Here is a 72089-nt window from a genome sequence, read left to right as displayed (position 1 = left end):
GAGGGAGTTTAAGTAGTCCTTATACTACTGATACAAGAAACCACAACATGAGCAGAGCTGCTAGGCACCCAGCACTTACAAATTACACACATTACCAAATCACAGAGATGCTGCTGAAGAGTTTGGAGAGAGAATGCCCAGGGAGCCATCACCTCCGTGCTTGGTGTTTAGATGGAGGGTTGTGTGCTGCTTCTGATTCCTGGAAAGAGGCAGAGAGGCTGGAGCTGCAGCTCAGCAGTTCCCACACTGCCCAGGGCTCTCAGCTTCCTCTTTGCTCTGTAAAATGGTTCCTTAGTCTAACAAGCAGCATTTTACTTTTGTAAAGATCACTCTTTCGCTGCAGCATGAGATACTAAGCTTCACAGGGCAGCCTTCAGAAACCAGCCCTTTCCTGCACATTTCTACTCTGCTGTCCCAGATATGGGATCCCAACCACTGTGAAGAGCACAAGGAACAATTTCTACACATGCTCACAACCTGCTGCTGCAAATTGCCCATCACTGCCCGCAGGGACACTGCCTCCCTCCTTCTCTGGGCATGTTGGCATCCAGCTGCTACTTGGCCACTGCTGAGTGCTGGCCAAGCCTCTCACCACTCACAGATGAGGTCCTTATTCATGCATCAGTTGTGAGATTTTCACATTCTGGTATAAAACATCCTTGAGAATGAGCTATTCATGCTCCTAGTTCCCCACAGGCAACACACAGTATAGCTGGGAAGAGGATCCAGGCCAGCCTGTAGAGTCCCCTGCTCTACAAGATTTATTAGCAAAAAAACTGGCAACAAACCCTGTTATTCAGGACATCACTAGAAGTATGTTTACATTTACTTTTACAGAAAAGAACATAACCCCAAAAAGAAATCAACATTGACATTTCCAATGCTTTCGGACCGTGAGGCTCTTCTTGGGTTTTCTCATTTCCCTTCCTTGATGCTCTCAGCTGGCTGACCTCAATCTCCACATCTCTTAGCTAAAGCAATAATGTTGCTCATGTCTTCCTAGGCAGTTAGACATATGTGGACAAGGTTTCAAAGACCTCAGGACAGTATATACCTCTCTATTTTCTTAGGAAATGGCACAGACAAGTCCTCTTTTGGCTGAGAAGCATCACTTCAAGAGCAAAGAGCATGTATGAGCTGTTGCCAGGTCACTCACTGCTTGGGGCAATTGTGCAGGTGACTTGAAAAGGCAACTGGATCACCCTGCAGCACAGTGATGTCCCCTGCAGCTCTCCAGTCTCTCAGAGCAGGTGGCACCAGGAAGGGATGTGGCAGATTTTTCCTTAACCAACCCTTTCCACAGGGATTGGTTCTCTTTCAGACAGGACACTTTCAGCTTGTGAAACACACCTGAAATCAGCTGTATAGGATTTGTTCAGTGCCAATTCTATTTATTTAAAATAATGAACAAATATATATATATATTAAAAAAAAACCAAGAGATTTGCACAGTTCATCCCAGAAAGAAAATGTAGTCCATTCCTGTCTGCCCCGAACCAAGTGGGGACGATTAAAGACTCTGATCAGGAATGGCACAAATAGAGCAGAGATGTTTTATATACAACACTGCTCCAGCTGACAGCTCAGAATTTCCTTAGGGTGCTTCCCTGATGGAATGAATTCTATCCTCAATCTATACTGCGAGGGGAGGAAATTGATATTTAAGTTATCGGTGTGTAACTTGCTACGAGTAAAATAATATGAGGAACTCACAATGTTCTTCTTTCAGTGAATTTCAGTGCATATGTTAAGGCAGCACAGCTAATTCTCTGCAACTTTAGACCCTGCCACTGTAATCTGCATCACAGTGCCCAGCATTACCATAGCACTGGGGAGTTCTGAGTGGTCCTGAGCAAGCGTGATGCAGAGGTGTATTTGTGATGGACTTGTACAAAGTCACAACTGAGCAGAAATCCTGGACCCTGGAAGGCAGCACTGCTTTTTAAAGGGTTAGTCTCTGAAAAATGTCTGCATGTTAGGGAAGGAGGGATAAAATACACCCATTAAATTGCAGTCTTTCAAAATATGATGTTGAAAAAAAAGTCACATCCCATTAGAGGAATCAGAAGATAAATGTTTGCTGTGGGATGGTGAAAGAAGCCAGTAAGAGAATAAAGCTTTCCACCTTGTGAGTAAATTGTAAAAGATGAGTTCTTGTGTTGCTTTCTTCTGCCAAAGAAAAAATCTTTGCTAACTGAGAGAAATACAGTAGAAGACAAATACCATGAAAACAGAACAGCTAAGGCTTTCCACCAGAGAATGTCAGCTGTTTCCAAACACGATGGTGTTTTGGTTTGGTTTCATGCTCCACAGTCTGCAGACCAGGCCTTTGCTTTTATCCAAGTGAGTTCATCCAAACCTAGGGCAAGAGGCTCATATCTCAGGCTCTGGTTTCAGACATTACAGAGATATGAAACTGTTTAAGAAAGGGACAGGTTGGGCTCTAAGCTAAAGTTAATGAAGACTCCTGTTTCACCAGTATGTGTTACTCAAGCAGCACTGGGAAGAAGGAAGGCGAGTCTAGTTTTCCTCAAAATGCTCAGGATGTCAGGAACCAGCCAGAGTGCTGCCCAACACAGCACATGCAGCAGTGTCTTGGGAAATGGACGGGGTTTGAGATTGTGAATTTTTGTGTATTTCTGCATAAAATATGTATCTGGTGCAACTGATGTGTTATGACAGAGCTCCTATCTTCTTACATACCAGATTAGAAGATGCATTGCAGGAATTACACATTTCTGGCATGCATTTGCTGTGCCCTGCTTTCCACAGAAGTGGCAGCTGTAATTCTGCTCACCTGGCAGCCTTTGGCAACGACAATGAAAGCATTCTGGCCTCAAAAGAAAATGGCTATTTAATTAATGTGACAGGAAAACTCCTTTTCTTGCAGTATGCAGCAGCCAGATGGGCTCCAGAATTGTCTCTCTCTTCATTCCTTAAATCATCTTCTGTAGAAGGAGTAAGCAAGGTTGAACAAATAGTTTTCTACACCATGTAAACAGCAGGGACCAGGTCTCCAGAAGTCTGTGTCCTGTGGGTGAATTACCAGGTGGGAACTCCACAGCACCTACCTTTTCCTACATGAATCTCTTGGGGATCCAGTAAAAGGTGAACTCCTTCTGTAGAAAACATCTGCCCTCTTCAGGGTTGGAGGAAGTTAATGATCTCTCAAACCATGACCACAGTGTAAACTGAAATGAAGATTACAGAGAGTATGTCTGAAGACTGAGGTGCTCTGTGCTGAAGAATCTTTTATTTGGGTATAAAAGAGTGCTGAGACAAATTAAAAACATTTTTTTCTAAGTGGGGAGTCAATCAGATTGTCTTTAGAAACTGAATCCTAGAGCCTTTGCTGCATCACCTAATACAAGGGTTTGCTGGAGGCATATATTAATGGCATTTAAATAAACTTTTAGCTAACAGTGCTTTGGGAGCAGCCCTTTAGCCTGTACTTCAGAAACATTTTAAAATTAAATACAGTGAAACAGACAGCTAGAAAAATAGACCATATTAATACTAATAAAAATCCTAACAAACAACAGCCTGCAAGGCCATTACAAATTCTAGTCATGGCTGGGAAAGCAGACTGCAAACTTTGGAGACAACAATGGAGAAAAAGTAACTGAGAGACATTTTGAAGAGAATGTGACATGACTGTAAGAACACCAGCTGCTTCTTGGTGTTAACAGACTCTGTTGTGACCCTCTGCACAGCAGATGCATAACATAATGAAAGACATGGCATATAAATCACCAATCAACTCTTTCTTCTTCTTCACACACCAGTTACAGCTAAATGAAATGAAGAGCTGGGATGCTCCTGTGATCTAGTTCAGCACCCTTTACATTACACCCTGATCTGCCATATTTATAATGCAAGAAACTTCAATGGATTAGGTTCTTCAATGGATTAGACTCTTCACAATTCAGAGTAATTTCATAAAACAAAGTAATTATGAAGCCAGCACTCTTCAAAGGACTATTAAGGCCAGTCTTAATACAGTGACTAAAGCATCTGATTCCCTGGAAGTCTGAACCTCTGGAATAGTATCAGTACATCATAAATGTGTTTTTCCTTTCATTTTTATGGTGGCCACCAGCAGGTTGCTTTGTGATCTAAAATCACTTTTTAATGCAACGTATCTACACAGCTGTGTTCTGTAGAAAATGCTTGTGGCATGGGGAAAAACTGGAAAGAATGCCAAAAATGACAGTATTTTAGGTGGACACAGCCATCTTGATACCTTTGTGTATTTTTTTGTCTTGCACAAAGAACCAAAACAAGCAGAGTTCAAATGTGCTGCAATGTCAAAAAGTATGTTCTGCTTCACTCAGCAGCAAGAGAGCTCACAGTTGCCTGTAGAGGAAAGCCAGCACCATGATCTGTTTGAGTAACTCTCCACCTTCTTTGACTCAAGCTTTTCACAAAAGAAAAATAAAAACACATAGATGTGACAACAAACTGCTATGTCTGGAAGGAGATGCTTTTTACTGAACCACAGTGAAAATGCATTTTCTTGTACTGTGTCAGAGACAACATTTTTTGGGATTTTTTGACCAGAAACTGCTCACTGACTTGTTTGCAAGCTGCAAAAGTGATGAAAAATAAAATGAAAGAAAATGAATAGTAAATCAATGATGGCTCAAGTCTTCTTAAACATTCTGAAAAATTATTCCTTCCTACTGACATTCATTAGAAAGTGCTTTGGATCAGGTTATAGTGAGTGGGACATCAAGGAGATGTCAGAGTTTAGGAAGATGGAGAAGGAACAGTCTGCAGAACATTGTGTAGACAGCAGAGACGAGGTCTAAGCTCCTCACATGCTGCCTGTCCCTTTCAGCTCCTGGCTTTCCCTCCCAGCAGTTATCTGCTGGTTTGCGTGGTATTTCTCTCTCAAAGAAGCAGCAGCCAAATTTCCTATCCTACACCTATTTTTTTCAGCAAAGGACTGCTTGTTCCAGCTTAGAGCAAGCCAGATGTTGATTTAACCTGCAGCTGCTTCTAATAACTGCAAGCAGTCAAAGCACAGAGGTCACACCTAGATAGTAGGTACTGACAGATGCATCCAGAGGATCCATATGGCATCTTAGCTGGAGAGCCACTATAGTTGTAGCTACCAAATAAAACCACCAACTTGGTCACATTTTACTATGATAAAACAATTTTCCTCCAGCTTATCACACGGCTTTAGGCATAAGGTTTGGTCCTTGATTACATCTGGCTTAGATACATTTTGAATTATTTCTCTCCTCTTTTTGACCACTCTGTTTTTGTCTTCTTTCTAATTTGCACAGAGCTGGAAGAGACATTGCTCCTGTAAAGGGAAGCAGCATCCCAGCTCAACACTGGAAATAATACAAGCAGAAGACGCTATAAATCTATTTTTTTTTCCTGAAAAGTGGGAGTTGTATTTTAACTCTGTAAAATCTCCCCACATTTTGTAAATCAAGTGAAACCAGATCTGCAAGTACCCTCTGAAGTACCAGGACTGGTATTCTTGACTTATTGGGTAGCTAAATAAACACATGTCAAAAGCAGAAGGAGCATTCACAGACTTTCATGGGTAATGATGCAGCAATCTTGACTCCTCTAGTACAGCAAAAAGAGCCAGCATTATTCCTCAGAATCTCCTAACCATAATCAAACAAATTAGCTAACACAGAAACACAATCAAGTAATACACAGGCTGGTTACCAGCCTATTAGTAGATCCAAACATGTTAAAAACAGCATTGTGAGCCTTCCTCTCCCAGATTTTCCTTCTTTGTTTTCACTGGCTTTGGATTTGTTGACTCATTTTAAGTGTTACAGAGCTAAGGCTGCTGTGACATTAGCAGTGACAGGCAGCAATAACACCGTTGTCATTCAACACTGACTCCTGCCATCCCGAGAGTGCTAATAAATGGTTGCCCAATCCAAGCCCAGCAATATCAATGAAAAGGATCCCTGCTGCCTTCCATGGCTCAGTTGTTCACTTTCCCAGTTTAAGGTTGAATTAAGAGGTGACTATAGCAAATAACACAAGCATCACCTGGGCTTGCTCAAATGTCAGCTTTTATTTTGGGCTGTGTATCTCACCAAGGGAGCCTGGAGGAACCCAGACACTGAAGGCAACCTTTTCTTCTATCATCTGCTATATGCTTTTATTTAAACAATGGCTCCTCAGGAAAACAAAATGCGGTCACAGGAGGATCCTACAGAAAGAAGACACAAAATCTTATGCAAATACAGCTACTTAAGGGGCTCTTAATTACATTGTTTTACAGGTAACAAATGTTTCCAGCCACACTTCCCCATTTGGCATGAAGTCTTTTGTCAACAATCAAACACCACAATCCTAAGTGGTTCGAAGTTCATGAAAAACCCTACCTTCATTTGGCAGAAATGAAACTTTTTAAAATAAAACATCCTAAACTTGAATAAAACTCAGATCCAAAAGTGCTCTTGATACTGAACCAGGTAAAGATTTCCAGTGTGAAAAATCTGCCCATGAATTCTCATACCTGCCTTCCTTTGGTGTCTCTTCTGATTCACACCACAACTCAGTGATCTTCAGAAACCAGCATAACTTTACACTAATGCCAAAATTCTCCCCTTTATTTTCTCCTGCCTCTGCTTTGTCCCTCTCCATGCCAACAGCCCCAGAGCAAAGAAAACCTGGAACGAGTTCAAGTTAAATAAACCTAAAAAAAAAGCCAGACCCAGACAAATATACCTCAAACAGATCAGTTTTGTGCTCATTCTGTGCCAGAAAAAAAAAAAAAAGATTTAAAGAAAGATCTAAAACAAGGCAAAGCCCTTCCCCTCCCTCCATTTCTCCACCAGCCAAATGAACATGGTTTGTGTTTGATGCATGCTTAATATCCAGCACCATATGGGCACCTTAGGAGCCTGTTTATGGTGGAAAGCTGAGTTTTGGGTACCTAGGCTGTCCTACAGAAAAATCTTATCCACTTCATTTGGTACCAGATCAGGCACTGGTGGGTAAATGGTAGATTTTGATGTCAAAAGACATAGTTCTTCAGTAAAGTCTATTTCTGCTCTTAAAAATATTGAGTGAAATTGAAGATGACATCTGGGTCTGTGTAAACCCATCTGGGGTTGGCTTGTGTATTTAGTCATCAGTTCTATGGATCAGGCCCACATTAACAGGTGGGATGTGCTTTCCTTGCTCACAGGTCTGTTGGACACAGACATGAAAGCATGAGACTGAAGAGAAAATACATTCTCATGTGCTGGTGAACTGTGGAGTTCTGACCTGTGCACCTGGTTCTGCTGCAAATGAAGACACATTTCAACAGAGACCACTGAGCAAGAACAGACATAAAACAAAAGCAACCAGAGAGCATCAAATCTGCCAAGATAATTAAACTCTAATTAAGCATTGTGTCCTCACTTTGAACCATAGATCACACAGTTTAAGCAATTTTCCACAGGGATCTGACAGTCACATGTGGCAAAGTAAAAGCACTTTCAATTGATTTTGTCTCACTCTGTAAGCAGGTAAATTGAATAATACATGGGATAAACAAATGCTACGAATAACAGAGACACACATACCCCAAACAAAGCAAAATGGATTTTTTATTTTGCATATTGCTGCTCCAAGTGGACCCTGGCCTTGGATTGATCCTTATCAGCTTGCTGCTAAAGGTCAGCAAAAGGTATGTCATAGAAGCACTTTTTCTTGGAAAATATTTGTCATCTTTCTGGAGCAGAGAGAAAGATAGGATGGGCTAGAGACCCACCATGGCTTTCAGGAAGGAAAAGGACTCAGTTTCTCTTAACATCATGCCACCTGCTTTTCTTTTGCTTTAATACTGATAATGTCTTTGGTAAAAACTCCAAAACTCTCATGAATAAAAAGGAAGAAAATAGTAAGAATATGTAGTTAGCCTAGGTCAAAGCATGTTATTTGACAATTTTTCTAGTAAAGCATCTCTGCCTGGGGACTGTACCAAGTCAATCTTCTTTCCCAACCACAGGAACACTGCTTGTATCTTGGTGGCACCACCTGTGAGTGTGACTCTAGCCAATTCCCCACTGAAGCATAAAAGAAAGGGAGAGGTTTTTCTCTCAGGAATTTCCACTGAGAGTCTGTACTCAGAGAAGAATCAGATACCTCAGTGCCTGTCCAGCCCCATGTCAGTGACCACTGCTTCTCTCTTGGGAAGGATCAGCCTCTGGTGAGATCCTTTTGACTTGTGAGCTGCAGGGTCTGTGCAAGAGAACTGATAACTGGAGGCTGTGAGCAGTGATGGAGCATGGGGTGATGGACCATGCCAAGTGAGTTACTGAAACTCTTCCCCACAAGGCAGGGCTGTGTGAGATCATCAATTCTGTGGGCTTCCATGGTTTCAAGATGTGGTGGTATGTGAAGAGACACAGACTTATGGGTTTTTTTCCAGTACATCTCTTCATTTGGCTTAAGAAAGGATGTCATATTGCTGGGGCTTCATGTGGACATCACTCATCACAGCCACTCTTGCTCCTCCTTGTTACCTATGTCTAGGAGCATTCTAGTATCTAAATACATAGAGTTCCACTAAGTCTACCCCAAATACACTTAAAAGGTACATGAAAGCCTGACCTTGTCTTCATTTTGAGCCAAATACATGAAGAAAAGGACAAGTTGCTCAAGAGCACCAAGGGGCAAACAGCTCTAGCTGTGATAGGTCCCTCTGACTCCTCACCTTTCACAGCTGGCACAGGAGCTATACATCAAATCTTGCTACCATTTCCCTCCCTGCACTGCAGAACCACATTTCTGTGTTTCATTTATGCAAAACATAGGTACACTCTCCTTTTACTAAATGTGCCAAAAATTAGGATCATACATCATTACTGTCTGGTGCTCAGCTGAGTCATTACACATTTATGGAGAGATAAGTATTTATGCAACTATTTACTTCACTTTTATGGACAATATATCCCAAAAGGATGCTCTGCCTTCAGCACACAGGGGTTTCTATATCATTTGGTCTATACACAGTTTATCTCATTATGCAAAATTAGGCACTCTTGGTTCGGTCAAAAGGATACAATAAATTGAATTAACAAGTGAGTTTCTCTTATTCATTTCTCTTAGTCATTCTGTAAGGTCTTTTATCCAGTGATTTCAAAATACAGACACTATCTGATTAGAAGCTGTAATTCCTTGCATGATTTCATATACTACACATAAACAGCATGGCCACCTCTGTGGTGGCGTATGTTAGATTTTTTTTTTTAAATTCACAGCAGAATATAAAAGAATAGGACAAAGGTCAGAGAAAGTCAGTTGAGCAAATTGAGAGACAAAGTTCAGGCAGTTGAAAGAGTTTAAGTGTGGCTGGGGTGCAATTCTCTTAGAAAAAAAAAAAAAAGGAAAGAAAAAGAAAGGGCAAAAGCATCTTAATCAGCACAGGCAATTAGTCTCTTTTTTATGTGTCCTTTAAAATATAATTTGTCCAACAGGACCAGAGGACTTCTGCACACTATTTTATGAGGTCCTTACTGTATTATTTCTGAAAACGGCAGGACTATCACTATACATTTATCCTGGGGACTGCTGCCCATGGACATGTCATTCCCACCTTTTCAGATGTGGAAACTCAAGTGGGAATAGAGTTGGACTGGAAATATAACCTGAGCCCAAAAAAAATGAGCCAGTCTCAACACTGTTTTTCCTCACCTGAGGATATGAAACTCTTCACTTAGGTTGTGACCTGTAGCAGCAAGGCAAGGGCAGGATAAATCACCTGCATCCCCTATTTCCTCTGCTTAGCTCTGATGAGTCAGTTCGAAGTATGCTGCTCCTTTTGCTAGGAGGTGGCCTTCTTCAAGCTTTAAAGATGACCTTGCTGCAGTTGGGTGACTATGACCTTATGTTTGGAAGATGGAATAATTTAATAGTAAAATTCCAAATGAGCAAATGAACCACCTCCCTTCAAGCAAGTCTTTGAGCCTGCTTCCTCTCATCATTGAGAGAGGGCCAACTCAAGACACCTTCATGGAGATGTAGAAGGAGCTGAAAACGGAGGGCCAGGGCTCATTTCCAGGCTTTGGTTTTCAAATTGATGTAAGAGGCAGAAGAAATCTGTGCAAATGCAGTGATTCAACAGCTACAGCTACCATCCCTCCTTCCCCTGTGCAAAACCCACTAGGTCAGCAGCAAAGAGTAGGCTCATGCTGCTGCTCCCTTCAATCCTGTCCCTAGGGTGCATAAATGGCACCAGCAGTGCATAGGAAAGTGGCTTTTCCTGCACATTTATTGCTTCTACAAAAGGAACTTACAGTTCTTCAAAACATAGACATTGCTATTGCTGTCCAGGTTTGAGTTAGTACACAACTAATTCTGTTCAGTGATTTGACTTTTTGGCTCAGTCTCTTCTCAGTGAAGGTATTTTCTGGAGTTCACAGCATGTTTTTGCAGACGGGGTGATGGTGACATGACTGCTTTGGAGGGGCTGGGTTCAATACTCGTTTTTTAAAATATATTTTTATTGTTATTTTCCTAAAGCTCTTTTAATTATCTTTTTAGTTTTTCTTTCCAACCCACCAGTCACTCTCCCTTATTCCCTTTCTCAGAGGGTTCAGAGAGACTCTCTGGCTCTAACACCGGCCCCGCACTGACCTTGCCAGTTGTACGTCTCTAAGGCTCCGGCTCGGAGCCCCTCGTCAGCAGGCTCCAGACGCATCCCTCTGGTTCTGTTGATACACTACTACAAGAGGTAGGAAGAGCCTAGAGACTCGGTACGGAGGGGATGCTGTAATGCACCACATGCAAATAAAGAAAAGGTGCGAGATGTCCCGAGGTCATAGGGAGAGCCCAGGTGCAGAGCAGCTGCGGAGGGGCCGCAGCCTGGCCCCGTTGCCGGGCAGAGGCTGGCACCCGGCGGTGGCGGCGAAGATCGCGCCCCTGCCGAGACCCCGCCGCGGGCATTGCGGACTGCGGAGCTGTCAGCCAGCGACCAGGCAGGCTCCAGCTGCTCTGAGTTATTCCTTTCTAGGTTCCCTCGCATTCGTACGGCTGGAGGACCAGGAATTAATTTTTACCGGGAGAGTCTAACTTTTGTTTACATGGTTCAGAGGGAGAGGAGCACCTCACACCTTCTGTTGCTAAGATTTCCAAAGTATTTAAAAGCTGGGAAAATACTCATTTACAAAGCCACCCATCACATCCCAGCACCTCATTCCTTCTTTTCAGCTTGTCAAGAACAACACACAGGCTAAACACTAAAGAGAAAACCATTACAATAAACTTTTTCCTGGCAAGTTTATTTGCTGGCATTTGTAAACCCACTGAGGAAGTGCAGTGCAATCAATACAGCTGAGGCCTGAGATCTAATTAGAGCCTTCTGTTTGAAAACAGCTTTTCTTTAAACACTACATGGCTAGTGGTAGTGATAGAATATTCCCTAAAAATAAGAAAATGGTTCATTAGCGTTCATGGAAACAGAAGATCAATCTGCCATTGTGAAAGTTAATGAATACACAGAAATATCACATCATGACCCCTGATCTCAGTGCCTGAGGCAGCAGTATTATTATGCACTCACCAGAACTGCTCAGCAACAGGACTCAGATACAGCCAAACTCAGCTCAGCAACAGATACTCAGATACTCTTACTGCATTAAATTGATCTGTGTGATTATTTAACTTAATCACATTCTAGATGCAAGTCACCAACTTTGAGAGATGCTCATCTGCTTAAGTATTAATGATACTTTTCTACTGTAAGGTATAAGAAGGTAAAATAAAGCTAAATAATTAAATTATTTTTTAAGTACAAGGATGAAAAATAAAGCTGTTTCACTAAGATGGTGAAACAACCCACTTAAACCACCACTCTCCCTACCAAAAATTATGATAAATGTTGGTCAAGTAAAAAGTGTAGGATCCTCTTTATTATTTTTTTCCCCCAAAGCATAATGAAAATACCCTGAGGTCTTGAGTGAATTTTGGCAACTCCTTGCTTGACTTCTCCTCTCTCTGTAAAATGGAAATGGAAAGGATGTCAGCCATCCTACTTCTCAGCAGCACCATAATTTACAGCCTTTGTGTTGCCCTCCATGCTATTTTAGATAAAGGCATTTACATTGTTATCTGCGATAAGAACATCTAGGAAAAATAAACACAAGGTACTCGATTCCAAGATTAGCCTTTTTATATCATTACCTACCAAGTTCTGCTGCAGTTTGGACCATCTACCCACTGTGCTTTTACTGTTCGCTGGTTCATTCCTCCTCAAAAGACAGAACAACTTAGCAGGGATTCAAAAAGTGGGGTAAACACATCTACACTTCCTCTTCTGATTCCTTCTTCTTTTGCCCCTAAAATACATTATCCCATCTCCACAGTTATGGCCTGCAGGTTGGCCGCTAGTTTTTGTGGGATGAAAGGGACAAGGGAGTATGGCATTTCTATCCAGTCTTTGAGGAGCATCTGTCTGAGAAACCACACAGCATTACTTCGAGCCTTATGAATGGGAGAGGTTATGCAGAGCCAAGGACTGTGCAGAACATTTCTGTGCCTTTGAAAAAGTTATCTAGGAAAAGCTGCAGACATTCAAGAAAGAAGGTTGAAGGATACAAAAGGCTGTGCTGGAATTCTGTGGAGCAATTGATACTAGCCCATAAAAATATTATTATTTTTACATAGAGGACAAGATCAAAAAAAAAAAAAAAAAGGCAAGCTTGTGAAATCCTATTAACATGGAGGGCTTGTGTGCAGGGCAGACACTGGAGAAAAATAGTTCTCAGGGATTTGTCACACACTGATCTTTGAATCCCATGGTAGCCCTGAGCCCCATAGCTCTACAAATGGATTTGCAGCACATTTTCTGAAGTACATCTCTTCAGACAGAGTGTAGCTCAGGTACCTGAAAGATTTCCATTCCAGTTCTGCATCTGTTTTCAGCAGCATATCAAGTTTCACTGGCATCCAACTGGTACACAATGGCATCATCATATCTGACTTGTGCAGATGTAGTTTCCTGTGCAGTCTAAGCATCCTGGCTCCAAACACAAGGAAGTTCATAAAGCTGACAACTGCAGAACAGCAAACCTTCAGCTGACTGAACCAGCAGTGACACAAAGATTAGGTGACTTCATCTGAGGGGACCACAAACTAAAACAAAGCAACTTCTTCTGCCTCATGCACACAGCAATCCAAAGTAAAGTTACTTTTAGGCCTTTTTTCCATCCTTTGCAGACATTTTCCCTAGAAAGATTAAGATCAGAGCTAGTTGATTTCATGACCTTTCAATTAAGGGCCAAGGTTAGAGTGGCTTTTTCTGGGTCGTCTTTGTCTGTGGTTGAACAGTCCAATTACAATCCAAGTATATCAATCACTGCACGAGTGAAAGGTGAATAAAAGCATTTACTGAACTGTCATATCCATGATGAAACAACAGATGCTGTCAGCTCTAAAGGGAATACATTAGCAGAAATAAACCTGAAAGATAAAGACCTATTAGTCATAACATGCCTTTCAATTACTTATTTATGTTAGCAGTTCAGCTCAGAAGTAAAGTGAACATAATCCTGATTTACAATAAATTATGTTTATCTTTGCACTAAAGTGTATCTTAAATAATATTGGCATATTGTTGTGGTTTTTTTCCCCCCCCTTCAGAAACACTTGACCTCACACTCATTGGTTTGCTTCCCTGAAAGCCTCCCTCACCTCCAGTTCTGCTATTCCAACTCTTTTGGATGTAGAAATCCAAAAATCTCATGTTTTCCTGTTGTTTTATTTCACAATTGATGGTATGTTTATTCAACTGATACATAGATCCTATGCCCAATCTAGTTACTGGAGCAACTTATTTCAGGACACAGTAAAAAAGCAGAAAGGCTGAATTGACTTGGAAACATAGAATCATAGAATGCATGGCATTGGAAGGGACCTTTAAAGGTCATCTAGTCCACCGGCCCTGAAGTTAGCAGGGACATCCCCAGCTAGATCAGGTTGCTCAGAGACCCATATCAAGTCTGACCTTGGATGTCTCCAGGGATGGGGCCTCCACCACCTCCCTGTGCAAGCTGTTCCAGTGCTTACCTCTCATACCACCCCACCAGGAGTAAGCTGGGGTTGCATAAGAAGTTGGGATAGCTAACTCCAGCTGGCCAAAGGGACAATCCATACTGTATGATGTGATGCTCCACAACAGCATTGCTCTTGATGCTGACAGTGATGACAAAAAACACTACACCAGAGATTAAGTGGGACTTTTTATTTTAAACATTTACAGAGATGGAAATAAATACAGAAAATAGAAGATAGAGAGGGTGCTTTTAAAAGAAATCAATCAAGTCTTCATCAGGTTTCAAACAGGAAAATTTGTATCCAATAGATGCTTAAAACTGGCCACCATTTCAAAGGTCAAGGATTAGGCTGAACAATAATGTAAATAACTAAAGAGAAGCATTACAACCAACAGCAGCTGACATGAGGGGACACAGAGATGTAACAGACAAAATGGAACCACACTACAACAGGAAGAGGCTCATTTATTTACAACATACCTATCATACAAAAACATTTGGAAATATTTAGGGAGTGATTTTTTCTCTGTCCAGCTACAAGATATAAAAGATACACTGGAGGGCTTGTTGGTTTTGTTCCCCTCTCCAATATCTACAGAACAGTTTTAGCTTTTGACAAAGTTTAAAAAACCTTTTTTAGCAGAAGAATTTTTCATCCAATCTGAACTTTTTTCTGTGTTTCCATCCTTACTTATCACCATTGCTGTCATCCACTGGGGTGCGCTGTCAGGAGGCAAAGTTTGTAAAGCTCTTTGCAGTCTTACCGATGGTCTGACATGTAGGTTGGAAAAGTGTCTGTGCGATGAAGCTTCACTGGGCTAGAAACATCTACAAGTCAAGTGCAAAAAAAAAAACCCACAGAACAACACTCAGTAAGACAGAGGCACCTCATAAAGGACTGAGTAAGCTGCAGATCACAGCCTTTTAATTATACCTAACTCTGCTTAACCTGCTGCTCCCTCTCAGAAACACCTTCACTTAGATTTTCTTTTCCGTTTCCTTAATAACTGGAAGTTGTACAAAGCCAGTTAATTTTTAAGAAGTTCTGAGTTTGCACTTTAAATGAAAAATGCACCTTAGCTCACACTATCAGCATTAGTTCTTTTCTGTACTTTAGGAAAGAGGACAAGAGTCAATTTAGAAATCAAACTACAACTTCAGTGGAAGAAAGTTTTTGCATATAAGGTTTGGGTTGCCTCTACCACGAGTGTGTAAAATGCTGCTTCATATATGTCACAGAATCACAGAACACTAATGGTTGGAAGGGACCTCAACAAATCATCTATCCTGCCAGGGCAGGATCACCCAGAACAGGCCACACCAGAACACATCCAGGCAGGTTTTGAATGTCCCCAAAGGAGAAGACTCCACAATCTCTCTGGGCAGCCTGTTCCAGTGTTTTGTCACCCTCAGTGAAAAAGTTTTTCCTTATATATGGAACCTTCTGTGCTCCAGCTTGCACCCATTGCCCCTTGTCCTATCACTGGGCATCTGTGAGAAGAACCTGGGTCCATACTCCTGACACTCACCCCTCACATATTTATACAACTCAATGTAACAATTATTTCATATTCCTTTTCCCAAGTAATAAGCGAAGCATTTCAAGATACTGGCAACCTAATTTAATTAGAGGTGCTCAAAGTGCCTCTGAAGGAGTAGCCCTGATTGCTGAATGAGACAAGGACCTCATGCTGGCTGCACGGCTAGTTACTCTACAAAGACTTTTACCCCCTTCTCCTAATGACAATCTCCTAGGATAGGAGTTTCCAGTTTAACAAGCAAGTTATTTTTTCAAATACAAAACAAGTGGTTTGTACCCAAACACTCTATCTTCTGTCAACTCAATGCTGAATTATTGTTTTAATAAAGAGCTATGCAGTAAGGCACAGTAAAGACCAATCCACTGCTTATGTCAGAATGCTGCAAGCAGTCTTGTTCTCTTGTGCCACAGGCTGCCACCAGTAGGTCATCTTCCCATGCCCTAATTTATTGAACAAATTTGAACAGGCATATAAGTGCTGCTTTTATTATTCATCCCTCCCCGGGAACATTGACTGAGTGTCGCTGGGGCTTTTCATGTGCTGCCTGCCCCCTCTACTGGTCAAAAAAGGAAAAACAGGAAAAACGCTTTTGTAGGATTTCTGAGATCAGAGGACCAGAACGGAACGTGGCTCTGTGTGTCAGGGCTGCCAGTGCTTGGAAGTTTTAATCACAGCTTGTAATATTCCATGTTCTGGAGGTGCTAACCTATCAGTCTCCAACTTCATTTGAAGTCAACCCAATATCTATCATTTGTTCTTTGAGAAAGTCCTAGGAACCGAGAGGAAGTAAAAAAGAAACGAAACAAAACCAAAATAAACACACAAACACACACAGCCCCCCAAAAGAGAGACTAGAGAGACTTTAAAAGTTTTCCAAATCAGGATGTTTTAAATTCTGCAACCTCCAACACAAGAGCTAATGGACCTGCTGGAGTGTGTCCAGAAGAGGCCACAAAGATGATCAGGGGGCTGGAACACCTCCTCTCCTGTAAACACAGGCTGAAAGAATTGGGGCTGTTCAGCCTGGAGAAGCGAAAGCTCTGGGGAGACCAGAGAGCTACACTTCAATATCTGAAGCAGACCTACAGGAAGGTTGTAGAGGGACTGTTTAGAAGGGCTGCCTGATCTAGGAGGTGTCCCTGCTCACTGCAGGGGTGTCAGACAATCTTTGAGCGTCCCTTTCAACCCAGTGCAATCTGTGAATTTGCCTAGTGATTTCTGAATGCTTGATGTTGGTAAAATGGTATCTCCATGTTGGTACTAGAAAGCCTGCCAGCTCCTGAGGTCTTCTGGGAAACACAGGTTATAATCATGGGGGGTTTTGCAGCAGGAAGAGGCACCAAGAACAGGACTGCCCCTTGGGGAAGCACATAGCAGCCCTGATTTTCAGGGGTGACAGAACAACCAATAATCGTGATGGCCAAATTGAGCTTCATTGTCTAATACACCCATGGTAAAGGAAAACTGCTTCAAGTCCATCTTTATCATCCAAATGTTTAATCAAGCTTAGTCTTTACCCCATACATTGCAAAAACAAGGTTCTGACCCATTGCAGTTAATATTCCAGGCTGTCATACTACTAATAAGTGTTCAGTCTGTTTTCTCCAGGCTTTTCCAAGCAAACCCCTGATCCTAATTTCACAGCTCATCAGTATCAGCTTCTGTATACCAACACTAACTCAGCCAGTCCATGTAGCTTAGAGTGGAAGAACATGTTTTGAAATACAAATGGAGTGTTTCTGTCTGTGTTTAATTTTAAGAATGCACACAACTACCATACGCTGACTTTGGACCAGATTGTCAGAGGTTCTAAGCACCTACAGCTCCTACTCCAAAGATGCTTCTAGTGAAAGCAGCACAAGGTAACAGCAGTACATGTTAGGTGCTGTGGATTTCACTGTCTCAGGAGACTGAGGGTCAGTTTTAAAGCATTCTCTGAAACAGGCAGAGTCAGCTCAATCAGTGCTGCTGTAAGCCATCCTTCCTGCAGGTGCTGTGCATTCTCCACCACCTCCCCATCCATGCTCTGCACAACCACTAGATGTCCCTTGGTGATCACGGAGGGACAACTGGGTACAGAAACCTCCTCGGGGAGCTCCCTCTCTGCAGCCTGGGCAAGTTTTCAGGCATGAGGGATCTGGAGCAAACATCTGCCCATCTTCAGGCCACCCTGCAGTTCACAGTGGCACCAGTGAAGATGTTGAAGGCAACTGTTTTCCAGAACTACTTATCATGGCCCTTTTTCTTTCCTGAATTCAGCTGTTTTCAAGGGTGCAGTTTATTTGGTCGAATGTTAGTGAGTACACAAAATAAATAATGAAGGTTGCATCATTCTTACTGTGAGGCAGCCACCCAAAGGGGAGGGGAGCCATATGGTTTTAAGTCTGGCAGAAAACTAGGTGCCATTAGAAGAGTTTGGTGGCAGAAAGAATTAGGCAACACTGATAACTTATCATCCTGTAAAAGTGACCAGAAAACTTGTCAGATGAAGGATCTGTCTCTAATGAGAGCTACAAAGAGCACCCGCAGATGACCACCCCCCTGCTTAGCTGTCCATCTTCAGGTGGGACATGTCTTCCTCTCCATCATCCAGACAGCAGTAGCAACTGTCTGAGACCAAACATCAGCCTTCCATGAGATGGACAGATACAGAAATGATTCAGCAACATCATAAGCCCATTACCTTGCAGACCATAGAGCTGGCCGGTGCTGTGCTGTCGCGTGATGTGCTGCCAGTAGGCACTGCGGGGCAGGGGCACCATGGCGCTGAGGGACACTGCTCGCTCACTCATTTTCATCTGAAGCTGCAAAGCAGGAAACTGATGTGAGAATAGCACAACCACTGGCTGCAAGAACTTCCAATGAAATAGCCACCACAGCCTCTCCCTCCCTTCACCTTCCCACCCTACACTAGCAACCACATCCAGCTTGGGGATTAGTCTCCACAGGCACGCATCACTCAGGTTAGGAGGCCGTGCTGCTGCTGCACACCAAAGCTCACCTTGGTGATCCCCTGGTCCTGGGCTAGCATTGGTTCCCCTGAAGGGAGTTTTAACTCAAGTAGCTGAAACAAAAATAGGGATCAGGAGAAGGTAGAAGAGTGCTGATATGCTCCCCCTTCAGCAGCAAAGCCATCAGAGGATGTTCCCAACTTCACGAAGCTAAATACAGCCTTGGCACACTGAGAACCTGACAGATGTTTCACATGAGCAGGGACAAGTTGTTTTGTTAGTTTTGAAGCATTTCCTATTAAACTCCTCTCTCCTACAATTGAGGAATGTGCCAGTTGGAAGGCACAGGAGTTCAACAGGAGATAACTGCATGCTTCAGTTGCATTCTTTGCATGATCAGCATATCCAGGTATGTTGAGCTGCAGGCCCCATCTCACTTCCCACTCCATACAGCAACTTCAGCTACATTTTCTCAGATAATCACAGCCCCTTGTTATTTACACTGTATTTAACTCAACCATACAGGAGAACTGACTACTCTGAGGTTTTCTTTTCCCCAAAAATTCAGTAAGAAATATTTGCAAGCTGATAATAAATATTTGGATTTTATCATAAGCTTAACAGTACAGCTAAAATTCTCCTCCCAAAGCTCAGGAAAATACCAATTCAAACATACCAAGACTACACTTGACTTTTCTAAAAGATAGTCTCTTACCAAAAGAAAAAAAAAGTTTCAGTTTTGCAAAATCTGGGATGAAAGAACACTTTACAAGAAGATCAGAATATTCTGGAGGAAAAACAAACAGGCAAAGCAAGGACAGAAAAGAGGCAAGGGCTGGCTGCATCTGAAAACAATCCAAGTTATTTAGAGGTGCCATCTATTTTCAACCTCCTCTCCCTACAGTGGACACTGTGCCTATGATGTGAAGCTAGAACAAAGCCAAACCAACCCCAGATTGACTCCTGCTCTTAAAACACCCACCTCCACATCAGCTGGATATGAATCATGGCACCACGCAGGGTTCCACCTACGCCGTATTTATTACAACCCCTTGACTACAGCCCCGACACCCTTTGCAGTGTCACACCTCAGCACCATGGAAACAAACAATGGCAGATCTTCTACTGGGAAGAAAAATCAGCAGAACACCGTGAGGATAGCATTTCCTTGCTGTAGATACAAGTTTTGGTGGTTCCACTTGTTAATGGGTCAGGCAACAAGCTAAGGGAGTTCGAGCAACAGTTCAGCTGTGTGGTAGTTTTAGGCTATGCCTTGAAAACTTTCCCACAGATCTTGAACAGAAAGTAGTAAAATGTAAATAAATCAGTATTGGGTGTAAAAAAAAGAAAATAATGACAGTTCTAAACAATCCCATTGGAGAGATAAGGGACTTAAACTAGTTGTATCAAAACAATTTCTCTCTCTTCTCACTTCCTCAGGCTGGGAGATACTAACTTTGTGCTTCTGCTTATCCTTGGCTGCATTGTTTTGGCTAAGTATAACAAAAATACCTCTCTGCTCCTGTCTCTTGTCCCTTTTTTGTATAGGGAGGGTAAGAGGGGCAGGGAGGGAGAAGCTATTAGCTTCCTCTGGTCTTTGGCCAGGGGGGTTCTTGTGCTGTTCATTAATTGTAAATAGGGTAAATATTGTATATTTTGTACATATCCATTGCATTTCATTGTAGATTGTAGTTTTGCTTGTAAATACAGTTTTCATTTGCTTCCAGCTGAGCTGGTATGGCAAATTTAATGTTGGGAGGGAATTTTCAACCCACCACAAGCTGTCAGGAGAAGGGGAAAAAACAACAGGCTATCCTGGGAGGAAAAGAGAAACACAACTAGAGAAAGATTAGATAAAGACAGAGAAAAGGGCAAGAAGGGGTGGCTCCTCCTGAACCCAGTCAGCAGGGGGAAAAAATTAAAACCTCCATGGCTGAAGAATGAGAGTGTGTTATGTCCTGAATACACAGAGCTTCATCACAGCACCTCAGATTGCGAGCACAGGCAGCTTTAATGATGATTGATTTCATTCTCACAATTAACCTACTGTATCTCTGTGGCAACAGAAGGAGTAGGAATTTCAACTTGCTAATGACCTGGCTTTATGCTGCAGAAGCACCCAGCACCAAAAGCAGGTTGAAACCAGTCAGAATTGATATGCTGGAACACGCATGAGCAAAGGCTGGGAGCAGAGAGCCAGGCAGGACCTGTGGCTCCACACATCATTAATACAACAAAGGATTTGTTAACCAGAGGGCACCTCACCCACAGCCTCTCACCCTCTCCTGCCCAGGGGAGAAAGAGGATGCTGAAACCTGAAAGGAGATCAGGAACCTCTCTCTTCAACAGCTCCAGCTACCAAAGCAATGTGTATCAAAATGCCATGTGATATGGTAGCCCACTCCAAAACCTCTCAAGGACACACAGCAGTTTGAGGGCAATAGGACCTGTCCAGCCTAGCCTTGAACATTTCCAGGGAAGGGTTGCTGACAGCTTCCCTGGGCAATCTGTTCCAGTGGTGAGACACTGGGAGAGTTGTCTGGGAAAGCTGTGGGTGCCTCATCCCTGAGGGTATTTAGGACCAGGCTGGATGAGGCTTTGAGCAACCTGGTCTAGTGGAAGGTGTCCCTGCCTGTGGCAGGGGGATTAGAAGTAGATGATCTTCAAGGTCCCTTACAACCCAAGCCATCCTACAATTCTGTCCCCAGAGCAGTTCCAATGCAGCTCCCTGCAGACATGGCAGGGTTCATGTTAAGTCACACTTAAACCAAAGAAGCAGAAAAGACAAACAAGCAGCAAAGGACAACACAAAACCACTCAGCAGCTCCAGCAGCTACGAGAGACCTGCAGAGGAAGGGGGTGGAGAAGCAGCACTAGCAGCCATCAGCAGCCAGTGCCAAGAGCAGCTAGGGAGCCACTGTGCCACCTCGTGTTACCCAGCCATCTGCTGAATCAACACATAGCTTTGGGTCAAGCACAGAGTGTGGCTGGTTTCCTGCAGTCCTAGAAGCTCAGGGAGGACAGATTAAGTATTTTCTTTCTTGGATCCCACATTAACAAATTGACAAAACTACATAAAAAATTTCAAAATCATTTAGAAAACACTGCTAAAAAAAAAAAAAAAAAAACCAAACCAAAATCCATCACGAAGCCCTCCAAAATCCCCTAAAAACACCTGCACAATAGCAGGTAGATTAATGAAAACAGCTCCACTAAAATATTGCTGCTGTTCTGACTACTATCCATCTTACACAAATAATCAATATTCTCCTCATTTCAGAAGTTAGTGAGCACCACTTCCACTCTCAGCACATCTGAAACAGCCAGAGGTAATAGCAGGCTCCAGCCTGGACAGAGACATTCACACATCAGATGGATCCAGCACGAAGTTGCTGAGAAGAATCAGGGAAGGCTACTGCTAAACTGGCTGATAATACAGAATGACAGGATGTTAGGGGTTGGAAGGGACCTCAAAAGATCAAGTCATGGATGACGGCTCTGAGCAACCTGATCTAGTGTGAGGTGTCTCTGCTCATGGCAGGGGGGTTGGAACTAGATGATCCTTGAAGTCCCTTCCAACCCTAACAATTCTATGATTCTAAGTCCAATCCCCCTGCCAGAGTAGGATCACCTAGAGCAGGTCACACAGGAACACGTCCAGGCAGGTTTTGAAAGTCTCCAGAGGAGACTCCACAACCTCTCTGGGCAGCCTGTTCCAGTATTCCGCCACCTTCATGTTCACGTAGAACCTCCTGTGCTCCAGCTTGCACCCATTGCCCCCTGTCCTACCACTGGACATCACTGAGATGTCCATCCTCCTGACACTCACCCTTTACATATTTATAAACACCTTTCCATGAAGCCTGAGCTTTAGCTGCCCAAACTGGTAAGTTCATAGTTATTGCCTCTTAGCGAGATGTCAAATTGTCATGTCTTTTTTTAAAGCAACCTGCACTGAGAGCAGGCAAAAATGACAGCAGTCAAGTGACAGCACTGCTCCTGTCAGTTTTCATGGCAACCAAATACTCATGAAAATGTAACTTGAATAGATATTTTCTTTCCATTGTTTGGCAATGCAAAAGCGAAAGGAAAAAAATGGTTGGATGAAATGAGTTAACAGATGCCCAGAATGACTTCATGCATTGATAAGAAAAAACAGCTCTTTTTCCCCTTTAAAAGAGAAAAGGGAGAGCAATTTGAATTCACTGAAAAGGAAAATAAATAACACCCACTTGTGAGTGTCCCAGACTCTGACCAGGGTCTGCTCAGAACTCAACAGTAAGCAACAGCACATTGTCACAAAGTGTCAGGGTAGGGCTCCCAGCTGTGGCTCCCAGCTGTGGAACCACTATCACATCAATCTTCCACACGTATTTCAAGAGCCAGAGACAGTTATAGTCATGAATTGAACCAACATACTGTAATATAAAGAGAGAGACTGCTAGGGAGGTGACAGATGTTATAGCCCACATTCTCAACAGTACTTGGCAGATTTATTTTGCTCTGTCAGCATGGTGCACTCAAATCTCTTCCTCCCCTCCCCACCCTGTTTTTTCTTTTTCCTGTGTGCAATCTCCTTGAGCCCTCAGGTAGTTTAATACCATCCTCACTTTGGTCTTGGACAATCTCATCACTGGTGCATTAGCGGTCAGAATTACAGGAGCAAGCAGAAGATACTCAGTGTTAAACTTCATTTCCCACCACCATATCTCCTACTCTCCTTTATTTACACTTTCTCCAAATAATACCTCAAGCTTTTCTAATAGAAAGTTCACACAGAATAAATAATTCTTGGAGACAGAAACAATGCAGACAGCCAAGCATGGCATCCAAGCATCCAAAAGCATAAGGAAAATACAGGGGAAATCAATCTGAATAAAGATATACCTTAATATTTTGTACTCAGCAAAATAAGCCACCTGAGTTCTACACTGACGTGACAATCCAAAGATCCTTGAACTCCAGAGATGCCACCAAGTCTTACTATTTTGGAAGACAGTTTCTGTGACTTAGGAAACATATTCAGGGGCATATGGACTTATCAGAAACAATTGTATTCTGCTACAAAATTACAAACCCTGCAGCTCACCAGGAATATGTTCTTATAGCCCACTTAGCAATCTAGGGTCTATAAAATTAGATTTAGGGGTTGTAGTTGGAGACAGCATTCATGAAAAAGCTTTTAGAGCCTGTGCAGCTGCTCTCTTGAAATCTATAGCAACTGTGCATCTGTTGAGACTATTGGCATTTGTAAGATGGAAATTTTTACAGTACAGCATCAGGCTTCAACTATTACAGATGCTATTACATAAATGTAAACCAAATAGACATGAACTTGCTGTAAGCCTAATCACTATTGTCATGAACTTAACCCTGCTTTTTGAAAATTAAGTTTGTTTCATCATTCACCTCCTCAGCAGGCAAACAAATCACTTCTCACCCTAGTGGGCTACAGTTAGTTTTGCTGACTTAGCCCAGGTTCATTTTGATCTGCTTAATGTAATTATTGTTGAGTACTTGCATCATCTACCCATCTGTCCCAACTTAGATAATCTCAAATATTTCTGAACAAGAACTCCCCTCATGAAACTAGAATTAAAAGGTTCTTGGTTTTAAACAAAAGTCAAACCCAAAGGTGTTAGATGATACTTTACTGGGAAGGGGGAGAATAGCAGTGTTGCTGGCTGCAGAGCTGGTTCTAAAGGTTTTGGAAGAAAGCAAGCAAAGCATCAAGCTCTTCCTAGTGAGTCCAGAAGTGCTGGGAAAACAATGTGGTGTAAATGGACACAGCTAAGGGGCTATCACAAGGCTCCAAGTCAGTACTTCACCCTCACAAACACAGGGAAGTAGGACCACATTGTAATGACACCAGCCAGAAGTTGACAGAGTAGCATCAGTTGAACACTGGCACATCACACTATATAGTGTGAAATAATCTCTCTCTCTAAAACAACCACACTAAATAGTCTTTCCTGTTGAAAGTAAAGACATTACTTGACCCACACAGAAACAGATTTGAATTTTCCTCACTTCCCATTTCAGTTATCCCACCTCTCTCCATACAGAATCACCCATTTGCCTGCATGCTCAGCTGAATCAGTCCAAGTCCATGAGATTGGTCAGGACACTTGGAAAGAGTTTCCTATTGCTCCTCCTCTCCTCATTGGACAGTTAAGATAATTTTCCTGTCACATATTTGGCTTTCATTCTGTATCAGGTCTAAGAAAGTGGAAGAACAAAAGAAATAAGTACTCAAGACAAAGTGTTCCCTTCTCCATTCCCTCAACATCTACCCTCATCTTTTCTTAAACTTGTACATGTAGTAATGGCATTTTCTGTTTCATCCCAATTGGGTCATCAAGTTAATACTGAGATAATTTGTCACTACAACTTGCTCCTGAATCCACAATATTAATTACTGAAAGGATTAGACATGGATGTGGATAACAGCAGTGCTTATGTTTACAGTAAGAGAAAGACATTAAGTCTTGTCGCAGATTACATAAACCAATTACTACTGTCTAGAATAGAAACGTCGTTCATAGCCAAGTTCTTCCACAGTTGTCAGTTCTGAGCATTTTATACATTTCAGAAAGCCCCTTATCTTCAGGATACCAGTTTTTCTGACCCTATGAATCCTGGAGAACAGAGACCAATTGTGATATGGGATAAATAGAACATTCCTTTTCGTTCTACAAGCTATGACCCAAAAAAAAAAAAAAACAAAAAAACAACCCAACACTAACAGTTAATGCAATCCTGAAACACATTAGATGCAAATGGCATAAAACTGACTTCCCTCGTGCAGAATCTGCAAAAGCACTGTTTACCTTTTCTTAATCTGTATATGTTAGTTTTGAATCTTGCATTTCTGTATTTCCTACCAATTGCGTGTCACAAACCAAGTTTTAGATACACAGAGTGCTTGTGGAAAACAGACATCCACCGAGAGATCAGACAAACATCTAGTCCTCCCCCACAGTTTAATCTCAACCATATGACTCTTTCCAAATCATTCTTGGAGTGTACACATCAATTAGCAAATGGAAAACTGAGCATGAGCCACAACATTTTGCAAATGAGAAATGCTTCCAAACAAACTCATGATGCTGATTAATCAGAGGAACCTAACGAGAATGTGCACTAACAGAAGCTTATCATCTCTGTATTAATTCACACTTATTGATAGCTTTGCAAACACCAAAATCAAGGACTGTAAGTTTCCCTGTTGTTTTGATTCTGGAAATGCAAGCTCAGTTTATATATACTACCCTAAGCATTTTAATCGAGCAGAATGTAATAAAAGCAACAACTGGACTGCTCCCTATCTGTGAATCCAAACTTAAAATCACACTGAAGAAGCATTGTTGATGGGTGTCCTGTGTGAAGCACCCAGCATAACCAGCAACCCTACCATTGAACTTTTCACGCTCTGCAGCAGGCGCTCATGTTGTTCTGCTATGGCCAAAGCAGCTGAATGAACCTTCTGATAGATTGCTTCCCCTTCTCTGGTCTGAAAGATGAATAGTCCTTCTCCTGTGTCACACATTCTGCCAAAGTAAGAACAGATGAGATCCAAGTGTGAGATTTTTAGATTACAGGTCACCAGGAAGATGCCAAACTTTACCATGCTGCTCTAGAAGCATTATTTGCACAAGTAGGAAGAAAACAAATATGGAACAAAGTTATCTAAAAGTCTTTATGCATAAGTCTTAGCAGCCCTGGTCCAATCTTAACATTTTATCCCATGTTTGTATTGCTTTCACCAAGCAGGGACTCAGCTAAGTACTGCTGATCTATTATAAGTGCTTAAGCTCTAGAGACTTCATGCACATAACCCAGATTTTTAATATTTAGACTCTATCTAGAATCTGTGCCAGATAGGATTAATTCCTCTTCTCCAGACTTCAAACACTACCTGTAATGAGGTTTGCAGTTTTGTCTTCCACTTGAAACAACAAACACATATGCTTAGCATTCCAATTGCATTGACCTATCATGGCTAATGCATGATCAGCTAAATAAAAATGTGTTCTTTCCTTCCCCCAAGAGATCTATATCCTGCAGTAATATGGAAGACAGACATTTAAATGTCTCTTCCCTTTCCAGGTAAGTTAATTGTATGACCTTTTCCTCTTTTACTATTGCAATTCTTTAATGTGCTCATCTAAAATTATGTCCCTTAGAAAGGATCTGATAGTTTAGTTCAATAAACAAGCGCTCCAACTTCAGCCAAAGACTTCAGCTCATTAAGACTGAGCTGCAGGAAGCAATACAGAGCAATCTCTCCAAAACAGGGGATTGCATTCAAATTTCTTACAAATCCATTTATCAGAAAGACAAAAAACAGGAACATAATCAACAGAAAACAGGAATCTCTTCTGCATTTCTTCAGTTTGCTTCTGGGAAACAACTCATTGCTCTCAACCTCAAGCTCCATTTCTCCTAGAGCAGGACCAAAGGTCTACATTATATGGATTTTGGAATGATGTTCACCCTTTGTTTCCAGACCTCTCCCATCTAATGCTCTAAGGCTCTTATATAGCTTTAAGAGCAACTCTATACAGCAAAACACAGTGCTGTCAGCCCCTACCCTGCAATCCTCTAGGAGGCCTCAGCTGTCTCACCTCAAACACTTTTATTTGGCAATTGCTTTCACTCAGGTTGTAATCTGGGGTTAAGAGGTTGTTACCTGTTTTTTCTCTGGGTTTGGTTGGTTTGGGTTTTTTTGGGGGGAAGGGATTGGTTGTTGGTGGTGTTTTTAATATATTTGCTTCAATTTGTTGGGGTTTTTTGGTTTGGTTTGTTTTTCAAAGAAGAGGGTACAGACCAGCCTCTGTCTGAAGATAAGCTCTTGTGTCCTTCAACAACCTTTGGAACTAGCTCAGAGCAGCACCAAGGAAAGCACCACAGTATAATGAACCTACCTCCCAGCTTCAAACGTGAACCAAGAGGGGTCCCGCCCGTAGCGTCGGAGGGCACTTAATGGCCAAGAGACGAGTTTTACTCTGGGATTCTGGATGTCCCAAAGACAGATATTCTCAAATGTTATCTGCAAGGTACATTCCCCATGCACATCTAAATTAGGGGATGGCATCAAATACACATTGAATCTCTCTGGGAGAAAAACAAAAGGTTAGTCTAAAATCCCTGCCCAGTAAATGTGCAAGTCATTAAAGGAATTTCCTATTTTCCATCTCTAATACAAGATCTTATTTCCACTTACAACTATTAATTCAAAAACAAAGACTCAATTCCTCCAAGCAACTCAATAAACTCCACATTTGGGGCAGTCAGAATACTGCTCTTTAAGGGTGTCAAACACTTTTGTGTATGCATTCACACAGCAAAGCACTACCAAAACCCTGATATTTGCAAACAATTAATTAAATTGTGTGCATGAATAAATACATTGCAGTTGCATTTGTGCATGTAATTAGCTAATTTGCATAAGAAAGTGAAGTAGCCATGGGCTCAGGTTTTGCATGCAATTACCATTATTTATTGTTTGCTTTACAATGCTGCCAAAGAGCCTCAATCACAGATTGAAATAGTTGTACAGACATCATACAAGTAAACACAACAAAAGATAGTCCCCATCTGAGAGCAACTACTTTGTCTGAAAAAGAAAAGTGCTACACCAAAATAATCCTAGTTACCTTACTTCTTATCTCTGGTAGCAATCCAAAAAACCCAAAAGCCAAAACCACCCAAACTAAACACAATCCCACAGAGCACGAAAGAGGGCTTGCAAAGGCAATTTTGCTCCAATTTATTTCTGATATTCATAGGAACAATTAGAAAGACTTTAAAATAATGCAATTAATTTACAAGGTCAATATTTATGTACCTACCACTCTGCTCCCTCTCTACTCCAGATGCCAACAAGTCAGGCTCTCCAAGGCTAATGTCATTAATTCGGGTTCCAAGACACTCCATCTGCAGCACCTTGCACCACTCATCTGCCTCAAGTTCTGTATAAATGCCCAGAAAATCTGTGTGTAGGTATAATACATTTATGTTTTCACTATTAATGCTTTTATGTTTTCAAATATCCGTGGCTGTTTTACCCACCTGACTCACAAGCAAAGGTTTTTGATGTGTCATCATTAAAATAAATCCCAACAGCATGCTTCTTTGTGCTTTTAGGCATTCGTAATATATTCTTCACATTATTGAGCTCTGTGACCTGAAAAAGCAGATATTTGTAGCTTTATTTAGGAGCTTGAAAAGATATATATCCATTATTGACTGGAGAAGGAGAGAAAAGAATTATACCATGTTACAAAGGACAGAGAAAAAGAGAGATCATGTGAGCTTGTCTAGGATTGCTCTTAAAAAAACGCAGCCTTGACATGAATCACCTTTGACAACCAACTTGAAGACCTTGAATGAAGCAGCCACATCCTCCAGTTCTCTTCTGTACATGAGCTTCGGTGCAACACCACCTGAAGAGGATTTTAGCCAAGAGGCAGGTAGAATTAAAGCTCACTCTAGCTTGAGAAATATCTACACAAAGGACATGAGAAGAAGAACAACCTGATGTGGCAGAAGCAGAGAGAAGAGAAGATTTAAAAACAAAACAAACAAACAAAAAACCCTAACACAAAACCAAAACCCCTAAAGGATTCACTCATTTGGCACAATAAAGTCCAGCTCCAGCATAGCCTTCATAACGGAGAACAAAACTGTAAGAATAGTGAAAAGATGCTCTCTAAACTACTTTTTTGATGGGAAGTTTTTATAGCTTTTTAGCTATAAAAATTCACAGGCTTGTAAACACAATTCTGTTGCTTGGCTGCCAAAAAACAATTGGAAAGAGACAGCTTTCACACACACACAAAAAACAACAACAACAAAACATATCTGCTACCTTGTGTATAGCTTCAGTAAATACCACAGTTTCTTCATATTTCTAACATCCACTTTTCAACTTTACAACCATCTTCACAACCATTAAGTAACATTGAGAAGGAATGCTTCATTATTTAAATTCCTCTTACTGTAAAGGCTAACCCCTGGACAGGGAATCAGGAAGTTCAATTTAAATATTCATTATCAGAAAAAAATTCACTGATTCTTTCACACAGTAGGGGTTAAAGAGAGAGAAAAAGGTGGAATTTACCAAAAATGATCCCAAAGCTGTACAACCTAACAACTTTTCTACTTTGGTCTCATTAGTTTTGTGGAATAGTCTCATAACAAATTCTGTCAACTCTAAACAAAGAAATGCAGCAATTGTCTTATCTATAACACTCTGGAAGTAAAAAGAGTTATCAGTGTTGTAGGGTTCACCAACAGAAACCTTTCCTCTAGAGATCTTAGGATCACCAGTAGAACCATTGCATCTCTCTGTCCCTTAGGGCTAAGTCACCTCCTTGGAGTCAATTTATTGCTCATTCCCTCTTGAGCAGGGGAGAACAGACGTCCAAAATCACATTTTCAAGCAAGAGCCCTGAAAATGTAATCTTACTCTGAACAGAAGGAAGAAAGAGCAGTTGGTGAGCACTGTCTCCCCAGAATAAAAGTAACAGATTCAGTGTCCAGAAACTCATTCTGTGGGCAGCAGCAGCAGCAAATAATGGAAGGAACACTCCATGGGGAACTTACCAATCCTGCTGCACAGCTGCCAAATTCAGAGCTCAGGTTTTCATAGCCTCCAGGTTCAAGAATTTGAAATGTGTCAAAACTGAGACTTCCTAATTGCACTTAATTTTGCATGAGAATTTTTCACTCTTCCAGGAAATCCTGTGATGGAAGCACATCCCCCAGTGCCAACAAGACACCAACAAACTCATTGTTAAGTATGACAAATCTGTCACAACCTGTTTCCCATCCTGCTCAGCACATGACAGGTCAAGCACAAATTGCCAGCTGCCAAGTCCAGCTCTCATATTTTTCTCATATGCCAAGGAAAGATTCAAATGCAAGGCAGGGAGGGAGGGGAAGACTTTTCCATTCAGGACATTTCTACTGAGCATATTTTCATTTTCTGTAAGTGATTGTGCTAATGAAGTTTTGTACCTATGAGCACAAAAGTTAGCAGAGGCAGAATGCAGTCATACATTTGGGTAATGAATCATTTAGCTATCTAGGATTTGTCCTAATGGAATTTCTTGAAATCAGGGATGTCACACTCCTACTGCTGGGTATCCCAGTAATTGTCTCCAGCACAGCAAATCGAGGATGCTGTGGCAGAGCTCAGTGTGATCACGAGAGGTTTGTACTACTCAGGAAATGGTAAACTGCCTCTCTGTGCTGCCTCAACAGCCAAAAGCACTTTCAGTGGTCAAGAAGCTGAGAAATACCAACTGGTCTACTACTGCCCACACTCCCCATCAGCCCCTGCTGATAGGCAGCACAATCTACATCATAACAAAAGGGGAAAGAGACACTTTATCATGGGGGATGCTGCCAGCTACTGCACAGACCTGGAAAAGAAAACCAACCAAGCCACCCAAACAGTATCACAAATGACCCTGTGCTCAGACTGAGTCATGCATTTCCAGGCCAGATGGGAGCAGATACTCATAACACCGCTGGGAAGGTGGGGACAAGATTAAAACGTTTGTTTTGCCTGCTGCACTAAAGGAGAGACATTTGTACCCACTTGTTTCTTTTACTTTACATCCACAGTCACCGTGTTTTGTTCTCCATAGGGCTGCAGGCTGCTACTGTCTGATTGACCTACACATGATCCTGCAGTCCCTGTGTCTGACAGAGAGCATTCTTCACCCATTTCCTCCCATTTCTGTACTACCAGAGACATCCTGTACTTTCCAGTCTCCTCACTCCAACCTCCAGCTCACGCCGAGGCTCCCAGCCTTGCATGCCATTGCTTGTGTCATACCCACACTGCAGCTCTAGGACTGCATCCCTCTGAACCCAGCCACAAGGACTGAGGTCTGCTCCTGCCAATATCTCAGATACCTGCAGTCTCCCTCCATTCTAGGGCTTCACATCAGAAGTAGTTGGTCATTCCTACAAGATCTACCCAGCAGAGAGTAGGACAGAAGCCAAGGACATGTCTTGCAACCAACAATTTTCTTTCTTTAGGTCTTCCAGACAAGAACTGGTTCACCAAAGTTACACAGCAGCTCCCCCTCCATCCTGTGGTGCAGCAGAGCAATCCTCCCACTACATGAGGGCAGCCACTTTTGCTATAATCACTTCAGATGGACCATTAGAAAGTTATGAAAAACTCAAGGTGTCCAGAAGTATGGTGGCTGGGTGACTTGACCTCATAACAGCATAACTTGCAACTCCTGCATTCCCCTTTTGAAGAAACTAAATAGAAAAAAAAAAAGTCATGAATATAACAGCATCATTGTTTTGAAGCTGAGAACAACAATAATTTTTTCCTTCTTATCATAAATTCCTCTCAAAAGCCAGTTAGTTACTGCAGTAAAGTACTTCTTTGTAATCTCAAATGCAGAGTAATATATTCCAATAGAGATTTTACAAGAGAATCAGCTCATGCTTGAAATCCCAAAGTTCATCCTTCTGAACAGAGAAATTTTTCATTTGAATATGCCTTCTCCTACATTTGCTTTTTATTGCTGTGCTTCCTCTACACAAACTGTGTTAAGAAGAAGAAAACACAGATTACCTAAGACATTACTTATCTCTTATCTTACTACTTCTGCAGTATTCACAGTGGTCTATTTTGCCTTTCTGGGCTATCAACCAGCAGTTAATTCATCTTTCTGTTTGAAAACTCTCTCTAAGTCAACATAAGAGAAGACGATGAAGACAGAGAGCACACAAGTGTGCCACTGACCTGGCTGTTAATACAGGGACAATTCAAAGTGGTGGGCTTCTCCCTGTCTCTGCAGGGTGGATGTACAGGGAGGGAAGAATGAAAAAGGGATACAGAGTTGGAATGAACAGGAACAACTTAATTACATGAGGATTATCTGTCCTAAGTCACTTCCTCATCACTTCATCCCATCTCCAAGTGATGTATACTGGGAGAAGGGAGGATGGACAGGACAGAGACCCTGCAGCAATGTGCAGTAAGACAGGTTCTTCTAGGAATCACCACATGCCCTATGTGAATGCAAACTGACAGCAGCCATGTACCAAAAGCACACCCCAAGAGCCCTGGCTTACAGCCTGGTCAAATGAAATTGCAGGCGGTTTTGCCCCCCTTGGGTGTTATCTTGAAGAAATGTTGAAATCAGTAGTATTGTGTCATTCGTTTCACTGATCATCAAATCCTTTGTAACTCACATTTCAGCTCTGAACTGAGGAAAAGGGGTATTTATATTTGGAGAAATATAGCTACAACATTTGGCAGCTCCTGGGTTATTTTGTGCTGCACTGACTGCTTGAGAGCTCTTGTATAATCACATTTCACAGAGCACAGTCTGAAAGTCTGATGGTGTTTGGTTCTGTTGAGCTGCACAAGCTGACACCAAACCATCTCCCTTTGAAATCTAACAGCTAGATAGCCCCCAGTTCTGGCCTCTGACCCAGGCCCAAATGTCTACAGTAATATGCACATACTCTAGTCTCCTCCCAGATAGTTCAAATCAAGATTATCTTCAGTACCAGACCTAGCAGACACAGGGAGATCAACAGATGGACAAAAGCTGGCACTCTGGGACACTTTCTGAAGTCAATGGCACAGGTGATAGCATGCAGGAGAGTCACTTGAACTCAGTCTTCCAGCTCACGTATGCCTTCTGCTCCAGACACACCCTTTGGCATCTGATTTTTATAGCTGGCAAAAACATACTCAGTGAGCAGCTGTCCTCTCTTCTTCTGGGCTGAACTGCTGAATTTGCCTTCACCTTTCAGAGGTACTCCAGCATGATAATAGCCCCTTTTGGCAAGGTCCAGCTTTAGCTAAGAAGCTATTCCTGCTGCCAAGGCTCAACTGTGCACCTGCACTCCTGAGGGAGAAGTTGTCTAAAGATCACTTGATATTTGACCTGCTGTGTCACCCAGCAAGGAGCTGCAAAATGCCACCATTACCCCAGGTGCCTAAATAGCCTTCCTGTTGTTCACCCTTGTGCAACAGATGGTTCAGATTGTCTGGCACATATGAACTGAATTCACACTGCAGAAGTGGCAGGCTGCTAACATCGCCCTCTACCGTGGTTTTGGTAAGGAGTCAAGAGCAGATACCAAACATCTGCAAATATTTGAGGCTGAAGTTCTCTTTTTTCGCGTTTTTTAAATAACTGTCCTTCTGTCAGGCCCCTGCAAAACTGTGTTTCCATGGTTGGTTCAAGCCATGCATGCTTTATTTATCTGCAATTAGTAAGTAATGTACATTTATAAACTTTATTCTAAAAAGGCAAGTAAACCACAGATACCAGACCGAAGACAAGACTAACAGAGAAATCACAAGAAGAAAGATACTTTGTTAGGGGGTTAAAGACCTCCTTCTGCATATGTCTCCCCTCCCATTTACTTTCAAGCCTCCTTTATGTTAAGATGGCAATCCACGTAATTGAAATACATTTTGTTAGACTAAAAACTAAAATACTTGCAGAGCTGTCTGGCAATAGAGAGTTATGAGCCAGGAACAAGGATTAATCATTCATTTCCCAGCTGACAGTACAAGCAGAGCTTCACCCTGACCAGATACACTCAGGAAAAAAAAAAAAACAAACAAACAAAAAAACCCAACCCCAACCACTTCCATCTCTCCCATTCCCCCCCAAAATACCATGCATACTTTGCTAAAAATTACCTCTAGCATTCAAAGTATTGTTTGAATTGGTCCTTAATTCACCAATATGGGTCACCCTTCAGAACACATCACAAGGGATTATATTTATTGCCTACACAACTGCCACTTTCAATGGTCCTCAAATATCTTGTGTTTTAATCTTAATTAAGGATTTCGCAGTTCTAATTTGGCTTCCTGAAAATTCCCCCCCATGATGAGTACAGGTAGAACACTTCCCACACCAGGGGAATGAAAAATGCTCCTGATGCTGCAATTCCAGCCCAGTCCTGCTTATAAGATTTCCCTGTACATATCTGACTTACCAAGAACACATAACACACTAACACTTTACATAGTTTTAAAACTATTTTTAAATATAGATATATAAAAAAATGAAGTCTACAGCTATGCCTATACCTCTCTTCCTGCAGTGGGAAGAATCATCAGCTGCTGGTTTCCACTTACTTAATTTTAATTACAGAATCACATACATAGACCACAATCCTGCTATAGTCCAACATTAGCTTAGTCATAGAATCAGCCAGGTTGGAAGAGACTTCCAAGATCATCCAGTCCAATCTATCACCCAGCCCTATCCAATCAGCTAGACCATGGCACCAAGTGCCTCATCCAATCTTCTCTTGAAGATCTCCAGGGACGGCAACTTCACCACCTCCCTGGGCAGCCCATTCCAATGGGCAATCACTCTCTCTGTGAAGAACTTCATCCTAATATCCAGCCTGTACCTCCCTTGGCACAACTTGAGACTGTGTCCCCTCATTCTGCTGCTGGTTGCCTGGGAGAAGAGACCAACCCTTACCTGGCTACAACCTCCCTTCAGGTAACTGTAGACAGCAATGAGGTCACCCCTGAGCCTCCTCTTCTCCAGGCTAAACACCCCCAGCTCCCTCAGCCTCTCCTCACAGGGCTTGTGTTGAAGAAATCACAGCCAGAAACTACCAAATTTAGAGATTCAATTTTCATCATTGTTCTCAGAGGCTGCTTTTTCACTCCTAAGATCAAGGAACCCATGCACAAGATGAATCCTTCCATATGGAAAGGCACGTGCCTGCCCCACAGACTTGCAATGCACCTCGATGTATGGCATTGGAATGAAAACACCACAATGTCCTGACAAGTTACTTTAGTTCTTCTAAAGCCTCAAACTAGCCATTTCATTCATAGTAAGTGATAATATTCATTAAAACAAATGTTTAACAGCCAGTTATTAGCAGAGTGGTCATACCTTGAAACATTTAATTTGCTAGTGATACAGTTTTGCATTAGCAAGCCTGGAAAAACAATTACAAGTTGCACAATTCAATTTTCCAAATGGATTATTCCATAACTAGACAGAAAGACTGTTCAAATTACTTCTGCTGTTTCGAGGCAAGATTAATACAATCGGATTAAAACTTAGATTCCCTCGAGGAACCAGTATATTCCTGCCAGCACTATGCAGTTAGTTGGTTTTGTATCAGAATATTAAGGATTCTTCTGGCACATTGCAAGCTCAAAAGTCACTTGGAGAAATAAGAGTATTTTTAACTTCCTCCAACATTATTTTGTTAAAGCTTATGGTTGTGGTTGATTTTTTACATTTAACAAGTGAAATCTAGACAGCTACCTGAAAGGCAACTCTGCATAGATTTTGCAGCCTGGATCCTAATTATTTTCTCTCCCTTGTGGGACCAAAATTTCCTTTGTGTATGCAAATTGCCAGTTCACTTCATAAGGTACAGATGACTGTTCTCAGATGACCTGCATTTTAAGACACTTTAACCTTTCCATATAAAAACAAACCACCCAACCAAACAAAAAACAATAAAAACCCCAAACCAAAACAGATGAAGATTAGAAAGCATTTAAAGGTCAGCATTATAAGAAAAAAAAAAAAAAAAAAAACCAAACAACTTCTGTTGTTTCAAACTGAGTGGCAAGCATCTAAAAATTCAGCCTCTGGTGCAGGGCTGCAGAAGAGGACACATACACCACACGTTCAAGCATGAGCAAATTGGACTCCCAAATAATGACAGAAACACCACCAAGGCAACTCCCAAGCACTGCTTGGGACCCCAGTGATCCTGCTTGGTACCTACGTGTGTCCCAGACTTCAGATGGATCAAGGAGAAAACTTGAATGGATAAAACATGCCAAGGAGATGCAAGGTCTCAGACCACAGAAACTCAGCTCTAGTGACTGGTATCAGCACTGTGCCAAAAGAACAAGTGCTCTGGGACAGGCTCTTTCCACCAATAAATTGAAAAAACATTTGCACTTTAAATCATTACAGAAAAAAAAAGGGGGGGGGGCAAAAACTTGAAACAATTTAACACTTCAGTGAAGGAGGCATGTGCTATAGAAAAAATTAGCTCCATTCATCATTTTTCTTTTTTCTACTCTTTACAGTTTTATGATGGATGACACCTTTCCTGAGATTGATGGGGTGAAAGGGGCTCCTCAGTGTTCTCAAATAGATGCTGCTTTCAATAGCATTTGAGAATCACTCCAGAACCCAGGTAAGAAGTTAATGACCACATTTCTGAAACACTGGTAATCTGTAAGTGAGGTTTTCCTCCTACAGTATCATCTATCAGACTGAAATGCATTCACCTTAGGTTCATTAGCACAAGCTTATGACACAGTGACACGACACGTTAACAAGACTGGCTAGGCTTCTCACTTGTAGGATTAACTTTATTGTCAGACAGCAAGAAGCCTCCTGTCCAGGAGTGACAAAATGAGAATTATCATAGAAAAGCCTCTTTCCAGCAACTACTCCAGCTGCTCTTGCTGACCACATGTGTCTCAAGACAAGAGCAATGACTAACCTACACCTCTGAATGTTCTCTTGAGTACCATGGTCCCATTAATATCATATGTCACATCTAAGTGACAAGAACTATTAGTTGATTGCTGCCATATTACATTCATTGTTGGGGGAGCTTTACTAATAATTAACTGAGTTTTTCCTGTAAGAATCAGTTCAGCTACAGAGGGGTATAGAGCAGCAGTGATATTCTCCTTTTTCAACACCTCATATTTAGTACTGTTAGAAACTGCATCATTCTCCCTTAGAATTTCACACATTTACAAAATCTTTTAAATAAACTCATTTTCATCACCTGTCCTCTTTGTAAGTTAACACATTTTAGCCAGAAAGTGCTATTTAATATTCACTGGCTTCCTTTCAGTGAGGCTTGTTAAAAATAAACAGGACCTATCAACTCATATAGCTGATGTCTCTATAACTAGAAAATTGCCTCATTTATCATTACACTGAAAAAAAAAAAATGGGGAAATGGCAGAGCCCCACTGCTAAAAAAACAACACTGCATAAGTGACACCCCACTGTCCTGGGCAATTACATTTAAACTGTTCTGCTTGGTTAACCCTGCTGCGTTTCTAGAGTGGCAAAAAGAAAGGATAAATGTGCAGAAAATACGAAGAACAAATGCTGATGCAAACTTTCCTAGAGTGGCTCCTACTAATGGCAGCAAAACTGCTACCAAGTCATCCAAGCCTGTCTGCAACCCCCCCACAGAAAACTCAACCACAGCATGCAATGCTATGATGAGAGATCTCCTTATACAGAATAACTACAAGCTTTCTGGTAGAAGTATTAACACTGCAGCCCATAATTTGAGTCTACATACCTGAGACTTGAAAATGACATACACCTAGGGGAAGACCTCAGAGCACCGAAGTTGGCAGTCTGACTCAGCAGGTCCAAGACATCAAAAAAATAAAACCAACCCCACAGAAGCTCAGACAGATCATCCCAGGTATACTCAGCATGATTCAGACCTCAAGACACCATCCCCCAGTTTCTGTAAAGGAGACTTCGGATCTAATCCATCAGTTCACTCCAGATGGAACCAATGCTTTCAAGAGTGCATTCAAGTTTGATTTGCTCCTCTAAAGTGACTGTGGAGTTCAACCTTGTTTATTCCTGGCAAATAATCGACCAGAGGAACAAGATATTAAATTTATAGAAGTAGTAACTGTTAACTCTAGACTAAGTTGTACTTAACGTGAAAATCCCTCAGAACTAGTGGGACTTTCTATAGTGCTTCAGTCTGCAGATGCAGACATAGGAAACTGCTGTTAGGTTACACATGTGAGAAGTAACAGATCTTCCTGAAAGAAAAGAAAAAAAAAAAATACCCAGCTCATTTACATTCGTCATGGATTGCACATCCATTACCTAATCTGAACTTTAAGTCAGCGTGTGCTGCTGCTGATATACTGCATTAATACAACTGAATCTGAATACAGATTTGCATCAATGACAGAGCCACACCAATATCAAACACATTTCACTCAAAGCTGGAAACTCTGATACACAGTGCAACACTCACACACATCAAAGGTGGGGGGGTGGGGGGGAAATAAAAGAATTCCCTTCTCATTACGTTTGAAAGTTGCTAAATAAAAACTGGAGTGAACTATTTTCGGGCTTACTACAAATAGCCACAGGTTTTAAGGCCAATGAATTACCAACCATGTGGCATATACACAGACAAGTCTGAATTCAGATTCAGCATTCCCTTGAGATTTTGTCCTCAATGTATGTCAAAGAGAGTAAGTGCAGATCAGCCTCAAGCTGAGCTGTGCTCACTGACTCCCAAGAATTTATGCACATAATTCCCCATCTTCTAATGTATTAAGCTTTTGCCAACAATGATTATAAATTAAAGGGTTTCTTATTTTCATCTCCATGCCCAGGAGAATTACATATGTAAATTCTCTGCTGAATACAAAATGTGCACATAGCTCCAGAGAAGCTATTAGGGGGGAAAAAAAACACTTCATTCTTTAAATACCAGTGAACTTAGCAGTTTTCATATCACCATTGTACAAAAAATGTGTTGCCCTTCCTGTCTGTAGCTGCCTGTTTCCCACAGATTGAAAATCCTAGTGAAATGGGAACCTTTAAGTACCTTTTTTTTTTTTTTTAATTCACACATTACCTTGGATTTTTGCTGTTGTAATTACGAAGAGCAGCAGTTACTGTAAAGTATTTCAGCTCTGATTTTAAAGGGCTGAGGAGAGGAAAGGATATCATCTCTAAAAATAAAGTCACTTCCCATTAGCTTAGCAAGATGTTTGTGACAAAGTGGAAAACAGAACACTTACTCTGCCTCTCCCCAATGAAGGAAGACACAAGTGGCTTTAGGACCTTGATAGTTTAAAAAGTTCCAATGTTTAGGCCAATTAACACACGACAGCTTCAGATTGTATTCTTGAACATATGTAGAAACAAGTTTAAGAAACAACCATATTACCAAGACTTACCTTGTGATAGCACCTAAAGTAAGCAGCTCGTTCATCTGAGAATTTCTCCAGCCTCTTTGGCCCTTTGCTTGAAGCTTTTTTGAATACTAACCAGCATCTCTGGTAAATCTAGAAACACAAGAGAATAAGCTTGGCATCTCCAGTTACCTGAACATCACTAATATTTGCATTGAAGTTAAACTTATAAATCAGCTTTTGCTCTGGAGCTACAATAAGTGGCACTTGGTAGCTTAGATGAAAAACAAAACTCAAGTTAATGGATTTAATCCCAGCTGGCAACTAAGCACCACACAGCCACTTGCTCATTGCTGCCTCTCCATCCTGGTGAGATACAGAGGAAAAACGAGAAAAAGTAAAAAACCGTGGGTTGAGAAAACAGCAGTTTACTAATTGAAATAAAATTATTATTATTGCAATGGAAAGGAAGATAACTAAGAGAGAGATAAATAAAAGCAGAGAAAAAACACCACTGCTCACCACCCACCAATTGATGCCAAGCCAGTCCCCAGGCAGTGATCAGCACTTCCTGGCCAACTCCCCACATTTTACATACTGAGCCTGACATTCTATGCCATGGAATATCCCTTTGGGTAGTTCAGATCAGCTGAAGTAGCTGTGCTCCTTCTCAGCTTCTTGTGCTTCTGCACTCTAGCAAAATCTGGGAAAGTGCTTGACTCAGGATAAGCACTGCTTAGCAACAAATTCTTCTGAAGACAGTGTACACTTGACTGAAAGGTGCTGGGAAGAAAGAGTTGAAGCCATGCTTGCAAATGTAGGGCTTTCTAGAAAACAGCTTTTTTAAGATGAAGTGGCATGTTTTTCCATGTAGATTAGTTACTGGTTCCAGTCTTGCATGCTTAAGACAGACATGAATAAACCTTGAGCAAATAGATAGGAATGGAACTTCTACCACACAAGTAAGAGATAAAACTCTCAAGTGTATATTCTCTGTATGAGGGTAAATGAGGACACATAAGGGAGAAGGAACTGAATTACAGGGTAATGGAAAAGACAAATCGTTTAACTGTAGAACTCAGGACCATTCTGGCATTTTGCTTTCAAGGTCCAGTTGAATTTAAATTCAAGTCACACAGAGCAGACTCTGTGTAGAGTGGTTGAAAAAACCCTTTCCATCTGCAGCATTAAGCCCCTTCATCTCTCAAAATTTCTGCCTCTATTTCTTGCAATCTTCCCACCTATTCCTTAACTTTGGTGCAATTTCTACCATCCTCTTACATTTAAAACCATAGCTCTCAGCTTAGATAACATACTGGCTGTATAGAAGGAAAAAAATTATAAGCCTTGACAACTGTTCACAGCCTACATTTAATCAGTAATTCCAAAGTAACACCTGGTAAGTTAGAAATAAATCAAAACTGCCACTAAAATTAGTGTCATTTCAAAGGAAGAAAAAAAAAAAGAAAGAAAAAATCTGATCAGCAATTATCAAGTAGTTCACAGCTCCAGCAGAGCTCCAGTGCAGCATGAATTCATGGAGCAATCAGTGACAGGACTCATCAAAACATCTCACTGCCTCCAGCTAACCCAACACCAACAGGTAACAGGCAAAGGAACTCCATCCTTTGAATCCCTGATGGGTTTCTAAACAATGTATCCAGCACAAAATTACTTCCATGAAAAGTAGCTATAATTTTATTTCTGTGCCCAAAAATGATTGTTAGTTGACTAGCTCTGCTGCTTTTACCAGCTTTTAGCTGCTTCTATAAAGATGTTCAGGGAACCATATTATTCCCTTTCAGCTTTATTATTCTGCCTCTCATGTGGACACTCATACTCCTGGCTGACTTGGCTGCAGAACCATTTAGCATATGAACAGGTTGCTCCGATGCCAAGCACCAGCTGAACCCATCAAGATTCCTCCAGTTTTCCAGCTTATTGGCCACTCAACCTGTTCCATTTGAATGGAATTGTTTAAGAATTACTAAACACTGACCAAAATAAGGGCTTACCACCAAAGACGCAATCAGAGATGCACTCACTCTGGGAAGGACTCTATACACTTGGCTGCTGAGAATCTTGTTTGCCAGACCCAGATAACCTCATTACACCTGACAAGAAAAGTTCTCCAAAATCCCAACCAGAAGAGGATGTCATGAGTTTGACGATTCAGTTCTTTTGCTTTTCAAAAGCCTATAGTTTTAACTTAGCAATTAGAAGCCCATACAGGAGAACACAATCCTTTAGCAATGCACTTGCCATTGTACAACACACATGAGGACAACTAACAACATGATGATGTTCTATTCAGACCATCTGCACTCAGAAGCAACTGTCTGGGTCAGCAAGCATCTCAAAACTGTAGCTACAACAGTTAAGCTCAGCAGCACATACAATTCAGGGCAGAACAGGAGAATAACATTTTAATACAAATGAGGAAATAAAGTTTTGTTCTGTCTCCAATGGGGCACAGATCCAGGATGGTTATTGCTCTGCCACATGCCACTAGGAGCGTTGGTACTATTAGCAACTCCACTCAAGCAGGGTAGATGGCTTTAAGTTGCTGCTACTGGAATTTATTACTGTAGTTCAACAATGACTAATTCAAGACTAACTCTTGGATTTACATCAGAATCAGAACACAGCTGTGGGGAATAAAATAAAAAATAAAGGCAGACAAACAAGTGAACCGAAAAACTGTTCCATGGATGTACCACCAAGTATGCAACAGCCAGGTCAGCCTACAATATAAACACTGGTCTTTTGAGTTATGGTTCCACTCACATGTTACAATATTTCTTTAACAAAAGAGTGCCAGGGTTAGAATACATTATGCCAGTGTCTCAGGACATCATCATCATCACCCAAGTAATCACACTTAACAAGAACAAATGGCATTTATGAAGCTGACTTGAGCAAACTCTCCCATCATAAGGGTCCCTCCTCTGAAATTCCTCCTCCTTCTGTACGAGCTAGTCAGCTCTCTCTTCATGGAATCTCTAGGTAGAAAGATTCTACTGCAAAAGTACTTTAAAGGAGAACAAAAACTATTTTGTTTATAGGCAATGAACAATATTTTTGCCTGAATATACAGTTCAGAATCTCGTTAATGATTCGATAGTTAATTCATAGAATGGTTTGGGTTCCAAAGGACCTGATTAGCAGCTTCATAAACAAGATAATGGAGCCATCAAGAATGGGTACTATTAATGCAGTTTTATTTCTATGTTCCCATGAGACACATCCAACAGCATCTTAACTGAGCAAAACCAGATTGAACTAGATGACCTTTAAAGGTCCTTTCCAACCCAAACCATTCCATGAATAACCAATTCAGCAGCATCTGCCTAGGCACACTGAAAGCCCTTCAACACAGTCAATACACAGAAGAGATGATGTGGCCAAGACAGAGCTAATCAGAGACCTTGTTATGAGCTACACTACATAGCAAGTAATTGGGTCTCTGATGCCATCACAATCTAGCATGTGTCTGAGATTTATCAGTGTTTCTTCCAGTTGAAGACTGCAAGTGAAGTGTTTACATTGTTATAGCAGTTTTGACAGCAGCAACAAGAATTAGGCCCAAATGCTCATAGGTGCCTATTCCATCATGAATATTTAGCTCACTTATCCCTCAGATCAACATTTTCACTACTATCTATGAATAGGAATTAGTTGAAAGTACTGCTGCAATTACTTCCCCTCCAAACACTTGGGCTGACAGTGATTAGATAATACAAACAGCAAATCAGGATCTGATGTGCTGAGAGAGAACAGTAATAGCTTCATTTGCATAACACCTAAAACTTACACAGCTCTCCCTGTGAGATCTTCTGAGAAAGCCAAACTCAAAATTTAATTTCAGTATGAAAAAATATGCATCCACTTCCTGTGTGCTCTCTTGAAAATTTCAGCTTCCAGCAGCTCACTGAGAAGGTAGCAGTGTAAAATTTAAGGGAAATAATGTGACTGTTTATGAAGACGATCATCTGAAACCCAGATAAGGTGATCCAAGATGCATGTCCAAGGTCACATCAAAACAGTTCTATTTTTGGCTCTAAAGATCAGCTGACATAAATCATTACAACAACTTAAAGAAGGAGTGACTTCAAAGGAATGATGCAATCTGAGTATTTGGATTCCTACTCTCAGTGCTGTGCCTTAGGAACCGGGCAGGATCGTTCAGCCCTCCCCATGCACCTTCTGATGCTGCAAATACATTGGGAAGCAAAGGAGCTGTTGACCTTAGCTGGAACTGGTCAGCATCTGGCTGAGTAAAGTGGAAAATTTTCAGTTCACTTTCCTAGGTTTCATGGTTCAGTTGTGGTCTGAGCATATTTTCATGTAGAGAGGAAAACTGAAACCAGAGGTTTGCTGTTTTAAGTAATGGCTCAAACCAATGGGCCATTCTGGAAATGAGTGTGGGGAAGGAGATCTGTCAGCCTTCACCACCTCCCAGCTGATCAGAAACGCAAGAGGACAAAAACCTAGATTTTTTGAGTGCCTCAAATGCCATTCTTCATCAATGAAACACAAACTATTCCACACAAGAAACAAATATTTCAATTTAGAAACTAAAATTTGCATTTCAGTCCAAAGCGAGTTTACACTGCCCCTCAATACTTTTGTTCATCAAATGATCTAAAAAACATCTGGAAATAGCCAAATATTTCGAAACTGAAGAGGGGAGACTGTTTTTCCTATCTTGGACATGGATTTTAAGATTGGCTACCACAAAAAATAAAATATGTGGTTTCCACTACACTACGGCAAAAGCCTATTTTACTTCAGGACCAAACAAACAATCTCAACTCTGTTTGTTATTTAAGAAGGACATAAAGGTCAGAGACAGTAGCACAGTCTCATCTGGCAAATTTCTCCTTTGTGAAGTGAACCTTCAGGGAAAGCTGCTCTATTTTATTCCCTATGTTGTGTTTTTCTGCTTTCTGCCCTAAAACAAAGAATTCCAATGAGCTGCATTTACAGGAACAATGAACTTGGTGTCAAATAAACACAAACTTTGCTTCTTTAAAAGCAGTAGCTGAAACTACTTCAGAAAGTCTGGGCTATTGCCAGGAGCCTGCCTTTTCTGACTTTAATAACCTCTAGAAACAGATAATCTAGTAAAAAGTACAGCACAAGAAATTTCTCACAGTGTGTTCCAAATTATGCTTTTTTTTGATGGTAAGGAAAAAAAAAAAAGAAAAAGTTGCCACTTTATCAAAGGCTGGTAGATAGCTCATCCTCTGATATAACTCAATCATATCTGGAAAATCACGAGTGTTTTACTGAACCAGTGGACTGGAGTTCCAGGTACAAGGTCCTTTCCAACAGGGATCACACAGGAAATGAGGGAGCTTGTGTTAAGCACTTGGATCTTAATTCTTCTTTTAAAAAATGCCTTACTACATCACTTATGATTCAAAAGGTGGTAAAGAGCCCTGAACAGAATTCTTAGCCTGAAGGAAACTGGATCTAAAGATTCTCTGCATCTAGAAAAATTAAATGTTGCCATCAAAAGCAGGTTGCAGCTCATTCATTTGATCATACTCCTCCTCAGACACCCCTGAAGCTGTAAACAGATCTCTATTACATAGCTGTTTCTTTGTGAAACACTGGAGGACTGCTTTCTAGTAAACAGGTGTAGGTATAAGCAAGTATGACAACTCCTCCTGTATTATGTTGAATGGGACTGTGCAGCTGTAATGAAGACTCCACAACCTTTCCATGATTTCACAAAATGGAAGTATTTCTTCAATAACGTTATGGCTTGTCTATACTTTTTGCAGCCCAGCTTTATCCCTTGCCCACTTCATCCCCATACTGGCAGCTGGGTTCAGCTAGATTTCCTTCTGAAAAAAAAAAAAAAAACAAACACAAAGTATAAAACAACTACAAGTAGATGAATTGCTAGAAGGAATCACATGGTTATAAACATATCTAATTTGTACTGAAATGTGTTTAGCATGACTTAAGGAGTGCAGAGAAATGGTTCACTGGCGTTGTAAAATAAGCAGCAAAGTTGTCCACATGTTGTCTGTAAAGATATTGCTGCACTTGGCAACAAGACCATTTCCCTTTCCTAGAACACCCATTTAATGTGAGTGTGTTATGAGTAAGTGATATTGCATTATTTGTGGTGATCAGGTTATAATGACTACATAAATCAAAGTTGGTTTACATCAAGCTATCTTCTTCTCTGGGGGACTAAAGAAAATAACCTAGATTTCTTCTTCCCACGAGAAACACATTTGTGGAGAGATAAACCTCACTCTTTCCCCTCATTCAGTATACAGCTTCAGAAACAATATTTTATATTAAGTCATCCATAGCTGCTAATAAGGAATAAAGCTGTAAACTTGTCTCTGTGCCTGTACAATATTGCTCAGTATCACAAGACCTTTTTATTTTTCTATCAAGTTGCAAAATTTGGCTTTGGCATTGGCCAGAACTTGCTATAATATGAATCTATACAGCTCTTTTTACTCAGACTCATTAATGCAAGTCACAACAGATGCCTACTGCTCTAAAATATGAGGCATTTTAATAAACCTTTCCTCTTCAAAACCCCTTTCTTTCTACCTCTTCCCACCCAACTGGCATTGCATCAACCAGAAGTGGGATTTTTGTTAATGGTTCAGACTCAGAACTCAAAGCTGTTCTTCCAGCCTTAGTTTAAAACACCAAACAGCTGGATTTGAGCCTACAGATGCATTCTCATTTGGAATACTAGGTAGAAGGCAACTTTTTTCTATTTTTTATTTTCCTCTGTCTGGTTCTTCATGATTACATGGGATTCATTCCACAGATAACATCCTCAGCAAGTGACAGTCTGTATGCTGTAACCTGGCAGGGTGGTAAGGACCATTATATAAGCACAGAGGGTAAAAAGGCTCACCCAAGATTACCTAACAATTCAATAATGGAGCCTTTATTTCACCTATGTACTATGCTCTGTGACAATGGATGCCAAAAGGGAAACATAAGCAAGAAATTTGCAGGTTTTGCTCATAACTGGTATCTGTTAGTTACTGGTTTAAACAAAGGGGGGAAAAATGAACAACAAAAATGCTAGTGCTCCTGGCACAGGTCACCTCTGGCAGGTTTCAAGATGGAGTAGACTCATTAAAAGACAATAAGAAATTTGCCGATACATTCCAGCCTGGCAGAAGATTTAATAATTAAAAAAAAAATTAAATGGGACACCTGGGAGTTTATGAGAGCCCTTTACAGTGAATCACTGCAACTGTCAATAAAGTAGTTTAGAAGCAATGTACCTCTTCAAATTGTTGATGCACTAAGCAGCTGGTAAGTCCAGAGTTCAAAGGCATCTTAATTACAGATCCTGGCCAGACGATAAGGAACATTACCAGTGAAATCTCCCTGACATACAATCTTTTGAGGGCACTATGATTCAGTCCAGACAGTACAGAGAAACCACCAGATGTGGGGGGACACCTAAAACAAGAATTCTGGACCTCAAGGGGCAGGGAAAGTGCTCCAGGAACACAGGACACCCAGGAGATGAGTAGAACAGAATAGTGACAGCTGCAAATGCAAAAGGTGGTTACAAAGGGCTTGGCTTTAGGACTCGCTTATAGCACATGAATATCATTAAGTGCTCTGCAAAGGAGTCATTTCTTTCCTTTTTCTACTCAGTGCATGGTGCCTCAAATCTGTATGGTAGGTGCACCTTACATGCAACTTACACTTGTTGATAAACTAATGTGTAAATAAAGTACACAGTGTAACAGGAGCTGCAGGGATAAGCAGTCATGCTGTTTGATGTGATGTAGGACAATAGAGACCTTGACTAGAATTTCAGAACCTAAAAGACATTAAAAGCAAGACTTTAACTTTCAGTTTACTCCACCCGCAAAAACACTGAGCTTGATGCAGTATCATCAGAAAGACAACATTAGCTAAAATATTCTTCCACTTTCTGGCCTTTCTTTATGGGCTTGCAGCTTTTAAAGTGGAGAGCTGCTGGTTTGTACGGTTTTTTTAAAATCATACACAGAAAAGGTTCTAATTGCGGGCTGTGTAAGGCTTTTAAGAGGAGAGTGCCTCCAAGAGCCAAGAAGCATTTACAGCAGAAGCCTTCTCTTGCTAGCAACAGTTTAAAAAAACAAAACCACAAACAGTCCTGCTGGAGCTAAGTATCTGATTTGGTTCCTTGAACATCTGCTCAGCTTTATATACGGGCACAGTTAATTCTAGGCATGAAACTGGATAGGAGAAAAATCAGCCTAGGAGTCTTAACTACTAAAGCAAGCAAGAAAAAAAATAGTAAAGGCTTCAATGTAGGCTAAGAACTGACTCAGTGCAGCCAGGTCGTGCTGGCTGAGCTCTACAGAGTGCAGTTGGATGTGTTGTTCTGCTGGGTCAGGCCCTGAGTGTGGTCCAGTGAAATTAACACAATTTAGTACTGTGTTAGCATTAGGTAACTGCTAAATAACTTTAAATGACTGTGATGAATTATGATTTGGAATGTTTCTTTTTTTGTCACTAAGTACCTAATTTGGTTATTTTAATTACATGGGCTATAGGGGGAAAATGGCATTGATACAGCTCATTACCAGTTCACAGAGCTCACTAATTAGTACATCAGATGCAAAGAGGCTGCAGAGCACACACGTGCTAGCACTTGGCAACAGCCACTCAGGGCTCTGACAAGAACTTGAGCTCACCTGCTAAAGCCATGCTAGGAGGATGCTCTCCTGAACTTGGCTGTCAGAAGGCACAGGTGGGAATTGCTCCATCATTGGAGATAAATAACACTTGCTCACCAACTCCCAGCAACGGGCTTTGTTTCAGCCCTCCCCACAAAGCATACAACCATTTGTAGGAGCTGCTTTTCAGAACTGAACTTGTAATTGTGAGGCTGCACATTAGTTAAAGATGTAAGGTTTTAAAAAACCCAGAAAGTGCACAGGAATTAGGCCTTCATCTTAGTAAGTTCTTCAGCAGTAAGCTGTCAGCATCCAAAGCCAGATATGGGAGAAAGTTTTGAGTTTCTCAATCTTCAGTGTATGACTTGAACAATTCAGCTGTACCTGTTGCTACTTGCCCACCTGTTAAATTCAGTTAATGATGCTTGTTATGTGCTGCTTGGAGAGCCAAGGATGACAAATGCCCTGCAAGCCCGTAACTAACAGATGGGTATAACTGCCCATTTCTGGCCTGCTGTCATTCTTTACCATTCACCAATTAAATTAACTGCAAGCTTCAGAGAGCATCACAGATTTCCTGTAACAAATACATTACCTCCTATCCCTCCAGACACCCCAAGTGAGTCTCAAGGTTAGTCCATCATACTGTCTCAACACAAGGTGAAACCATCTTATTCCTTCCACAATTTTCTTTCAATTCTAACATCCAAGTTATGCAGTCGTAAGTCATTCCCCCAGACTCTCTGGAGCCTGGATCAGTTCTAAAAATCAAAGTGAATCTGCATGAAAAAGCAAATAATGATACTAAGTGAGTCACTGCAAGCTGGACTTCACCAAAATACAGTGTTTTGTTAAAAGTGACAGAATTACAGCCCATTAAATCATAGTAACAAGCACTTCAGCATTGCCTCACAGGATTGCAGCAAATAATGGAAGTCACTTGCCTAGACTGCTAGATGGACAGAAGCTGCTGCAGGGGGAAGTCAAAATGCATTTTCCTCTTGAAGCACTTTGGTGCACTGGCTTTGGAGTGATAACCTGCAACATATCCTCAATCGTAGGAGGATGCAAGTCACAGCAGAGGGCCCATGGGGCCTGTGATCAGCAGCCAGACTCCATCCTGGGTATAAACTGAAGAGCAGAGCTCTGCTGCTCTCCCAGAACTTTCAAAGCTACCAACCAAATGAAACATGTCACCAGTTCGTCCAGGACTTGAAAAACACAAATTCAGTCAGTTTTCTAGGAAAGGTGCAATTGAGACTGGAGAGAGGATTTGTTCATTTTGATTTTTTTTTCTTCTGTTTTGTGTTGAGGGGAATGGACTTTAAAAAAAAATTAAAATAAGGGTTCCAGAGAGAGTATTTACCTGGTAGGCCTCAGCCTTCCACTACCTCTTGCAGTCCTCTTGCATTCATGCTGGCTAAGCTATGCATTAACTCAAATGGACAACTCAACTTCTATTAATTTCTCATGTCCTAGCTTAGCAGTACTAAAAATAAAGAGTTCAAGAGTTCATAGACATCTAGGTAGATTCCATTCTCTGCACAAAAAATATCTATGAAAGCTTAGCAGAATACTGTCTTAATTTGTACTACTTCATTTACCAGAGAACAGCCACTTATATTTCACCATAAGCACTTGGCCATGAGTACACCACTCAATAGTAGGCAGTTAATTCAGTGCAATCAGCTAACATCCATCCTCACTGGTCTAGAGATATTAGTAAGAGCATTAAGAGGAATTTTTCCTTTACCAATCTCCGGGCATTGATAATTCCCCAGACAAATGTTACTTGGTAAGTAAAGAGTAAAGGGACAACTTAATCCCCTACATTAACATTATTGGGAAGAAATGTTGCTGATTTTACTACACTGATACTTTGAATTGAAGCACAATTTTCAGTAAAGGTGAAAAAAAAAAAAACCTGTCACTACTCATTCCCATAGCTTGAACATTCACTGGTATTTCTGACAGACCCTGATGAAGTCAGACAAGAAGATAATAGGAACAGTCCATCAACTTCCATGGCACACCTAAAACTACACAAACATCAAATTAAGATGTCAGTCTCAGGTGCAGACCTTACATCTGTTACTTTCTTTGAAGTGTTCCCACAAACACTGAAAAATTTTAATTTATCACTGATCTAACTTCAGGGCAATGCCCAAATGCACCACAGGAGAATTACCTTCATACTGCGTAATGAATTGATGATGAAAAGGCATCAAAATCACAAAAGACTAAATTTTACTTGTTTATAATTGGGTTTTCTTTTCCTTTTACTGCCTTTACAATCATTCTTGTCATGCTCTCTTGTATTCAGAGCACCTAGTGCAGGAACCTCCAGAAATTGTACACACCTCTGTTGAAGAAAGGGAGAGCAAAGGGTGAAAATGCAAAACTGGGACCCACAAGTGGCAGGAAACGAGGGAAGGGTTTGAGATAAAAGCAGAATAAAAAGGGTGTTCTGGTCAGATTTGTATTATACTTGTTCAAAGGGAAACACCATCTTTAGAACTAAGTAGAAAAAGGGTAAGAACTACTTGTTTACTAGTTAAGTCAGTTTATGAAAAAGGCAAATTTGGAATCTCATTGGTTTGCCTCACCAACTAAACCCATCTTCCAAAGAATGTGGAAAGTAATTTACCAGAAAACATATGCTGGAAAGCACAAGAAAATCTGTTCCTGCTCCTAAAAAGGGCCACCACCAAAACAGGAATTTCACATTCCAAATGATGCATAATATCCCATCTTCTGCCTCCTGGAGAAAAACTGAAACTTTCCTAGACTTTTTGGGGGAATTTTGGTGGAGTTTTTTTTAAGCAAATTAGGTTCTCTTTTATTTCACACAATTCTGAAGATAAAATGTGCCTGTTTGTAAGATACACAAGTGTCCAGATTTTCCAGTTCAATTCAGATGATAGCTTAGGCTACAGCTGATACTCAAACTCAGATACAGCCCCCAGATGAAACCCAGGTAGGAAAAGCAGTGTGAGGAGAACTGGGAGCCACGGGAAAGACAGCAGGCTCTTACTGCTCCATCCTGTCTTCACAAGGCAAAAATTAAAATACCTTAAGAGAAGAAATAAAATGTAATTCTACCATGTGAGCTGGAAAACCTCCTTTTAACTCACCCTGAATACAGAGCTAAGCACCCTGATCCTTTAACACAAACCACACAAGGTGAACAGCACCCCAAAGACAAGCACTGCTCACTTTTCTCCAACTTTTCTGCTTTGAGGATCTTTGATCCAATTCCAGAGGTAACCCAGTCAAAACACTTACTGACTTGGACTCAAATTCCACCAACTGTGCCAGAGGAAATTCAAAAGGGACCTGCCCATGGGCTGATAGGCTCAATGTCAGCAGCCAGAGAGAGCTGCATTAGGTCTTGAAGGACATTTGGGGGTATTCCTCTTCTTACCAGTGCAAAGATAGACGCTCAAACTTTCTAAGCATGGATCCTATATTTACCGACACTGACAAGTTCTAAGCAGTAAGAAATCTTAATATCTGTGAATATGCTCCAACACCTTATTTAACAGGTTTCTAAAAATACAAATATCCAATGGGTTTAATATCTTGCAGGCTGAAGTTGGTACATAAGAAATCTGTTCAGTTTTTCTCTGTCTCAATGCTTCCAGACTGAAAGGAGCTCTATAGGTGAACACATGAGTTTTATTAATAAAGCTGCTTCATATGTAGATATAAGCAAACAACTTTTCTTTCCCCTCTTCCCCCCTCCTCCCCCTAATCTTACATCATTCTTGTTCTGAGTTTTCACAGCTCATTCTCTAAAATCCCCACATTAACTTTCTGGCACGCTTCTTCAAGCGCAGATCTCTTTAACCATATGGTTCTAGTCCCACAGATTGTCTCTCCCCCATTTTACCTCTCCTCCCACAGGGCTTCACAGAACCAGGGGTATGCAAAACTTGTAAAAGAACATGTCATTTTTAATGTTCAACACCAATCTTCTCAATGAAGTTTTCTACAGAAGCCAGTTTAATTAAAATCAAGAAGAGAAAACCCTGAAGGCTTCATCTCTTTTCAGCTTTTGACAACCAAAAAATTCCACTGAAGTTTAAAAGAAAGAAAACCAAAAACTACTGAAGTGGACAAGGCCAAAACTTTATACAAAAATTTTTTCCCAACTTCTAAGCACTAATCAGAAGTTTTCCCATCTTGTCCTAAAGCAAGTGTATGCACTGTGTTAATGCTATGCCTCCTGAGAAACAGCCTAGCAAAAAACCTTTTGTATTTTCCCCATATAAATCCAGCATATGGCCACTGTCCAACATGCAAGTTCTCAAGGAACACTCAAATACACATTCTCCCAATTTCAGGTGAATGTTTACTGTTGCCAGCAAAGTATTAATCAAAGTAGGAAGCACACAGTCCAGAAACCTAAGCATGATTTTTACACTGAGTTTTTAAATTAATACAGAAATATTTGAGTACTGCTTACATCACCCCACTTAAGCAAGTGGAGTTTTGTTTCCCAGAAACAAGCAACTAGTTCCAAAGTTGTGATGAAGTCAGCTCCCTCCTCTGTCACAAACTGAAGTCTAAACTACTACAGATTTATGCTATGGGGGGTGGCCAGGAGAGCACTAGTTCTGCACTGGAGGACACCACTTAAACCACATTCCTTTACACTGATGTGATTAAGAGTTTTGGGGCTGGTCAGACCCATCAACTGAGGAAAACTGACACATACAGATTTAGTTTCTGTCCTCCACAAGGTTAATACTAAAGATGGAACAAGTCTACAGTTGTATTTCATCAGTCACATCTTTCAGATGAGACAATTACTGTTACCTAATATTTTTAATTACCCTGACCACTATGGTCAAAACTTTACTGTATTGGGTCAAGTTAGTTCAAATCAGTGTTAAACAGCATTCAGAAAAACAACACCCACAAAACCATTTTCCACTATACATTAATATGATCCTTACAGCAGTTGCCTTCACATGTACAGCTTTTAATTTTTCTTCTCCCCTTTACTCCAAGAAGTCAGGCTCAATTTAGTAGCCACATTTCCAGTAACATTCAGCACTTGCATAAGGAATTGAAGAGGTTAAAAAAAAAAAAAAAACAAACCAAAAACAAAAAACAAAATCAGCTTCCAGGTCTTTGAATAATCTTGTTGCTAGATACATAGGCAGAATTTTCCTCATCCTTAACAAAAGTGGTGAAAGCCATAACTTAAAACTCAATTTGTTTCCCAAAAGATCTGGACACATTAGAGGATAACTACAGAAACCCCCCAGGCAGGACTGCAGGAACATGGCAGATTCTGGACAACCTGGTGCTTGCTATGACTGAAGGAGGACAATGGCTGATCTCTGTGTCCTTAGGAAACTCCCATGGACGAACACAAGTGGAATCAGAATTGCACTTTCGGGCTCCAGCAGCTAAACCTTACTAACCTTCACATTGGGTGCTTAGATCTTTTTCTTGGATCCAGCCCAAATTTCCATGGAGGGCCCACTCTAATAGATAGATGAGGTTGATCATTCCTTGCATAACAAGGAGGTGCCTCCAACAGATGGGGTTACAGACACCCCCAAGAGCAGACTCTGCAGACTGCAGATTTAATTAGAGGTGTTGTTAAACAGATACGATTGCAAGAAGAGTTCTGTGCCTCGCCTCCTAAGTGCAAAGTAGAAGATACCTCAAGAGACAGTATGCTGCAAAAATCTGTTAGCAGCGTTTCCTTTGCCAGACAGAGGTACGAGAAACAGATTGCTAGGTAAAAAAATTCCACTTTACCCCTTTCTTCCTCTCCATGAGCTTTATTCTCTGACAAACAGATACGGAAGTCTCAGGAGAGAACTGCATTTTTAGGAACAGACATGGAGCAGTTAGCACAGCTCCATTAAAGTCAATGGATCCTCCCAAATGAGCATTTTCAATAGCCTGTAATCATTTGATAGCAACGCAAACTTGTGAAGCAGACACCCAGACCTCCACATGCAGGAAATACCTTCATAAAAATCATGGAAATAATAAAATAAATCAGGCTGCTTGGTAATAATGTCCAATTTTGAGAGTTCCATACATTATTTTTAGAGTTTAGATTGGTTTTCTGGGTTGTAAACATCCAGTGCATCTCGTTAGCAACAATGCATGTTCCAGAAACATAAATACTTTGGGAGGCTTTTCTAACAAACAACAAATTGCCAGGATCATTTGTTTGAAGTACTTCTGTCATGCAGAAGCAGTAATCTATGTATATCAGTTCAGCAGCATATGCTGTCCCACAGTTTTCTAATTTTAATAACTCTGTCTTTTATAAAGGAAAAAAACTTCACCCTCTTCTAGAATGTAGGTCACCTTAATTTTTCATATGCAAATTATTTCAGAATATCCTATTCTGCTTTTAAGTACGTATGATCTCTAATGTTTTTTTGCCTCCTTTGTGAAAACATATATTTCAGTTCAGGAAGGCCACTTCTATATCTGTGCAAGCCAGTGCTGCTTTACAGATCAAATTCTTGAATCTTCACAATGAAATTAACAGACAACCTGAAGTAGCCAAGGAACAGATACAGTTTCAATGGTAGAGAGAAGTTTGCTGAAGCAGAAAGCATCACAACTGTCACACTTGGTTTGCTTTACAATGAAAGAAAGAAGTATGCAAACAACTACGTTCCATTTTTTAACCATAATTCATTCCTTATTTCAGCCTGGATTTACATTAGATTATGGCATAGACCTCTTAAATCAGAAGTCTTCCAGAAGAAAGACATTTAAGAGTTTTATTAGCAAGACAGACAAGGATTGAAAAGTTTGTGAGATGAGGGAAGAACACATGAGAACACGAACTACTGTAGAGGGCTCCACATCTATTTTTAAGCCTTAAAAATTTAAAAGATGCTGTCCATCCTTGCTGTTGGATTTTTCCTGGAAGATTGTTCAGTAAGAGTCTCCTCACATTGCATACGCAAAGCCTTGACCCGCCTCGTACCACAGCAGGTCACAACACTCAGAACGAAGCTCACATTTAGATATACCTGCTACACCAACCAGTTTTAAAGTGATGCTCTCTGAGAAATGGGAATATAGTGGAAATATTTGCATATGAGCAGTCATAGCAGACAAAGCTTGGGGGAAGGAGTACAGTCATATTGCTGTCATCTTAAGGTATGCTCAGAAAGGTATTCTACCCCTCTTGGAAGCAACATCTAAGCCACCACAGCCAAATCCTCTATTGGGAAGGAGTTATTCCTAGTTTCCAAGCAAACAGAGAGAGAATGTTTTTGGAAGCCAGTATTTTCTAGCCAAGCAAGTATTATGCAGAGCCAAAACAGGCTCTAGAAGGCTTCACATAGCCGTGAATACGTACAACTTAACAGAGACATCTCTGCTCACCACCAGCACATTTCAGCTGGTTCTTTGAGGCACTTCTGTTTCATCAGCATTGCTTTGCTCTTAGCTGCAGACAGCTCAAGGCAGTTGCTGTTCATCGAAGAGATTGTTTCCCTCTGACACTAACGGTACTTCATCACTTAATGCAACAAGACACTCCAAGTGTGTTACTGGCATACCAGAAACTAAGGGCTGACAGCTAAGCCCATGGCATCTTGCTCCAGCAGTCTCCCATACATCAAGAGGCAGGCACAGGCCAGATACCTTCAACCTCTGCAGGGTCTTCTGAGGGTAAGAGCATTGTCTTCAAAGCACTGCATGCAGAAGGGCAGCCAGAACCCTCTCAGTGCCATGCCATGCCATCAGCAATCCAAAACACTACTGCCTGTACCCAGGCTTCAGGAATATTACCTGCCTTCATTTTGTGCCTTCAGCACTTCTGGCTACACCTTGACAATGGCAGCAGAGGACATTCTCAAAGCAGCTTCTGTGCTCCATAATCCTTAGTTAAACTGAAATGTGGCTTCCAGCAAACATGCGTGTAGGTGTGGACACAGGAAGGGTAAGCTAAGCCTTAACAACAGGGACTTCAATAGAACTGTGAGGCTGCAACTAGCTCCACTGGGAGCTTCCAATCCACAAGAAGCAGGCTGGCTGAACCTCAAAGACACCTGCCATGTACCCCTTTCCTTTAAAGCTCCTCAGGCACACCACTGTAACAAAGAACCTCTGTTTCAAAGATTTGTTCCTGGTTTGATTTTTAATGGTTATTTGAACACTCAGTTGAGCCAGACCAACCTAAAACAAAAGCTTGAGCATGTTCACAAGCAGTGCACATGCACCCATGAAATGCAAGCACACAAACTAGCCTTTCCATTACAGAGAAGGAACATCTCTCCAACACAGGTATGACCTGTCTGAGGGGGTACAGATTACAGAACAAGACATCATTTGAAAATCATAAGCAGAAAAAAAAGAAAAGCCTTTTTAGGTACAGAGGCTATAAAACAATCTCATTTCATATGTAGGTATCAAGAACTTAATCAGATGAAAGATAAACAGTGACTGCAATAAAAGTACTCAGTGCAACAGGGGATCTTCTTGCCCAAAACCAGATCCAGTGGTCACTAATGGAAGTGCTGCTCACAGAGCAAAGCCAGGGATTTTTTGGTTTGTTTTAAGGAACCCTGGAAGGTTATGCTTTCACACTGTCAGCAGTTTTCTAGCACACAACCTCCTCTGTGTCACTGCTAATGATATAACAGAGGGAGCCCATTTGCTGAGAGAATTATTTTTCTCCCTATAAGGATGAAAAGAATCTGGAAGAGTGTTCTTTCTCCTGAATATATTTGGCTCTGCAGAAGACACATGTGATACAAATGTTGCTATGGAAACTATTCTATTAAATAATATTAAATTTACATATTTTAAGTGTGCAAAGACAGTCCAGGTACAAAACTAATTAGCCTAAATTCAATCTTGAAATTACAAAAGTAGGGTCGACCAGAATTGTCCTTTATCTTTTTTAAAAGATACTTGGTTTAGAGTGAGCTGCTTCTCTGTACCCCTTTCTTTCCTAACATAGCACCTGCACCTCAGTTATTCAGAAAAGTCATTTCTTGAGTTAATTTTTAGATACAAGCTCTTCTCCTAGTTCCCTTGGTGATGGAATTACCACAGCATTACAGAGAAAAACTCAGGAGTTGAATTCAGTCTGAAAAGACAATGCACTGATTACAGCTGTGCCACTATAATACTGGAATGTATTTTAGTAACTCCCACTCATATCTCACCACACACAGAGTACTGAAATCCTTCTCAATTAAACAGGAGTCCTATATGGGGTTGGAGTAGGTTTATCCTTCCTAATGCTTTCACAGTATAGGAAAGTTCTTTGAAAGTTAGTATTTTAAGGTCTGAAGTACTTCTTTCTCCTTGACACTTCCAGCTTCTGGGCATCCAACAGCTGTCCCCAACACAGCCACCTGAAAACAAGCTGTTTGCATAGTTCCTTCCCCTCTGAAGAAGCCAAGCTCCCATTAACCACAAAGCAAGACCAAGTTCAAGCTCTTACTAAAGCCAGCCACAGCCTCAATCTGCTCAGCCAGCTTTAGTACCAGCTATGCCCATCCTCACCTACAGTAAGGAGGAAAACGCACCAAGGAGTAAGGGCACATTTTAGCTGGGACTGAGTTGCCCTGCTGCCACAAGCAACATAAGCTCATCCTGCATTTGAAGAACTTAGGTTAATAGTAATTACCCATTTGCACTTGGATGTTGCAAATCAGGGCACTGGGCTTTTAAGCAGCTTATAGAAAATGCAAGTTACAGGAAGAAATCTGCAGCCATGCTTCAACCATCTGTTAAGTAGTGGGCCAATCCTCTAAACTGAGAGCTACCAGGAGAGAAAAGCATTACTGCTGAGGAAACTACCAATTTCCAAACAAATGGAGCAGCAAGACCTCTCTCATAGTACAGGACTCCATCACAGGCTCAAAAGAAGTGACAGCAAGATCACAGCAGCTACTACCTTCAGTCTTCATGTTCTCCACACCCTAGAAAGCCACCAGGACAGCACTCCCAGAGCCAAGGGCAGCTTAGGACAACAAACTCAGGGCTCTTTATTTTAACAAATCTATGGGCATGGGAACTCCCTGGGACTTTGCTTAGACTTCTTCACAAAAGCACTTGCCATTATCCCTTTCACACTTTTCATTCACAGATAATAATACAAACCTTTCAAATTAGAATATTAAATAAACTATCTTTCCAAAGAAAACATTTACTATCATTCCATTTCCATAGACTTGGTGGTGTTCTCCATGTCTCCTTACATTTGTGCACTATGCTGTCAAATGTATTTCCTCTTGGAAGGGCATTGAACAGGGCCTCACCACCACTCCCCAAGTTGGAAAGCCTCACTAAAGGAAAGGCAGAGGCATTAACATAATTTATACCCATCTCTGAGGTGCATGCGCCTTATTCACATGCCCACTGAGTTTTACTGTTACAATCTGCAATGATGAGTCAAAGATTAATCTTACTCTTCATTTACGCTGGAGCAAACTGAATACTAATATATGTTCCGTAATGAAAGCATAGTTACAATACCCTAATTCTGCCAAAATTACTACAAGTTCTCTCATAATGACGTTATCTCCATTAGTCACAGAATCATGTGATGCTTAATGAATGAACTATCCCTGCAAGTCCAGGTAGAAGAAAAAGAGACTGCTGGAGTACTTTAAAATGCTTTGCAGTTTCCAAACAAGTCAGGGAGATGCAAGTTACCAAAAGTGTAGCAAAGCCATTGAACATGGATACAGCAGGCGAATTAAACTGTATTTATAATGAGCCAGCAAAAGCTTTCAGATGACTGCATACACATACCCCCACCCAATAAATCTTGATGAAAAACTCATGCTATGAGCAATTCAGACTTGCCAACCTATCAATTCTCAGTAAAGACAAGAGATGAGCTTCTTTCCTGTCCTTAGAGGCAGATACATCAATTAAAGCATTTTACACACAGAAAGCCTCCCTCCAGTCTTTGTCCCCCTTAAGCCCTGTTGGATCGCTAAGAGGGACAGCAGGCGTGGAGGACACGAGTCTCATTACCCGAGCGGCTCTGGTCACTTGCTCAGGGGAGCAGGTAGCAGCAGCTCACAAACTGTAGAAACAGACTGTATGCCAAAGCAGATAATACAGGGAACTGGCCTGCCACTACAGCATATCCAGAGCCTGCAACCAAAACTAGGAACACACCATGGCTGTAGTAAGACCAGCTTTGAAATAAGTTTAATCTTAAACAGGGAGCATTTTGTGCAACTCAAATGAACTTTAAAAGCCCTAAAAGTAGCATAAGGTCTTCACCTGTCCCACACTAGACCTTAAAGCCCTGACTTGCAGCAGCCCCCTCCCAGGAACCCCAGGACTTCAGCAGCTACGGACCGCTCTCAGCCCTCACCCCGGCCCAAAGTTTCTCCAGACTCCTAGACCCCCACTCCCGAGGACACGGGCAGCCCTAGCCGCGGCTTTCCTCCCGGCTTGCCCCTTCCTCCGCGCTCCCTTCCGTGGCAGCCGCTCCGGCCCGAAGTTGACGACGACTGCCCGGCTCCGACGAGCACGGTCTGAAGGGCAGAGCGGGGAGGTGGAGGCAGCACAGTCCTCCGGGCAGGCAGCATCCCCATCACCAAGCGGGCAAGAGAAAATAGCTATAGACACACATATACATAATGCACAGAGAGAGAGGGGTCTTTATTCTTCTCCACCTCCCTCCAATTTTTTTTGCTCCGTGGCTCCACTGAGGAGGAGCTCAGTTTGCAGAAAGAGGAGAACAAAGGAACGGAAGAAAATAAAAAAAAAATAAAGGGAAAAAGAAAAAAAATGAATCTCAAAGGCAGGTGCCTCTCGGGAGAGCTTGGGCGGGGGTCAGCACTCACCCCCAGCCTCCTGCTCCGGATGCGCACGTAGCCCTGCTTCACGATGTCGTTGAAATTGGTGGCCATCCTTCCGCGGCAAAGTTGGCGGCGGCCGGCGCCGCTCAGCCCGCCCGCATGGCGCGCAGCAGTCTCCGCAGCCGCGCCCCGTTCCCTACCACCCCACGGAGCGCCCCGTCCCCACGGCGGGCCGGACCAGGGGAAGGGCCGCCGGCAGCGCCCGCCCCGCGCCCGCCCTCTCATACCCCCCGCCTCCTTCGCAGCCGCCCTCGCACTCGCCTCTAGACCACCCTCCAGAGGGGCTGCGGTTCTAGCTTCCAAAAGCAAGCTCTAATGAGCAGAACGCTGAACCCTCTCTCGAAACACTACCATGACACACGATCTTCAGTTGTCTAAATGCTTTCTACCACCCTAACCTGCACCAGGTGTGTAGCTCCCTCCAGCTGCAGGCGGGTCAGTTGGGAACAATCAGATCTGCCACATCGTGCTGAGCTGATGTCACCCACACCTCCGATTTTCCCCAGGAAAGTGGGTTTCCCAGAAAGTCTTTCAGATGCCTGAAAGTCTGCCAAGTGGCACAGCTCCAGCATCTCCTTCTAAAGCCTGGTAACCTGAGCTGTTGTCCTGTGGTGCACTTCATGTCGTGGAAATGTCACACCAGCATATGCTGCATTTTCTAGGCAATAAGGTTGCAGTAAGGAAAGACTTTGCCTGGCACCAAGCCCTGGGGTTGCCTTCTACATCCCCCAAGTTCTACTCTTCCAAGAATGTGCAAACATTGCCAAGTACACTAGCATGCCCAGGAGAGAGCCATTCCAGGGACTCCACTTGCTCTACATGGGTTACCTGTTAGTGGTACGCTATAAATACCATGTCCTGGAAAGAGGGACTGCTCATCTCTTCGTAACATCTTTTAATAGCATTACAAATTCAGGCAGTCTGAGGAGGTCAGCCAGAGACATATTTTTGACTTTGAGAATTATCATGCCATGGACGTTACAAATAGGATAGCAAGGAGAAAGGGAGAGCAGAGAATCATTAAAGAGCATCAAAGGGAAAGCACCTCACAGCTGTGTGGGGTGCAGGGTGACATGGAGGTGATGCTTGTTTTTATTTAGTTGTTCGACAACTCCAAAACTCACCTGTGGTAAAGCTGGCCCCTTTCTAGTTTAAATATCAGCTTCTCCATTTGAGGAGCAGCCAGAAATGATGATGGTTGCTCTGCTGTAGTAACAGTGTGATGCTTTCAGTTCCTGCTTGAAGAGGTGATTATGCTTTGCAAGGAATTACAAAATATTAATTGATGGAGTGGATTACAGAGATAGAGTGCTAGACTCTCTAGCTGAAGGGCTAATTCACTTAGGATGAAGGAGACAAGTCTGCAGTCCTTGCCTCAGAGTCTACTTTATTATTTTACATTTCCCTCTCATTTTCACTGAGCTATTCTACAAAATGCATAAAACTTCAGCTAGACACAGCAAAAACTTTTACACCCATGCATCAAGATACACCAGGAATTAGAAGAATATTCTAACTTCGTCTGCTAGGATAATATGACCCTAAATCAACACGGAAGTTGCACATCACAAAGCAGAGGTTCCTCAATGCAAAATTCTGAAGTAGTGTATTCTTTTTAAATACATAATACAGACCCAAGAGCATTGCTGATATCAGTTCCATGGCACCATTTATGAGACATCATTGCTGCTCAAAAGCTGGAGAAGTTCAGACACCAGCTGCTTTGTCTTGTAGAGAAGTGTATGTCACAAATACACATTTCACAGTCTAACGCCCTATAGACACACTAATTCTGGAAGAATCAAGCATATTCTGAACTCAGAAAAAAAAAAGGAAAAAAAAAAAGGCACAAATCAGAGAGGGCTTATTTTGGTTTCAAAGATACTTGTAGCTGGAAACAAATTACAGGGTCACTTTAAATGTCTTTCCAACAAGTTTAGACGTTTCTTCTAATCCCTTCCAGTACCTGCAAACACACACTGCTGATTTCATTAACTAACAGCATATTCTTGCAGGTAAACACATTCCTAAGAGCTTTGCTAAGTAAAGGTGGATTTAAGCCTGTGCTTATTCTTTGATGAATTAGGATATTAGCATCCACTTACGTTTTCACTTTGAACAACATAAATCCCTTACACATGCTATGGTTCAAAGAGAAAATGAATTTTAATTCCCCCGTGTGCAATATGTTCCAAGGATATGCCAGAAAAATCTCATTGTTCAGGTTTTCAACCCAATACTATCACTAGGAAAAAAATCTGTTTACCAGGTTTTCAATACCAATGCAAATGTGTGCTCATTGTTTTGACAGGAGCCCTTCTTTCATTTCCCCAGGGGTCTATTGACTGTGCTCCCTATAAGGAAATGCTGCACATGTTTATGTTCCAAACCTTGTAATAAGCTTTTTGTTGAAATTCAAATTCTTTTCCTTCTAATGACAATGTTATTCTATTCTTTCTGATTAAGATAAGAGCCAAGGGTCACTTTGAAGTACTAGCCTGCTGTTAATAATTTAAGTGGATTACTGTCATATTCTAATCTCCTAATAACTATCATTGTATTGCCCTACAATGAGCTCATTGCTTTTGGGGCTCTGGAACAAGAAATCCCTGTTATGCATTTTAACAGAAAATAAACTGATTCACCTTTTTTCATTTTTTTTTCAAAATGCCATACTGACATTTTAAAAAGAAGCTACATTCACCTTATTATATTTGCAGCATGTCATCCCCGTGTCCATAATAGTACTTCATCACAATCTGCAGGCAAAATGTGACAAACATCTCTGAGACTTATCAAGTTAAAGAACAAGAAAGCTGCAGAGGCCATTTTAAGGAAGCAATATTTTCTGTGGAAGTTATTTCCTTGAACAGATGGAGCTGGTACTAGTCAAGCATTTCCTGTCAAAAAAAAAAAAAAAGTTTCTCATTTGATCACCCTGAAATGATTTTCTGGAAATGTATAACATGCATCAATATTTTTTTTTTTTTTTGTAAAAAGCACTCATATAACATTTTATAATGCATAAGGTCAAAATGCTAATATTTTCCCACTATTATTTTGATTTTTCAGAGTAGTTTAGAAATGATAACGTCACAATGAAGTGTTCTGACCTTATCAAGTACTCTGAGGTTACTGGAATGCAGTATTTCAGACACAGTATCTCCATGAAAAGCTTTTTGGCATTCCTATGTCTAATTTTGGTTTGGTGTGAGATAAATTTTTGACATATCATTCTGATTATTTCCAGTGGAAATCCTCAAATTGGACTAATTCTAGCTGCATGGAAATGCCACAGATAGTGAGCAAAAACATGGGAGTGTCATTCTTTATATGATGTGGGATTTTCCTATACTATTGCAAACTTCGAAATCCCTTCCTCTTATTTTTGCATAGTGCTACCTTGGATCATTGGGACAGCCATATTTAATTTTGGAAAAAAAAAATATTCTGAATTTGGGTAGTTCTGCTTTATAATTGTGGCTTGTTGTACCCAAAACCATAAGCTGCACAAAACTGCTCAGAAAGTCTCTTCCTTCATCATTTGCATATCATTGTGCTAATTGATTCTGAGTGAACAAATTCTGCAGAAATTAAGATTTCTCAGATACTTTTCTCTGCTGTTACATCTTCTTCTGTGTCTTTGTTTCTAACATGACAGTAAGATGCCTGTGCAACAGTCAGCACTGCCAGGTTTCAGGCAGAGGAGAAGTGTGTTGGGTCACAGAATTTAGGAAATATTGTAAAATTTGGGCTAGCCTTTTGAGATCACTTACCTGGTGAAGTGAGGGCAAGACCTTTGGTTAAAACATCCTCACTCTCTCCTGGGATTTTTGAACGCATTAGGTATAAAATTGCATTAGTGAAATGCACACAGAACTTATTGGCAGAATTACTATGCAGATGTCAGTCAGTGCCAAAACATAAAAATTCATGAGACTGAACAGTTAACTTCAAAAAAAAAAACAAAACACCCCAACCCTCTACCATCACAGAATGTAGGCATAGAGCACAGTAAACAGGGAAGTCAGAGGAGTGCCTGCCAGCATAAGCCACTGATAATCAATATTTAATGAAAATAAATAATCTATTAACCAAGCTAACATGTAATTTTGCACAGGAATATTGCAGTATCAGGCACTGAAATTACCTTCCTCTGCACAATTCATTCAAATAATTTTGCTTTGTGTAGGCCAAGGTGGGAAGAGGCAGAAAAGATAGTGGAGGGAGGGGAGCAGCAAATAGAATGCATCCTTTTACTGGAAACTCTGGTTCTGACTGTAATATTTTGTCCCTTACAAAATTACTGTCAACACAGAGAATGTTAAGATAGAAATAAATACATGCTGACTGGATCTGCAGGCAGAATGAATCCAGGGTAACATTAGCTATTGAAAAACCCAACATTCATTTTGCTTGCTTTGTGTTTCTGTGACAGTTACAAGCAGTTAAGCAACTTTTTCATCCTTGCTCTCCTGAAGACATACGTCAAGGGACCTTCCTGCATCCGCAGAACATGGCTGGAGGGATTAAGTGGGACTGAGTGGTGGGTCACAAGGTCACCATCCATCCTGCCTTTTTCTATAGGTAATTTATCAGAGTCTGCACTGTATCAAAGAGCAGCTCTGGGACAGCTCGCTCTGATCTTTAGCTGTGGCAGAGCTGGAGTGATACAGCCTGTGCAATTGCAGTTTTCCTGCCTGCCTGTTTGATATTTCCTGACTGAGCCAGCACAAGAGCATTAATCCCACAGTAGGTCCCAAAATATGTGACTGTAGTCTTTATTGAGCCATGAGTAGGCAAAGCAGCAGTGCCAAAGGCTCAGACTTCAGCAACAGTTAAATTTGGATGACACCGTGTGCACAATAAAAACTCATTCACATTTGTCTGTTTAACTATGCTGCCTGTGTAGGTGGATTTCACTGCACAACATAACATGGTTGTCACTGGGGCTGGCCCAACCAAACCCCGTAACACACCAAATAATTCTTCCAAGGCATCCTTCACAATACAACCTATCACCACTGATGGCTAAATCAATATCTTCTGGGATAAGGCAGCATTTTCCAAGACAGTGAAGGCAAGTCTGCTAAAGGGTGTCTCAAGACTCGAACTGCCAACACCAAGCTGTGAGAGTTAGCAGACAAAAGTGTAGAAATCATACCATAAATGGATGTTTTGCCTATTGTGCACTCACAAAGGAACTGAGCTGGGAAAGTATTAATGCTACCCAGGCAAACATTTAAGCTGGAGCCTGTATTTAAGACATTTTGTAGGAACCTAAACCTTCGCAATCCTTGGGGTTACTACTAGCTCTCAGGATGCAGTATGCAGTATGCCTCATCAGTGCTGGCTGCTCTTACAGTGTATTTAAATAAATAATTTATTATTATTGCACTGCAAGAAAAGCATCAGCTAAGTTACAGTTGAAACCCAAATGTTAAGGTTTTCACTTGAAAATTCAAATAGAAGCTTCTTTACATTACATCACAATTTTAAATGTGAGAAGTTGTTTCTAAATTGGACTTCTATATTTATAGATATTCCAATATGGATTGATTCCAGTGAAATTTATTTTTTTGTTGTTTTGCCCTAAATACTCATTACTAAACCAATGTCAAGCTAATTTGATGTCTGTGGTTACAATATGTCTACAAGGCAAATTCTTATTTTGACTCAGTGCATATTTAAGCATTTATTGCTGCTGAAAATTTATGCCTGCAATTTTTTTGATCTTTTTGTTGCTGTTAAATGAGTTAGAAAAAAGTATATATTCTAATTATAGCATTTGCAGATGGCATTTGGAAAAGATATCCAATAGTGTCAGTTTACAATGCAGAGTCTGATATTATGTGCTGCCTTATATAATCAGTAGATTTGGGAGCTGGATTTTAACATTTTATTGTGCAGTTGCAAGGTTAAATTTGCATGAGCATTTTCCAGAATTGGGCCCTTAAATAAAACGAATGAATATGAAAACAAACTCCACTTCCCATTGCAGCATGACTTTCAGGTAGGAAAAACCAAAGCTCTCACAATGCCCTATTGAACAGCCATGAAGGGTGGGTTTTGTTCTCCATGTCATCCTCCAAACCCATCAATCCCTTTGTGTGGAGGTGGTACAAGAAGTGCTGAAGAAGTGTTGTGCTTTAGCCTAAAAGGCTGAAGCAAGTTATTTCCCTTTAGAAGCAAGACAAATTACTAGGAAAGAATGATGGCTGAACCACAATACCATCACATCAAGGTGTCAGAAAAGATAGCCAACTAGAAAGATGTACTTTCTGACTCTTCTTAACTAGAGCTGAGATAAAGGACTGCATCAATCACCCTACTGCACATCCAATTGGAAACATTCAGCTCAGGTGTGAAATCCTGCATGCCACTTTTCTGAAAAGGCAGCCCAAATTTACAGATGTTCTTCTCTAACCTTGAAGATGGAAATTCAAAACAGCCATTATAAAACAATTAAATCAAATAAGGCAGACACCAGAACAGCAAGTCATTCTTTTTATGACATGCAAACAAATCTGGAACTTGTATTTCAGTGTAGAAGTAAAAATATTATGAATGTTTTCAGAGTGGCAAAACTCAAATAACAAGCCCTCTGCTCAAGAAGTGATCAGAGCTATTTGCATGACTCCTTAACACCATGCAGCAAAAGGCTCTGTGTAGAACACAGATTTTGTAAACTTCTGCTAACTGCCCAGCAACTGTAGGTACTTTAGCCTGAGTCATTTGTGACCTGTGTTTGTGAGGCATCATTTATTAATTGAATTTGTACTGAGGATGAAGTTAAAGTCTTTAATGAAGATTTAAGGGGAATTGTCTGGGTTCAGCCACAGCGCTTTGTAGTCTGGTACACAAATGGCAAAGGATTCTCAAAGGCTAGATGATTTGTCAGATTTCCCAGGGTCTTGGTCAGAAATAGCATGAGAATTCATTCCATGTCCTTATACTTCCTGAGGGCTGTAAATATTGCTGCTGTTAAATATTGTGAGGAGCAGACTCAAGCACAGGCATAGATTATCTAAAAGAAGAAGAAGGAAAAGTCTGCCAAAGGGTTAATTTCAATTTCATGTCAGGTTACTCAAAAGCAAGGCAAAAAAAAAGTCAGGGTTTTTGACTGCAGAATATACAGGTCAAAAAAGAAATAAAGAAAAAAATTAATTAAAAAAAAGCCAAACCCAAGCCTGTTTACTATTACCCAAAGTTTAACAAGTTTCCTAACAAAGCTGCCATAAATTGAAAATCTGGCTGTATTGGGTGGAATTTACAGACCTTTCTCATGCAGCTACTTCCCTGAGGAATTGAGAAGAATGACTTAACACCCAATTATCCTTGATTTTCATGCAATTTACACAGAAAATATTGTAAATTGCATTTCTCATGTAAATTATTTCAAATGAGTATTCATTAACACAGGTGACTTTGCTTGCCAAGGCTCAGCTGGCTCTGGGGACTCATCAGTTGTCCTCAATGGTGGATATACACACTGATTAGCAGGAATAGAGAGAGGGAGAAAAGCACCAGCATAAATACACAAAGAGCACTCATTCATAAACAAAACCAACAAAGACAACTTGAGGAACATGCACTGCCCAACATTAACAAGTTTTGCCAGCAGTGCATTTGTTTTCTCACTGATAGTTAAATGTTAGAGTAATTAAAATTCAACTGTGTCCCTGTTTGTGGCCAGACACATCTATCTCACTTTATGTTAACGTTCTTTCAATAAGTAGTTTATGACACATTGAAAATGTTAAATGGATATTAATAATCTGTAAATTTGGATAATAAAAAGCATTAAGCTAGAAGGTAATAAATTATTGTAAAATGTAGTGCTGAAGAATTACTAACACACTGCACAACCTATATACTCCATAAGCTGCAACAAACCATTTGCTGAAACTTCAAGCTTTGCCCTGATCTTTTTCCATACATTTTAGGAAACAACGGGAAATTGAATAGAAGGATTTTATGTGCAATTTATGAACAAACTAAACTTGCCATCTGTCCTTAAGTATTGAAATTCAAATTGTGGTCATGCCAAATGAGTTGTTCTGAATATATACACTTGAGCTCAAAAAGTCTCCTTTTTCAAAACAATGTCCAAAAGACTAGGAGGAAAAGCAGCTTTTAAATTGTAACTAATCTTACTGTAACACTGTTACCTGTCCCTTTTGATTACAAGAGCTTGACACAGGAGTGAAAAACTGGCAGTATCCTCTGCTTCTGGCACTATTGCAGAACTGGGCACTGCTTTCATGCTCCAGAAATCACTTGTGTGCATTGGGCTTTTCAGAAGAGCTTAAGGAAGCCCAACTCTTAATGAATTTTCAGTGGGGTTTGGATGTCTAACTCTGTCAGGCTCTTCTGACATACTGTTTATCACATTCTGAAAGAGCTTTTGGAATGTACAGGAGGAACATTCAGAATCTTCCTATTCTCCTGTGGACTAGGAGGTTTTAGGCAGGGCTGTACAGTGCAATCAACAGGGCAAGGGGCAAACCTGGCAGTAGTGAAAGCACACACCCCACCAGGAAGCTGAAATGTCCTTAAAATAGGTGCCTCAGTGCACTCACCCTTTCCCTGCCTCCCCTGGGGAGTCTGGCCTTGGGTCAGGTTTCATAATGGGAAGGATTCATTTCTGTTCTGCACCTCTCTTCTTGGTAATTTTTGACCATGAACACTAAAATGCTACAGCCCTGACTCATCAAGAGTCTTAATGGTGAGCCTAACTTCAAGCAGTTCCACAGTGACATTATAAATTAATGGTCCTACTCATGTAATAAGGTTTGCTGTGTGCTCAGGCGATGGCTGTTCCAGGGCCTCATTCCTTGAATGATGGATGAGTAATTCTGAGGCCTCTCGAACTCTCTATCAATAACACTGGGTTTGTGTTATGTTGTTGTTTTGGGTTTTTTTCTGGAGAAACTGGTGTCTGCTTGCTGTAACTTTATTAGGGGCTTTTGGTTGGAGTCTCAGTAAATCTAAACTGGCAGAATTTCATTCCCTTCAGCTGAATAATGCCAGTTTGCAGTAGCAAAGATGTCGGTCTTTATCTTTTGTCTTGGGAGCTTTCTTCACAGCCTCCAATTCCAACACATGCTACAAAGTTAAGATGTCAAGTAATTGTCCACAATTAATCTATTACTGCAGGAGTTCACATTAGAGACACAATTTTAATACAGAAGGTGGGGGCACCAGTAATGACATGCAGGCTGTCAGGGCAATTCCCTTGGCCATCAACAGATTTTCTACCAGCTTCCTTGTACAGCAATCCCTCCGATTTAAATAGGTGTCACCAACTAACACATTTTTCTGATAGCTTGTTCCCTCTTTTCTGAACACCCTGCAACTACACATAGGGCCAATAGTGCATTTGTCACTTGATGAAAACACAGGCAGTTTCTCTGATATAACATGTGGATCTGCATATGGCTGGTGTGAGCTCCTGGGGGACAGTTTGAACCGCCCCACTGCACAGCCTGGCATGGCTATGCTGGTGTGAGTGGGTCAGAGAACTGCTTGGTTAATTGAAAAGCCTCCCTGATAAGACTGATCGATCAATGAGACTGCTGATGAGCTTTATTGAAAGAAAATTCGAATTCCCAGCTGTGTTCAGTTTGGGATAGCAAAAATAATGCTCATATTTAGTCATGGAAATAAATAATGCATGAGTGTTACCATGGCATTTTAGCAGCATTTGGGGCTGAAACAGGCATTGCTGTCATCCCTTCTCAGTCTGTGCAAGCCTTATACTTTGTGACAGTTCATTTCCTTAACATTAAACTTTAACAAAATATGATTTCCTTTTATGAAAATCAGTGGTTTCTATTAGACTTGCTGGGGACAGATTTGCTAAAAAGCATTTATGTGTAATACTAAGTGTCATCCAAAAACTGCTCATTGTGTTTTGTTCTTTGTCTCAAACTGGAGTAGGAATGTTTGCCAATAACCAAAATGTATAATTGCAAATCTAATTGCACATATTGTCTTTATAAATGTGCTTGCCAATTGGTTATTTTCATGAGCAAAACACATACCTACAATTATTAGTTTTAAAGGTCCTGTTGTGAAATTTTCAGCTTTAAAAGTGTAAGCAATTGGTGATTTTGTTGAATAGAATTCTTCAGTGGCTTTTCCCATGAGCTTTATTTCTGTGTGTATCCATGTCAATTTAAGGAACTTGAATATATTGTTAACAGCTGCTTGAGAACATTAATAGAATAAAATATGTGTCTAGTGCAATCTGTAAATCCATTTTAGATGTGTTCAGATGTTGCCACCTCTCAAGATCGGATTGCAAATATGAAAATGTGAATGTTTTTAAAGCCTCTGCCTCTTTTTTAATGTTAGTAATAATTTATATAATTGTTTGTAAATTACATTCCTAGGCATTTTAATCTCACAGTAACAACATGACCCTGAACATCAGCTTGTTTTGAACCATCTTCAGTTACAGTAGCCAGAATATGTATGACTGGAGTTTTGATTTACATTTTCACACTCTTCTGCATATTTCTTTATGGATATCCAACCCAGACAACTTTAATAATCCCAGAAAACATTTTGCAGCTGATTCACTGTAATTTCTGGACATTTTTTGCTTGTACCTTGATTTCTAGAAGAAAGGCATAAAACTTATGATTCATGCTTACATTGATTTTGCTTACTAACTCTTTTTAACGACTTTCAGTTAATGCCACCAGCTAAGCAGAATGAAAAACTGATCTAGTGTGTACTTAGGAACACTGAACTTCAGCAGAAGCACCATGAGCAACAATAAAATACTCTCATATATAAAACATTGTGGACTTTTTGGCCTAGAATTCCTAAACTAATCCAAAAGGAAGATTATCCTTTCATTCAACAAGTTGCAGTGGAGACGATAAGCAATCATGCAAGAAGATTAGAGGGACTCCAAAATATCCTTGTAAAATAAACTATGCAGACTTTGATGTTACCTCATCTTCCAGTGAAAGATTTCTCAAATGTTACAAAATAAACAATTGTACTTCAGAACTGAAAAGCACAGCACTAAACTATGTGCACTTTTTTAGCCTTTAATGCAGCCCAATCTTTTAGGAAGCACAAACTGTACAGTTGTAAACTGCACCTACGTTATATAAAAATAGTCAATATTAAACAAAGTATAACTTGTCTCTGAGAAAGTTATATATAAATAAACTATTCTGAAAGAGCTGAGAGTACACAGAGCCATTCCTGAGCCTGATGTGAGTGAAACATGCAGCTCCTCTCCCAGAGTGCAGACACTGGGAAGTGCTCCCTACCCAGACCCACTTCACATCATAGCCCAGGTACCAGCACAAACCATCAATGCAACAAGCTTAATAACTCACAATGAACAGAAACGAGACACGGTGAAGCATGCATCTTTCATTGGGACTAGCAGGGTTCAGGCATCCATCACCTTCTCTCCCTCCTCTGTCATCTGAACAGAGGAGCAGGACAGGGAACAATGCTGTCTGATACCTTGTCACCAATTTTTACCTGCTTAGGATGGTGAAAAGCCATTGCAATTGTTTCATGTGCAGATAACAGAAATCCATAAAGCCAAGAAAATCTACTGCCTCATTTCCCAAAGGCAGCTGCATGTGAACAGGCCTAAACACCTAAAAAGCTACTTGACAAAACTATTTTCCACGCTGGAATGTCATGCTATAGCTTGTGTGTGTGTGCACATACGGAAACTAAACAGTTCTTTGTAGCTTAGTGTAAAGAACTGAGTTAAGAAACTTTTTTACTAAGAAATATAGGAAAGGGGTTGTAGGGGCCTAGAAATAACGTAAGGCTGTAATTTAACACATACAAACATAAATTTAATCAACCTGTGTGAACTCTGCAATATTTCTAAGGAAATTCAGCTGAAAACGTTGTTCAGAACTAGTGAACTAGAGCCCAAAATCTTGTATGATGAAGCTAGAAGGCTGCTCCTGAAATTACAAAAGAGATCAAAAGAGGGTTTCGGGTTTATTGAAAAGATCTGCTTAATTGAAACCAAATAACTGCAAATGCCCATGTCAGCAGTGCATTCCATTTAGAGAGGATTTCATATGGTTAATGGTAATTAGAAAATATGTGGCAAATTAACTCAAAGCA

The 72089-nt window shown here is 41.0% G+C and overlaps 1 protein-coding gene across 1 annotated transcript; it reads right to left on the bottom strand.

Moving 5' to 3' along the window:
- Positions 1–14247: 14247 nt before the first annotated feature.
- On the bottom strand, positions 14248–60017 carry DOK5 (docking protein 5). The gene is made up of 9 exons (XM_054391868.1): positions 59952–60017; positions 39503–39610; positions 28597–28711; positions 28377–28496; positions 27450–27639; positions 25937–26072; positions 18255–18375; positions 14795–14858; positions 14248–14613 (listed from the first exon to the last, which is right to left on the bottom strand). Exons 1-9 carry the CDS (start codon positions 60015–60017, stop codon positions 14565–14567), a joined length of 969 nt encoding a protein of 322 aa, XP_054247843.1. The 3' UTR covers positions 14248–14564.
- Positions 60018–72089: the final 12072 nt, after the last annotated feature.

Source organism: Indicator indicator, chromosome 24 (genome assembly GCF_027791375.1).
Source record: "Indicator indicator isolate 239-I01 chromosome 24, UM_Iind_1.1, whole genome shotgun sequence".
Taxonomy (NCBI): domain Eukaryota; kingdom Metazoa; phylum Chordata; class Aves; order Piciformes; family Indicatoridae; genus Indicator; species Indicator indicator.
The sequence above is the reverse complement of the archived record's forward strand: the minus strand, read 5'-3'. Positions and strand labels throughout refer to the sequence as shown.

What these genes read in the sequence shown, in the direction of transcription:
- DOK5 (XM_054391868.1), bottom strand. Translation starts at nt 60,017, where the DNA reads ATGGCCACCAATTTCAACGACATCGTGAAGCAGGGCTACGTGCGCATC. An exon ending in ACTTTAGGTGCTATCACAAG is followed by an intron (nt 28,712 to 39,502) that starts GTAAGTCTTGGT and finishes CTGCTTTTTCAG; the next exon opens with GTCACAGAGCTCAATAATGT. An exon ending in AGTAGAGAGGGAGCAGAGTG is followed by an intron (nt 27,640 to 28,376) that starts GTAGGTACATAA and finishes TTTTTCTCCCAG; the next exon opens with AGAGATTCAATGTGTATTTG.